The sequence below is a fragment of the Heterodontus francisci genome, chromosome 37 (genome assembly GCF_036365525.1).
Source record: "Heterodontus francisci isolate sHetFra1 chromosome 37, sHetFra1.hap1, whole genome shotgun sequence".
Classification (NCBI taxonomy): domain Eukaryota; kingdom Metazoa; phylum Chordata; class Chondrichthyes; order Heterodontiformes; family Heterodontidae; genus Heterodontus; species Heterodontus francisci.
Window position 1 is genome coordinate 30,401,333 of NC_090407.1, and position 72,089 is coordinate 30,473,421.

Below are 72,089 nucleotides of genomic sequence, written 5' to 3' on the forward strand. Positions count from 1 at the left end.
GAGCAAATAACTGTACTTTACAACAGAACGTTACTCATTCTGGGAGTTGGGCTCAGTATCTGAGACAGCAAAGGTCTTGCTAGTGGTGTTCTCGTTTGGGAATACAGACTGTGATGGAAATCATACCAGCCAAATACCTGAAACATATTAATTTTGTCATATGGCATACTGCTTGAAACCTTTTTTACTGGACATTACAAATAGCTTGTTTAAAAAAGCAGAACTGATCTGCTGAAAACATGGTTGCGCGTTTGCATTCTGAGATGACAAGGGCTGACTAAGAGACAGATGAATAGAGAGACAATGGGGGTGCTCCTTGATTCAATTAGCAAGATTGGTCTGGCCAATAGTGGTGATCAACACCCTTTGACATACCCGTGTATGTCTGGAAGGCTCTGAAATCCAACAACGCTCCAAGAGGTTGCTGTTTCAAACAAAGAGATCATCACATGACCTACCTGCAGGTAAGACTGGGCTTTTGACTTGTACCTCACAGAAAGGAAACAGCCTGCAATTCTGAACCTCAAGAAGAAGACATCTCTCTCTGTCTCTCTCTCTCCAGTAGAGTCCCAGGAAAACCATGGTGGCAGCTTAAACTTCAAGACTATAAAGCCTCTCTTCGGCCTTCTGGTACCAGAGAAGCAAGCCTGGAATTGTGCACGTGGCCCCAGCAAGAACTCCAAGACCTTAACTTTAATTGAGAACATTGTACCAAGGACATTAAGAACTGTATCTGTATTTCATTTATTAGAAACTCTACTTCAGCCCCCCCAGCTCTTTCTTCCCCTCAGTATCTATTTGTGTGTGTGTGCCTCTCATATGCCTGTGAGCATGGATGCGTTGCATATTTTAGTAATTTTAACTGGGTTAGAGTGATAAGACTAATAAACTTACATCTTTCTTGTTTCAACTCAAGAAAATGTGTTGATTGGTTCATTTGCAATTGTAATTAGAGTACAGTGAGCAAAGGCTCACTGAGGGGGCTAAGCTAAAATCACGGTGTTTAAGAAGATAAACCCAGTTACGGCCAAACCAGGAAAGGGGCAAGAGGGGAGCCTGAGACCCCTTGCTCACCCGGTCGTAACAGAAACTTGGGGGCTCAAGTCCGAGATTGGACTCAGAGACAAACGAGAAATTAGAAGTGGAAAATCAAATTGATCCCAATCAAAAAAAAAGACTTCAATACAGGTTTTCTTGAGGTTTGTGTTGCTAGAATACTAACATGTCTGTGATTGAAGACAGTACCTCCCCAAGCCAGGGTGAAGTAACTTAGGATAAGTTAAAGGCACTGTCTATGGAGGAGTTGCGGAATATGGCTGAGCACTGTAGGATAATTTTCCATGCCAAAGCCGGGAAATCTGAATTCATGAGACTAGTGGCCAACCAGTTTTCCCTCGAACCCGAAGAATCAGAGGCAGGGTTAGAATTAGAGTCAGACAAGGTAATATTAGCAAAGATACAATTGGAACAGAGGAAACAGGAATTAGAAGACAGGGAAAGAGAGAGAGAGGCAGGAGAGAGAGAGAAAGAACTTTCCAGAAGCAACAGGTAGAAAGGGAGCTGAGGCAGCTTGAATTAGCTAGGGGGCGACAGAGTAACCCCAGTGAAATCATGGCCAATATGGAAAATACAAGTAATTCAGGGCCGTGTGCTGAGTTTTTGAAACTTTCCAAGTTGATACCAAAGTTCAATGAGGGAGACGTGGAAGCATTTTTTGTAACTTTTGAGAAACTTGCAAGGCAATCAAAATGGCCGGCTGAGAGCTGGACCCTCCTGCTGTAAAGCCAGTTAACAGGAAAAGCCCATGAGGTTTATTCCCTGTTGCCAGACGAAAGTTCATCAAATTATGAAAAGACTAAATATTCTATCCTCGGGACATGTGAGCCAGTACCAGAAGCCTACTGCCAGAAGTTCCGAACCCTCTGGAAACAAGCTGATCAAACTTACTTGGAGTTTGAGAGGAGTAAGCAGCTGGCTTTTGACCAGTGGTTGAGGGCTCTTAAAGTACAGCCCACGAAAGAAAACATCAGAGAGATAATTTTGCTCGAGGAATTTAAAAATTCTCTTCCACTCTCTATAATAACGCATGTGGAGGAACAAAATGATCGTAGAGCGAGGCAAGCCGCAGTTCTGGCTGATGAGTTTGCTCTAATATACAAGTCGGTTCCCCAAGGGAAAACCTTTCCTGGTCACCTACACAAACCCGAAAAGGACAAAGGGTGGGAAGGTGATAGGAGCCCAAGCAGTTCTGGGAGAGAAAGAAAAACAGGTCACGCAGGGCGCCTTCCTCAAGCCAAAAGGGATAGTGTTAAAAGTAGGAGTGAGACCCAGAGACCTGTGTGATTCCATTGTAATAAGGCAGGTCACCTCAGAGCTGACTGCTGGAAATTATGGGGAAAGCCTGCAGGGTTAATCAAGGCACACCCGCTCAGTGCAGGAAAAGGGACCCTGAAGGAAAGTGCAGCAGAGCAGGCTGTGGCTTTAACTGCAGCAGCAGTAAGACCCAGAAAAAGTACTGCAGTGGGTGCAGAAAAATTAATAGGATCCCTGAAGGTTATCAGGATTTTGTATCTGAAGGGACAATAACCCAATACTCCTCGAGCGGGGCAAGCAAGCCCATAGTCATACTCAGGGATACAGTGGCCACCAGATCCCTTTTACTGAGAAAAGGCATGACCTTTCCCCCAGAGAATGCAGTAAATACCAGAATGATGGTGAATGGTATTGGAGGGCTGTGTACGCCCGTACCTCTACATCGGGTACACTTGAAGTGCGACCTAGTTTTGGGACCCGGGACTGTAGGGATTGTCCCTAGTCTGCCTCTGGACGGGTTGACCTGCTCCTAGATAATGATCTGACTGGGGTGAGGGTGGCAGCTTCCTAAGTAGTGAAAGAGAGACCGCAGAAGGTCAGAGAGACGGGATGGGCAATAAATGCTGGCCTGGCCTGCAACACCCAGATCCCCATGAATGAATTAAAAAAAAGACAGGACATTGGCAGGAGACTGTCCCCTGCAGTTCCCCTGAATGTGTAGTGAAACGGGCCATGGCCAAACCAGCTCCTCCAGAGGAGACTGAATTGGCACTGCAGACAGATGACCATGAGGTCTGTCAGTCTGAAACTTTCTTTGGAAAGTTAGAGGACCCAGGGAATAGATTAAATGGATCTTCCCTAGCTGAGGCGCAGTGAGCCGACCCAATATTGAGAAAGTTAGCATTGGCTGCCCAGACTGAAATTGAAGCAGAGGGAGTCCCTGATTGCTACTATTTAAAGAATGAGGTTCTGATGAGGAAGTGGAGCTCTCCTCCCAGACCTGAGGGCAAAGACTGGACAGTGGTTTACCAGTTAGTCGTGCTGCAGAGGCATGTGTGCTTTCCTGTATTTTCTCTTCCTTCTAACTTATGATGAAATGCTCTCCTAATATCACTTTTCATTCGGTGTGGTGTGGTAGTGTGACAGAAATAACACCTGCCAAATAGAAGCGTATTAATTTTATCATATGGGACTCTGCTTGAAACTTTTTTTCTGGACATTGCAAATAACTTGTTTAAAAAGCAGAACTGAACAGCTGAAAATATGGTTGTATATTTGCATTCTGAGAAGACAAGGGCTGGCTGAGAGACAGATGAATAGAGAGACAATGGGGTGCTCTTTGATTCAATTAGCAAGATTGGTCTTGCCAATAGTGGTGATCAACACCCTTTGAATTTGTCAGAGCCAAAACTCCACTCCCCACCGTGTATGTCTAGAAGGCTCCGAAATCCAACAATGCTCAAAGAAGTTGCTGTTTCAAACAAAGAGATTATCACATGTCCAGGGAAGCAAGCCTGGAATTGTGCAAGTGGCCCCAGCAAGGACTCCAAGACTTTAACTTCAATTGAGGACATTGTACCAGAGAAGCAAGCCTGGAATTGTGCAAGTGGCCCCAGCAAGGACTCCAAGACTTTAACTTCAATTGAGGACATTTTACCAAGGACATTAGGAACCGTATCTGTATTCCATTCATTACCAACTCTACTTCAACCCCCCCAACTCTTTCTTCCCCTCTGTATCTATTTGTGTGTGTGTACCTCTCTTATGCCTGTGAGTGTGGATCCATCGCGTATTTTAGTCATTTTAACTGGGTTAGAATGTTAAGGCTAATAAACTTACATCTTTCTTGTTTAAACTCAGGAAACTGATTGGTTCATTTGTAATTGTAATTAGAGTACAGTAAGCAAGGGCTCACTGGGGGAGGGGGGTGGGGGGGCAGGGCGGGAGGGATGGAGGGTGCCTAGCCACAAGTGCTGTGTTTAAAAAGATAAACCCTGTTAGGGCCAAACCAGGAAAGGGGAAAAAGGGGAGCCTGAGACCCTTTCCTCACCCAATCGTAACACAGGCTAATACTTCTCCTTGATGGAATAAAGAAATAGTGAGCTAATGCAGAGTTTGGGAATCTGCACAAAGTCAGATCAAAGAAAATGCAAAATTGCAAGTCATTGAGGCTTAGCTGAAGCAAATAAAAAAATCAAGTTATTTTGAAGTTTGGAAATTATATTTTCTGTTCCCCAAATATAACTAATTTCTTAATACTCAATAGTTCAGTACTTAGCGGTTTGTGATAAATGGAGTGAAAATGCCAAAAACCTGCAGCTATGGAGCAGGCATGATCAGCAGAACAGTTAGGAACCCATGCAAAGGACTTACTATTGGTCTAGAAACACAACAAGGAAAAACTCCAGTTATAGATGGAATTTGCAAAGATTGGCAGAGACGAAAATATACAATTTGAAATTTTCATAAAAATTTTATACCTCATAGGCACTCACTAGAGAGTTAGACAGTACAGCTAGAGTTGCATCAGAAGGCAGCCTCACAGAAGCAAAGTGAGCATTTGATGAGTGTTGTAGCTCTACAGAAAATGACCTAGTTGTGATAGAAATCCGACTCGCAACCAAAAAGGAGGGAGAGAAACTGGAGAACTATGTCACTAAGGTGAAAATGTTAGCAGCCACCTGCAATTTTAGGGAATTGCGCAAATCTTTGATCAACAGATAGGGTCATGCATGAAATTAGAGCTTCAGATCTGAGGAAAGGATGCCATGGCAAAACAGACATAGATTTAACAAAATGAGTACAGCACAAACAGAACTCTCTAAAGGATAATTTAAGAGCAATAGAAGATGTGGACACTAAAGCGGAAGGTGAGGGAACTGTATGACAGGATATGAGTATCGATGAAGTTAGTACAGAAGTTGCCAGTATCAGTACAACTGTGGGCAGAAGCAAGGGCAATGGAAAAGAAGAATATCTGCCTCCCAGTCAAGGTATCACAGAGAATATAACAATTTTTCCTTACAGTGTACATACTGCTACTTGATAATAACCTTGAGAGATTGACTCTGCATCCACCCCAGTAATCTATACAGAGGAATATGGGGAATTCACTATCCCAGGCCTACCAATAGGAATATGTTGAAATGAGGGAAGATTAAAGTTGTGCAAAAGGATTCGTGGCTTTGGATATGGATTTATAGATTCAAAATAGTCTATAATGAGACATCAGCTGTATTTGTTCAGCAGAGCATGTTTGTCTTATAGTTCCTACAACTATACAGGATGAATTGGACACAGTTTATATGATGGAAGACTTGCCTATTGCAGAAGTCACCACTGTGAGAAATTGTGTCACACACCGCCAGAGATGAAATCTTCAGGTACAGAAGAAAAACATATCTCGAAGATTGGCCACTGATCAGCTTCAGTCATTTCATTATAGAGGTGAACTCAACATCAAGACTAGTGTCTCATTCAGGGAAGAGTGAGCAACTGCCTCATCCTACAGTGAAGTAGAAGGTTGTTTGCGAAGAGTTTTCAAATCAATGCATTGGCTAAGGAAGACTGCAGAACTGAAAAATAATATTGAAAAATATGATGCTTTAGAATGGTATAATGGTTTGGCATCCTTGCATCTATGAAAAATGATGGACACACAGCAAACAACCTATTTAGGTGGGGTATCTTCTCTTGGTGCACCTTTGTTGATGGCTGTGAAGGCCAATCCTTGAGAGGCAGGTTCTGCCACAAGTGCAGCACGTGAAGCTGCCAAGTGACGTTGTGAGTTGTTGTTTTTGACATTAGTGCCTTTTGCCAAGCTGCTGAGGCAACATGGTAGTAGTGCACACCAGTCGACAGGATGTGTCACCATTTCCCTCTTTCGCCAGCTAGTGGCTCCCAAGTGCGTTAGAAGACATTTAGGGCCTTCGTGTCATGCTTGCAAGCATCCTTGAAGCAGAACTATAGGCATCCCACCGGTTGTCTGGCCCTGGCTACCTCACCATACAGAAGGTCCTTGGATATGCGAACGCCTTCCATCCTGCGAATGTGTCCGATCCACCAAAGCTGCCTCTGTGATTAGTGCCAACATACTTGGGAGCTCTTCCTTTGAGAGGACTGTTGCATTTGTGATTTTTGTCCTGCCAGGCTATACCTTAATGCACAGCAGACAGCAAAGATGGAATTATTGAGCTTCTTTTCCTGGTAGCTCCAAGTCACCCATGTTTCACAGCCATACAGCAAGGTGCTGAGAACACAAGCCTTATAAACCATCAAATTGGTCCTAAGGGCCAGCTTGGTGTTATCCCATGCGGGTTTTGTAAGTTGACCAAAGGTGGTAGCTGCTTTCCTTATGGGTTTATCGAGCTCTGCATCAAGGGACAGTTGTCTGTCACCATGGATCCAACGTTGTAGAATTTGCTAACCACTTCCAGTGGAGTATGACCAGGGGCAGAGATGCAACACCTTGTCGCATGACCACAGTTTTAGTCAAGGTGAACAATTTACAGGCATGGGAGAGACAGTCCATGAGTCTTTATAGCTGAGTTTCTGTGTGAGTGACTAGCATAGCATCTTCAGCGTAGAGGAGTTCTCTGATCAGGACGTGATGTGTTTTTGTCTTCACTTTCAGCTTTTATAGATTGTAGAGCTTGCTGTCTGACCTAGTGTGAAAGTAGACTCCTTCCATGTTTCCAGAGAAGGCGAAGGTCAGGAGCATGGAGAAGAAGATGCCTTCCAGAGTGGGGGCTAGGACATAACCCTGTTTCACTCCATTCTTCACTCCAAAACTGTCAGAAGTGGAGCCATTAAACTGTACAGCGCAGTGCATGTGGTCATAGAAGGGGCAGATGAGACTGAGGAGCTTTGATGGGCAGCCAATTTTTCCCAAAATCTTGTAGAGCCCTGCTCTGCTGACATTGTCAAATGCCTTAGTGAGATCTACAAAAGTAAGGTAAAGGGGTATACTCTGTTCCCTACACTTCTTCTGTAGCTGGCATATGGAGAAGATCATGTCCACAGTAGATCTGCTGGCATGGAAACAGTATAAACTAGACACCAAAATGAGATGCAGATGCTTCATTAACTATCTGTCCCCTCATGATCAAAAGTTAGAACTAATGTACTTACTTTAGATATGAGACTAACCCTTTACCTATTAATTACTATTGCTGGAAAATTCACTATTTTAATGACACTATAGCAAAGGCCATGATATGAAAACTCAAAGGTCAATTTGCAACACATGAAACACCAAATATTTGTTTTACAGAATCTACAGTTTATCTTTGAAGAATTTCAAGACATTAATCAGAGAGCAGAATCTCAAGAATGGCATTTGATGACCAGGATAATCATAGAGCAATGGAAAATCCGAACAGGTAATTCAAGCAACAAAATCTCTAATGAGAAAATAAAGATAGGTATGGCAGAGTGCCTGTCTCATATCAAATTACCGAGGTTGGGGCTACGATACATCACTGGGGCAGAATAAAGGGAGCTTTCCTCCGCATTTAGCCCTGCTATACTGATCCAGGAATTACTTGACGATAATGAAGGTGCCTCAAATAGGAAAGAGTGCATGAACCAGGACTGACAATCCTTGATTTCAAGCACAATATTTTATTAAAAAAACAAAGCATTGAGTACAAGCAGACCAGTGCAATGATTGGTGAAATAGTCCTCAATTCAAATTCTTCTATGATTTAAACCACATTTCAGACTCGGGGTGATATTTTTGCTTACTAGCAAAGGTTACTCCTTTCAATCAGTCATGAGCACAAATAGTGCTCAACTCCTGGCTAATTCAGTCTTCCGCTCCTTATGGCTACTTGTAGATGCAGACACAATCTGCAGTCCTGGAATTTTTTTATTCATTCATGGGATGTGGGCATCGCTGGCTAGGCCAGCATTTATTGCCCATCCCTAATTGCCCTTGAGAAGGTGGTGGTGAGCAGCCTTCTTGAACCGCTGCAGTCCATGTGGGGTAGGTACACCCACAGTGCTGTTAGGAAGGGAATTCTGGGATTTTGACCCAGCAACAGTGAAGGAACAGCGATATAGTTCCAAGTCAGGATGGTATGTGGCTTGGCGGGGATCTTGCAGGTGGTGGTGTTCCCATGCATTTCCTGCCCTTGTCCTTCTAGGTGGTAGAGGTCACGGGTTTGGAAGGTGATTAAGACTTACTGAGCAATTTGCTTACCCATTTTAACTTAGCTGCTAAGTGAGTGTTGCCCTAACCAGTCTACTCTTTAGATATGATACATGAAAAGAATTGCTGTCCAGTCTCATTCTTAGCTCACCTCCCATCTCTCTCCTGTCACTATTCTTGTCTTACTCTAGTTTATCTATACCATTATGGTGAGTGCTTGCCTGATTATTCCTCTTATTCTTCCCAACTTTAGATACCTCGAAATTACGCCGTTTGAACATTGCCATCTGAACACTTGATGAGCAAAAATGCTGTAAAATGTTAGCTTAGAAATGCATTCTTACCAACTGATCAGCAGACTGTGCATTTCCTGCTTTAATTTTAGTGACTGAGCTAAACCACTGGCTCAGTGATGTCCTCGACATCTTGGGTATATTCTTCTTTGTCGGCCATTTTAGTGAAATAGTGGTCAAATATAAAGTAGAGAACACTGTTTTACAGTCACTTTTTAGTTTACTAAAAATAATGAACATTTATTAACAGAATTAAAGAATAGGATATTGAAGTCTCAAACCTTCAAGTGATGGTGTACGATATTTAAGCCTGTGCACATAATTCCTTTGTCCACATTTTGATCCATTTTAATTATCAAGTAAAAGATTTGTGCACAACTGATGGTGGATGTTGATTGTAACAAGCCAAAAAACTGCAAAGAGATGGATTGTGAATAAATTCAAAAGGTAGGTAGAGACTGAGGGGGGAAAAGTGGTAAATTTATGACTTGATGCCTCTGATGCAGAATGGAATGTGGTGTCAATAGTGCTGCTTGGACAATTGGGATCAGTGTGCTGAACTTGCAGCAGGACAACAAATCAAATGAGCTGACCAATTGTTTGAATTGCCCTCCCATCAAGTGAGGCTCTTGTCTCTGTTGGCATTCGGCTTATAATGCCACAATATCACCCTGGTTGTGTGCTTGTAATTGGCTCTTGTAAAAGACCTTACAATATCAAGCTGATGTAAGATGGAGTAGTCAGGATGGTACATTCTGTTGGACACTCTTGTCTGAGTTTACCTCTTATCTTTGGGATCTCAATTTAAATGTGGCCCAGACTGATGGCTGAAAGTTTTCTTTTCCTATGTGAAATGAGTTGGGGTAGCCTTTATGCAGTTTGGACTTCCCATCAGGATACAAGTTCAAATTTCTTTGGAATGAAATCTGTCTTTCACCTCCAATCTGTCTCCTTGTATTGTAATCATCTTTGTCTTTTTCTGTTTTTTTTGATGCAATTATTATTAGTTCTGTGCACTTTTAAGTTCCAAATAAGCCAAACTATGTGGATTTTCTTCCTTTCTATCTCCTCACTGTTTTGAAATCATGACTCATTGCACCATCTCCTACTCTAACTCATTTATTTTCAAGACCTAAAACACATGGAATTCCTCTGCCCCACACTGCTCTGCTCCTCTTAAAACAGAGACATTTAAGCCACCATTCACATCTTACCTCATTTGTTAATGCCCATTTGCATCATGCTGGTGTCCTGTACTATGGGCCTTGACTTGCTTAGTTATTTCCTCATACAGACAATGACAACAAGATATGTATTTCTAGAATATAATTATGGGAAGAAATACAATATGGTAAAAATAACCACATCTGATCATATAAGAAGTCCTTTAATTTTCACAGGAAGGAGCATTGTGATCTTTGAGTCATGTTGGAATCTAAATTGGCTCAATCTGGGCCTATTCATATTTTTCCAAGTTCATCACTTTTGGTCACTGAGTAAATACACTGTGGGGTTTTTTGCTACTTGGCAAGGCTGTATTTATTGCCCATTCTTAGTTGCCCTGAGGGCACTAAAAGTCAAACAAGCAGTGTGTGACTATAGATCCAACTGGGCCAAATTGATAGGTTCCTTCATGTACAGGACATTAGTGAACCAGTTTGTTTTTTAACCATAATTGAGAAAGCTTTCACGGCTATTTTCTGGTGCTAGCCCACAATTTACCAGATTTATTGAGTTCCGTTTCACAAAATTGCTACAGTAGGATCTGAACTCACAACCTGTGGTGTGCTAGTCTGAGATCACTAGGCTACTTTACAATACTGACCCATCCAGCCCAAGATGGTCCCAAGTCCATTTCCTGCTTATCTCTATGACGGGATTACCATATGTCTCGGTATTGCTGGCAAAGGGAGAGGAACCATTGGCCAGAATTCCTGCTCCAAATCATTGACTAGTGACCCTTGCTCCTATGTGCACAAAATTGCCAAGTGAGAACAGGCTAAGGCTGACTTATGATAACTCTCTCTCCTTCCCATAGCCAAATAACCTTGCTGACCTTTACTCTTTAGGCTCACAAAGAAACTGGCCAACTTGAACAAGGTAACAAATGTCTGTTGGCATGAATGGAACTGAAGAAATTGTGTGGAAAAACATAATCCAACTATAACTTCTCTTAGCTCACTTAGCACAGGTGCAAATTCTGCCAGTAAGTCTAGTGTCGGAGATGACTGACACGGTGCTAAAGTTCCATGCCCTCCATTACCCACTAAAATGAATATTAATCATTAAAAGGGAAATTCCAGGGAAAACAGCTGAAAAAGCAGATTACTAAAGCTTACCTGCTACTCTGAATGCTCAATAAAAGCCCAGCAATGTTTTTAATTCCACCCTCGTAGCCAATCCCTTGATGCATGTTGGAGGTGGCCATTTTGTGTGTAATTAGCCTGGGGTTTCATTAGCAATGACATCACTGAACTGGATCAAACAGGACTCTCCCTCACCTCCCCCTTTTCACACACTAAAAGCAGCAGACTAGCTCAGTCAAGCCATCAGTATGCCAGGCATTCTGGGCAATCAAAACATGACAAAAATAGTCCACTCTGAATGTTTCTACATTTTTTTTCCTTTTATACTTTTTAACTTCACGATTGATATATTGGGAGTTGCACCAAGCTGCTCAGTCAGTGAATTTGAGTGACATTCAGCCAAGATGAAGTCGATTGCAGAGGGAACTTTCAGGTTGGGGAGGGGGAGAACATCCTGATCATTGTGCTCTTAGCACTTCAAAATAGCCAACTCCTTAGGGGTGGTTCAGTTTTCACACCCCTGCTCAGTAAAATACTATCCTGGAAAGCATAATGTCCCAGGAGAAAGACTACTTATGTTTCTAATCCTGCAAAGGATTCCTCTGCTGATCTTTTCTGTACTCTCTGTGTGTTAGTCTGTGTGTGGGAGAGTGTGTGACACATAGACTACAGAGAGAGAGACTATGGAGCCGAGGTGGACAGCACTCTGTAGTACACTTAGAGCTTGTGCATAAGCTGTATGCAACTATCATTAAGACCTCGAGTTTGATAATGGGTTTCCCTCTCCTTCACATAGGTCATTGTTCCTGGGAGACTCGTTCATCAAGACTTCCATCACCAAATGGTGAATCAGACTAGCTTCATAAATCAAATTTAAGAAAAATTAGCCACCTCTGTAAGGGCAGCCAGCAGCCCTTTAACAGCTGCTGGTATTCAACTCCCATGACCTTATTGCTCCCCCAGTATATCACACGCCTGGAACACCATCAACTTAGTTAAATTAGCTGGTGCTGTATAATGGAAGAAGGTCAGATAAATCAGGGTATCTAAACTACAGCCTATGAACAATCCAGCCCACAAAACCCAGGCAACCCAAGTCTATAGTTTAGTTTTTGTACTCCAGCACTAAAGGACATAATTGGAATTGTTACACAGAGGTCAGAACATTCAGATCACGGACCTGGAACATTAACTCTGTTTCTCTCTCCATAGTTGCTGCCAGACCTGCTGAGTATATCCAGCATTTTCTGATTTTATATCTATTATGGACTTCACCTTATGCAGTAGACTCCTGAATGGATATACTGTTATAAATACTCCCTCAGCCCCCAAAAGATACACAAGCAAAGCTTAATAATTTCCATATATCCTCACACTTCAACTATTTGATCCTAGCATGCTACTCTCTACAGGCAGCCATCCGCTTGCCAAACCAGCTCCAGCAGTACAGGAACCAGTGCAATCCCTGTGAAGTATTTGATCGTCTCCGGCTATGCTGTTTCCAAGAGCCTCGAGTCCCATTTCCAACCAGACACTTATCCAACTCCTTTTTTGAAAGAGTTAATCAATAAAGTATCAATTGCTTTTGCTGGGATTGTGTTCTATAATTCTGTGGGAAACTGAATTTTCCAACCTCTCGTCTCAGTCAAGGCTTAAATGTTAAACCCATGTCTTTATAGAAAAAAAGGAAACTCAATAACTGGTCAATTTAATCTACCAAGACCCTGTGGTAATGATGACAAACCGGTAGCAGACACTTAGATTTTACTCATGAACCAAACTGCAGTTCTGCTTTGTTGAGAACAAAGTGGGAAAGATAAAAGCAGAAGGTAAGAGAATTAAACCATTGCTATGAAGAAATGTGGCAACTGGGTGAAGCAGAATGATTGACTGACATGGACAGACTGGCGAATAAAATGTATTCTAAGGTCAGTGTTTGATCTTCCTTCAACCTCGGCCAATTTACAACAGTGAGGTTTAAAAGAGGAAGACTAGTCTGCACAGTGCGGAAAATTAGCCAACATGGAACATAGATTATCCATTTGTAACACAGTCATCAGCCAAGGATGCTATTGTTACATCGTGACGTGGGACTGAGTGAGCTTGTGGGAATATTGAATCAAAAGGAACAGGAAAACCATCAAAATCAATAGAACCAAATGTGTACGTAAACATTGTCATTGAGGGAGCTAAAACAAAGGCAAAGGTCACCAGTAACATAAGAAAGGTTTCAAATGAGAGCTACAGATGAGAAGATGATGGTAGATGTGACACTTTTGATTACATCAGCTACAAGTATATGAGTAGGCTTTTGACATTGGCTGGCAGCATTATGATGATGCTCCAGGGAGATTGGTGTATTCCTGATGAGTAGGATTGGGTTACTAGTAGAATCTAGCCAACTATAATTTCAAATCATGTGTTCAGTCCAGTGAGTTGAAGACAGATAGATTTGATCCTGAATGGGAATGCAATAGTCTGTCCCTTTCACATTTTCACATGGGGACATTATTAATGATGCATATGAAAAGCAGCATAGGAATGGTAGTAACTTAGTAACTGCTGGCTACTAAGCTGTTCTTCACAGCTGCTATCATAGAAGTCATGTGAGAACAAAGGTGAAACTATAATTATAAAATAATTAATGGACTTAGGACTGTAATGAGATTAATAATCATCTTACATATGAACATATGTGAAAGGATAGGAAAAGACCAGCTGATCTATCAAGATTGTCCCCTTCTGCCATAATGTAATTTCTGCAGATTATCACACATACCCCTACTACCACCACACTGCCATGTGATCTCTTGTGAGAGACAAAAATATAGGAAGAAACCTTGTGCCAATTAGGAAAATGTTCTGGGAAATTCCTCTCCAATACCCGAAGGTGACTCGGAGCCACAACACCCAGAGACCCTACTACCATCTATAGTCCATATTTGCCACTCTCAGGATCTTATGTGGCTGAGTTGTGGTAAACAGATATTTATCCCAGAGCACAATAGTACAGTATAAACTGTTGGTGTTGTTTAGGCCCAATAATGTAGCACCTATAATGTGCTTGGAACCCAAGCTTGAATCTCAGCATTATTGACATTCAGACTTCAATGTGCCAATCAGTTTTACTGGTTCTTGACCAAACCACTAGATGGAAGCCTTGAGGTGGCACAGTGCTGCCTCTTGAGGGGAGGACAACTGAAGGAAATTCTATCTCACTTCTCCAGCACTTTTTCCCTCTATCATTCTACCTCTTTGTCACTCTCTCTATTACTTCTCACACTTTCTCATTCACACTCTTACTCTTCTCTCTATTACTCCTCTCTCAATCACTCCTTTCCATTGCACACTCTATAGCCCTCCATCTCTGTCTTTCTTTACCCTTCTCTCTGTCTCTTAATTGTACTCTAACTCTTTGTTGCCATATCCCTTCCCCCTCTGTCTGTCCATCCCTGTCCACCACTTGGTCTCTCAGGAATTAAAAAAGGAATTGTTAGGCATCAGAACTAAATATAACTGGAATGTGGAAAGAGCAGTTTGTTGCAATCTTTTTTGATTAGCCATTGATTTGTGTGTAGTACCAGGAGAAGGAAGGCTCAAACGGTGTTATTATGACATGAATTGAAAATAGATTGTTCTTCATGAGTTGCAGTTAAGATGACTTATCAATTCAGCCCCATCCCATTTTATATCATTCTTTGCATTATCAAAGTTTGGGTGCTGTTCAAGATGACTGATATTCCTGTTGAGCAACAAGGCGGTTTTGTATTTTTGACACTCATTATTAGCAACAAGCTGTCCCAGGTCTAGAAAATAATTAACATGTAGATTAATGATCTCTATACACTGACTAACCTTTGACACAGGAGAGCATCCTTTACTGCATTATTATAAATTTCTCATTTCATAAACCAGGAAGATTCCCCATGTCTGATGAACAAATCCCAAAGATCCTTTACAGACGATTGATAGCTGGGAAGTGATTTTGTGGTGGATAGCAAAAGAGATTTTAAAAAACTGCTCTAAAGTTACTCTGAAACAGTACAAAATAGATGACCATAAATAGAAACAACTTGCCCAGGATGAGAAAGCGAGAAACCATTCATGCAGGCACCTCCTACTATGAGGCCCATTGCATTGCTGACTCTGAATGTAAACGAATGCTGAAAAATCAAGATGCCCAAACTGGTGTATCGGGGTTCCACTGTTCAGTCTGCAGATGCTCTTTATCATTAGTCACCTGAGAAAAAATGAGATGATATTCTGGATGCCTTCTTTGATGGCGAAGAATGGAACAACTGTACTCCCAGTTTGCTGCTGGTTCGTCATGAATAATGTGCAGGTTTGTGCCAATGATCTTGTATCCACTAAAGTTGAGACAGAATAACTTCATTGCAATCATCTGAGTTTAAACCCTGATGAAATTGAAAGGATGGTGTTTTAATTGACTCTATCCCAATCCTCTGTGACTTCAATTCTAAAGAATCAGCTGGGGATTTTTGAGTCCACTGTAGCTAACTATGAGGGGCAATACATCAATTATTGTAATTACTGCCATCTTACGGTCCTAAGGTAAAAAGGCATAGTTATGGTTTGATATTCAAAAAGATATTATGAATCTACAGATGTTTGTTATATGCTTCAGCAATGGCTTGAGCACATAGTCCAGGCTGACACTTCATTGTAGTACTGAGGGGATGCTGCACTGTTGGTGGTGCCGTCTTTCAGACAAGAAGTTAAACCAAGGCCCTGACTGCCCTTTCAGGTGAACATAAAAGAACTCAAGGTGTTATTTTGAAGAAGACCAGGGGAATTCTCCTTGGTGACCTGGCTCATATTTATCCCTCAACCAACATATTTTAAAATATATTATCTGGCCATTATCACGTTGCTGTTTGTGGAACCTTGCTATGCACAATTTGTTTGCCGCATTTCCAACATAACAACAAGGACTACACTTCAAAAGTACTTAATTGGCTGTAAAACGCTTTGGGATGTTCTGTAATTATGAAAGGTGCTATATAAATATAAGTCTCCCTTTTTTAAAAATTTAATGTGGGAAGTGGTATAAGTGCCCGTAACAATAAACCCAATCCTAAGGTTGTAGGTTCAATTACAGGAATATGTGACACACAAATCTATGAATTTCTATCTAAGAACTATTATATTATTCTCAGCCAAAGATAATGATCATATTATAGAAAATGGAAGTAAAAGTCTTAATGTTGTTGTGTCTCCATCCATGTTAGCAGGAAAGGAAATTGAGTTGAAGTGTTCTCTTTTTTTAAGTTTTGTAAAGCCTTACTTTTTCCTTTTTAATTAATTTCAATTCCTATGGTCAGATCTTTACATTGCTCATAATTAAAAAGGAGGAAAGATGAGTAATGCAATGAAAGTAATGCCTTCACCATTGAATTGTATTCTTCCTTAAAGAGGTATTTGAAATTGCTCAGTAATATCAGTTATTGTCGTCAATCTTACTGTCGAGGGCTGATGTGTAGAAATCTATTAGAATATTGTCCTTTTGATTTGGGGTAAGAGCATAGTGATTAAGAGTGGGGATATGTTCTAAATCCTTCCCCCACACCGCCACTCCCCTCCCTCAACTTGAATGCTGAAGCTGATTCTGCCACCCTGACCGAGAACAACAAGCTCAGTACAAATTTAAATCCAAATCTGGAACCTTTTGGCCTATTTGGCTCGGTACCGCATCTGGCAATGCATTTACCCATTGAAGTCATCAGGGCAGCCTGGCATTCCTGACTAGGTTTGTAATTGTTCACTAATCTTGCACTCAGAATGAGATGGCAGTGCCCCCTTTAAATGGCTGGCTGCCAGGGAAGAGAGCCATAAGCCAGTAGTCGGAGAGAGCCAACACTGACAGCTTAGCAGTTCTGCATCCAGGCTAGGGCCCAGGTTTTATGTACCAGGCCCACAGATAGACGTCTGCATGGATCTTTTGTTCTGTGGGAATTTGGTCCATATGCCACAAAGCTTCTGTCAACAGGATTTGTTGAGGAAAGATTTCCAGCTATGCGCAGAATGTGCTCGCTAGTGATGATGGGATTATTCAGGAAGGGTGACTTCAGCATTTGAATCTGATGCATGGATAGTGTCAATCAAAGCGACTGTGCAGCCTGACAATTCCTGTTGTGAAATGGTCACTCGTATGCGCATTGACAATAAAACCAGATCATGATAATTATAAATAATAATAAACACAGTATTCCTATTCATAATCATAAGCAAAGCACAGAGAGACCAGGCCCATCTGCTCAGAATTCAGTAATATGTCTGCTATCTGCACCGGCACCTGGGGTTTATTTTTGCTGATTCAGTTAGTCATAAGAGATTTATTTTGTTTTATTTACTTCATGAAGACCCGCAATCAACTTTATTTCTGCTTGTCATGTCACTACTTTTAGTTATCTTCCTATACTTGCACTTATGGATATATGCATTTTTTAAATTCCTCCAAATTTTCCTCTCCCTCATCCAAAGATGCTGACATCTGGTGGGTTATGGTTCCAAAGTTGAGAGCAGCCCATCACCTCACACACGTGGTTCTTCCTGATGTGTGATGCTTGGTGGGCTATTCAACATTTGGGGAGGCAGCATAATCAAAACGATTCTTTTTCTTCTCTGTTGACAACTACACGAATGCGGTGTCAGTAAATCATGATCAGGAGTAGGAACTGCAGTTGATTCTTTCCACTCAAGCTTGCGGGCACTGGGGTCAACTGCAGGATCCCAAATTGTGTTCTGGTGAGCGATGAACTAACACAGAAACTGGGACCTCTGGTCTGTATGGCTGAGGTTTATATTATTTGTATCCAATATTACACCGGTGGGGAGGAGGGTGTGAGGTGGTGTGCGGGAAGTGGGGCGGATATAAAACAACAGTGAGGGATGATAAATCTATTCGCAAGGCTAATTGCACATTCTTCTTATGTTCAATGTCTGAGAGTTATCTTGTCAGTCGACAAAGGCACTTGCATTTCATTGCAATCCATGAGAAGACGTACAACAAACACAGAGGTACAAAAAGATTATATCCAATTTGCACATTTAACTTATTCATCAGCTCTGTATAACTGGATTGGGGGTGGGTGGTGGGGGAGGTGGGGTCTTTCCTATCTACAGATATCAGGATCACTTCCACCCACTCTGGACAGGAGACCAGGATGCCACAAAGACCTTGTGGTTCTCTCAGAACCAACTCTTGCCTTTGGCATTCGTCCATCCAAAGAGTAGACACCCACTGTATAGCATAGGTTAGCACAACTTGTGCTTCCAAGGATCAGAAGAAGTATCCTCTTGTTGGAGGTGAATGCTGTGCCCTTATAAGTGATAGTCAAAATCCACCCATGTGTGGAGAAATATTGAGGAGTCTTGGACTTTGTAGAAAGATCCCATGGCACTATTGAAAAGAAGAACAGAGGAGTTCTCCTCGCGGTCCTGACCAATTTATTCCTCAACCAACATCACCAAAACAGATTATCTTGTCATTCTAACATTGCTATTTGTGAGAGCTTGCTATGTGCTGGTTGGTGGCCTAATTTTCTGAGTTACAACAGCAAAGTGATGAAAGGTGTTGCTGACAGTGCTATCAAACGCCACTTAAACAGCAACAACCTGCTCATTGATGATCAGTTTAGATTCCACCATGACCACCCGGCTCTTGACTTAATTACAGCCTTGGTTCAAACATGGACAAAAGAACTGAACTCCAGAGGTGACGTGAGAGTGATTGCCCTTGATATCAAGGCAGCATTTGACTGAATGTGGCATCAAGGAACCCTAGTCAAATTGAAGTAAATGGGAACGAGGAGAAAGCTCTGTACTGGTTGGAGTTATACCTGGCACAAAGGAAAATCGTTGCGGTTGTTGGAGGCCAATCATCTCAACTCCACGTTATAGCTGCAGGAGTTCCTCAGGGTACTGTTCATGGCCCAAACATCTTCAGCTGCTTCAACAATGCCCCTCCCTCCATCATAAGGTCAGAAGTGGGGATGTTTACTGATGATTGTGCAATGTTCAATACCATTTGCAACTCCTCAGATACTGAAGCAGCCCGTGTCGATACACAGCAAGACCTGGACCTCATTCAGGCTTTTGGGCTGCTAAGTGGCAAGTAACATTTGTGCCACACAAGTGCCAAGCAATGACCATCTCCAACAACAGAGAATCTAACCATCTACCCTTGACATTCAATGGCATTACCATCGCTGAATCCCCCACTATCAACATCCTGTGGGGGGGTGGGGGGGATGGTTACCATTGACCAGAAACTGAACTGAAACAGCATATAAATACTGTGGCTTACAAGAGCAGGTCAGAGATTAGGAATTCTGTGACGAGTAACCCACCTCCTGACTCCCCAAAGCCTGTCCACCATCTATAAGGCACAAGTCAGGAGTGTGATGGAATACTCTCCGCTTGCCTGGATGACTGTGGCTCCAACAACAATCAAGAAGGTTGACACAATGCAGGACAAAGCAGCCTGCTTGATAGGCACACCATTCACCACCTTAGAGATCTCCTCCACCGGTGCACTGTGGCTGCAGTGTGTACCTTATACAAGATGCACTACAGCAACGCACCATACCTCCTTTGACAGCACCATCCAAACCATGACATCTTCCACCTAGAAGGACAAGAACAACAGATGAGTCGGAACACTAGCACCTGCAAGTTCCCCTCCAAGTCACACACCATCCTGACTTGGAAATATATCACCGTTCCTTCACTGTTACTGGATTAAAATCCTGGAACTCCCGTCCTAACAGCACTGTGGGTGTACCCACACCAGATGGACTGAAATGGTTCAAGAAGGCACCACCACCTTCTCCAGGGCATTTAAGGATGGGCAACAAAAGCCAGTCTAGCCAGCGATATCTACATCCCGTGAATAATAAAAAAAAACACACATTAACATGGAAACATCGAAAATAGGAGCAGGAGTAGGCCATTCGGCCCTTCGAGCCTGCTCCACCATTCATTATGATCATGGCTGATCATCCAACTCAGTAGCCTGTTCCGGCTTTCGCCCCATACCCTTTGATCCCTTTGGACCCAAGAGCTATATCTAACTCCTTTTTGAAAACATACAATGTTTTGGCCTCAACTGCTCTCTGTGGTAGCGGATTCCACAGGCTCAACGCTCTCTGGGTGAAGAAATTTCTCCTCATCTCAGTACTGAAAGGTTTACCCCGTATCCTTAGACTATGACCCCTGGTTCTGGACTCCCCCAGCATCGGGAACATCCTTCCTGTATCTACCCTGTCAAGTCCTCTAAGAATTTTATAGGTTTCTATGAGATCCCCCCTCACTCTTCTGAACTCCAGCAAATATAATCCTAACCGACTCAATCTCTCCTCATACGTCAGTCCCGTCATCCCAGGAATCAGTCTGGTAAACCTTCGCTGCACTCCCTCTATAGTAAGAACATCCTTCCTCAGATAAGGAGACCAAAACTGCACACAATATTCCAGGTTTGGCCTCACCAAGGCCCTGTATAATTGCAGCAAGACATCCTGTTTCTGTACTCGAATCCTCTCGCTATGAAGGCCAACATACCATTTGCCTTTTTTACCGCCTGTTGCACCTGCATGCTTACCTTCAGCGAATGGTGTACGAGAACATCCAGGTCTCGCTGCATATTCCCCTCTCTCAGTTTATAGCCGTTCCGATAATAATCTGCCTTCCTGTTTTTGCTACCAAAGTGGATAACCTCACATTTATCCACATTATACTGCATCTGCCATGCATTAGCCCACTCACTCAACTTGTCCAAATCACCCTGATGCCTCTCTGCATCCTCCTCACAACTTACCCTCTCACCCAGTTTTGTGTCATCTGCAAATTTGGAGATATTACAATTAGTTCCCTCATCTAAATCATTAATGTATATTGTGAATAGCTGGGGTCCTAGCACCAATCCCTGTGGTACCCCACTAGTCACTGCCTGCCATTCAGAAAAAGACCCATTTATCCATACTCTTTGTTTCCTGTCCACCAACCAATTTTCTATCCATCGCAATACACTACCCCCAATCCCATGCGCTTTAATTTTACATGCTAATCTCTTATGTGGGACTTTGTCGAAAGCCTTCTGGAAGTCCAAATAAACCACATCCACTGGCTCCCCATCATCAACTCTACTAGTTACATCCTCGAAGAATTCTAGTAGATTTGTCAAGCAGATTTCGTAAATCCATGCTGACTCTGCCCGATTCTACCACTGTTCTCTCAGTGCTCTGCTATAAAATCTTTGATAATGGACTCTAGAATTTTCCTTGCTTTCTCTCTACCTCCCTTTTTAAATAGTGGGGTTACATTAGCTATCCTCCAATCTGTAGGAACTGTTCCAGAGTCTATAGAATCTTGGAATGACCACCAATGCATCCACTATTTCTAGGGCCACTTCCTTAAGTACTCTGGGATGCATACCATCAAGCCCTGGGGATTTATTGGCCTTCAATCCCATCAATTTCCCCAACACCATTTCTCTACTAATACTGATTTCTTCAGTTCCTCTCTCTCACTAAGCCCTGGGTTCCCCAACATTTCTGCTATGATAATTGTCTCCTCCTTTGTGAAGACAGAACCAAAGTATGCATTTCTTTGGTCAGCCATTTCTTTACTGCCCATAATAAATTCCCCTGTTTTTGACTGTAAGGGACCTACATTTGTCTTCACCAATCTTTTTCTCTTCACATACCTATAGAAACTTTTACTGTCAGTTTTTATGTTCCCCGCAAGCTTGCTCTTGTACTCTATTTTCCCCTTCTTGGTCCTCCTTTGCTGAATTCTAAACTGCTCCCAATCCTCAGGTCTGTTGTTTATCCTGGCAAGTGTATATGCCTCTTCCTTGGATCTAATGCTATCTCTAATATCCCTTGTAAGCCATGGTTTGGCTACCTTTCCCGTTTTACTTTTGCGCCAGACAGGAATAAACAAATGTTGCAGTTCATCCATGCGCTCTTTAAATGTTTGCCATTGTCTATCCACCATCATCCCTTTAAGTAACGTTTCCCAATCTGTCATGGCCAACTCGCGGCTTATACTTTCGTAGTTTCCTTTACTAAGATTCAGGACCCTTGTTTCAGAATCAACTACGTCACTCTCCATCTTGATGAAGAATTCTGTCATATTATGGTCACTCATCCCCAAGGGGTCTCGCACCACTAGATTGTCAATTATTCTTCTCTCATTACACAATACCCAGTCTAGGATGGCCTGTTCTCTAGTTGGTTCCTCAATGTATTGGTCCAGAAAATCATCCCGTATACACTCCAAGAATTCCTCCTCTGGGGTATTGTGACTAATTTGATTTGCCCAATCTATATGCAGATTAAAATCACCCATAATTACAGATGTTCCTTTATCGCATGCATCTCTAATTTCCTGTTTAATGCCATTCCCAACATCACCACTACAGTTTGGGGGTCTATATACAACCCCAACTAATGTTTTTTGCCCCTTAGTGTTTCTCAGCTCTACCCATTCAGATTCCACATCGTCAGAGATAATATCTTTCCTCACTATTGCGTTAATTTCCTCTTTAACCAGCAATGCAACTCCACTGCCTTTTGCTTTTTGTCTGTCCTTCCTAAATACTGAATATCCCTGGATGTTCATTTCCCATCCCTGGTCACCTTGCAGCCATGTCTCTGTAATCCCGACTATATCATACCCGTTGACATCTATTTGCGCGATTAATTCATCCACTTTATTGCGAATGCTCCGCGCGTTAAGGCGCAAAGCCTTTTAACATTACTTGTCCTCTTCCCACTATTTTTCACTGTGGCCCTGTTTGATTCTGGCCCTTGATTTCTCTGCCTATCACTTTTCTTATTCCCCTGTCTTTTGTTCTTGTCTCTGATCTCCCCTCCTCTGACTCCTTGCAAAGGTTCCCATCCCCCTGCCATTTTAGTTTAAACCCTCCCCAACCACTCTAGCCAATACTCCCCCTAGGACATCAGTCCCAGTCCTGCCGAGGTCTAACCCGTCCAGTTTCTATTGGTTCCACCGCCCCCAGAACTGGTCCCAATGCCTCAGGAATCTAAAACCCTCCCCCTCACACCATCTCTTCAGCCACGCATTCATCCGATATATCCTGCTATTTCTACTCTGACTAGCACGTGGCACTGGTAGTAATCCTGAGATCACTACCTTTGAGGTCCTACTTTTCAACTTACTTCCTCGCTCCCCATATTCTGCTTTTAGGACCTCATCCTTTTTTTTTAACCTGTGTCGTTTGTACCAATGTGTACCACAACCACTGGCTGTTCACCCTCCCCCTTCCGAATGTCCTGTAACCGCTTTGAGACATCCTTGACCCTAGCACCAGGGAGGCAACATACCATCCTGGAGTCTCTTTTGCGGCCACAGAAATGCCTATCTATTCCCCTTACAATTGAATCCCCTGTAACTACTGCATTCCCACACTTTTTACTCCTCCCCTGTACAGCAGAGCCAACTGTGGTGCAACGAATTGGGTTGTTGCTGCTTTCCCCTGAGAGGCCATTCCTCCCAACAGTATCCAAAGCAGTATATCTGTTTTGCAGGGGAATAGCCACAGGAGATTCCTGAACTGCCTGCCTAGTCCTCTTGCACTGCCTAGTGGTCACCCATTCCCCTCCTGCCTATGGGGTCTGAGCCTGCAGTGTGACCACCTTGCTATACGTGCTATCCACGATACTCTCCGCCTCGTGGATGCTCCACAGTGTCCCCAGCTGCTGCTCCAGCTCCAAAACCCGAACTTCCAGGAGCTGCAGCTGGACATACTTCCTGCACACATGCTGGTCCCGGGCACTAGAATTGTTCCCAGCTTCCGACATGGAGCACGAGGAGCACACCACGGTTCTGAGCTCTCCTGCCATGATGTAACCCATCAAATTAAATTAAATCTTCTGGGAGATCTTAATGTCCAAAAATATCAGTTACTCTAGGGCCCTTCTTCCCTTGTCCTCGTTACTACAGAACTCCCTAAAAAAAAACTACTTACTATATTTGAAATAAACTTTAAACTTTTAAACTTTTCTTACCTGAGATACTTACCCAGCTATTTAGAGCTATTCCCTAACAGCAGTGACTCACCAACCAATCACCTTGCAGCTCTCCTGTGACATCACTGTTAGCTTTTTTTTTCTCATAACTCCGATGCGCTGGAAGAGCTCCTCTCCGCCCCAGTCCTTAAAGGTACTTCGTTGGCTTTAAAGTACTTTGGGACATCCTGAGGTTGTGGAAGGTGCTATATAAATGCAGGCTCTTTCTTTTCTTTATTGGTGGACTTCAGGACAACAACCCTTCTTAAATGCAATATCCTGGAAGGAATTGACTGAGCATCAAGACAAGATGAGAATATCACCTTCCCTCCTCCTCCCATTCTGAGTAGTTAAAGGGGAGTGACCCATCCCAATGTCACTTGAGGAAAAGATGGGGCCAGCCACTGCTGTATAAACACTGATTGTCAAGTATAGAACACTACTATCTTACACAACAAGACTCATTACATAAAATAATACAAATATTGTGCAAGCTAAATATACCATCGCAGTAATTTATAAGCCAGTGAAATACGATGAATTTTTAATAAACATCCTTCTGTTGGATGAAGCGGTTAGAAATGAATGTAAGATATTGGGTCAAATCTTGCTGGAACCTGTGCCCTTAGACTTTATCCAGCATCATTCAGCTCAAATTTAATTTGTGTTGTAACTTGCAGAAAGTGCAAGCTGTGGTGAGGGTAATAGGGCATCTGAGATTTAAGGACTGAGAAAGAATTGGAGTCAAATCAGGCACAGAAAGAGAAATAAAAAGCAGGGAAGAAAGATTGGACGGAGAGGAAGAAAAAAGAAACAGAAATCATAGAATCATAGGATGGTTACAGAACAGAAGGAGGCCATTCTGTCTGTGCTGGTTCTCTGTAAGAGCAACTCAGCTAGTCCCAATTCCCTGTAGCCTGGCAAATGTTTTCTCTTGAGATAATTATCCAATTCCTTTTTGAAAGCCTCGATTGAATCTGCCTACCCCCCACGCTCAGTCAGTGCATTCCAGATCCCAACCACTCACTGTGTAAAACTGTTTTCCCACTTGTCGCCATTGCATCTTTTGCCAATCACTTCTCCGAGCACTTGCAACCTGGCAATCCCTGGTGATCCTGCTGGCTTTCTACTTCTCTGCAAACTTCAACTTTCAAATCAGGTTCAAGTCTTTGCAACCTTTTGCTGTATCAGTCTTGCAAGAGGAGCTTTTCCCTCTCACTCTCCCTCTCTTTCTCGAGGCCACTCCCGCTGGTTGTCTTTCTTACACCTTCTTTGAGGCTGCAACTGCTGGGTTCCCTTCTTACAGCCTGTCTGCCTTCAGAAAATCTATTAAATTTCTGTACTCAAAAGTCAATAGATCATTGTCCTCCTTTTCCAATATGCAAAGTCTAGAAGTCTGGTTTTCAGCAGCGTCACCTGGGCCTTTCATTGTTCCCAGGTGTTAACAGCTGCCTGATACATTTTGCATCTTCAGAATCACTGACTCCTTGTTTATGACCTGAATGTCTAGGAGGGTGAAACCCATTGTTCTTCAGCTATTACCCCTGCAGTCTCTTTTTCCAAAAAAAAGTCTTTGATCTGTGTTCTCTGTTGTCCTGGTAACCAAGATCTCTGACTTGTTCTTTAGCAGACTGGATGTGAGGTCACCTGACTTTCCAGACTCCATCTTAAACTTTTAGAAATCAATGTTTTTAAAACACAATCATATTACAGAGTCAAGCGTTCATAACACCGCCCCACTAAAAATAGATAGTTCATTACTGTGGTAATGATTTTCCTTACAACATAAACATTTTCATTATTAACATTTTACACTTTACGCAGGTAACAACAATATTTTATAGTTCTGAGTCATTTGCCTCCTTTATACCCTTTCTTTAAATTCTGAATAGAGCATCGGCAATTACATTGCTCTGCAACATGTAGAATCTTTAGAGTAAATGGTTGTAACATTAAACTCCACCGAAATAATCTGGCATTCTTGGTTTTGAACTTTTCTAGAAACCTTAATAGATTATGTTTGGTGTAAGCTATTATCTCCCTTTGGCCATTATTGACATATATGTCAAAATGTTGAAGGGCCAATATGAAACCTAAAGCCTCCTTTTCAATCGTGGAATACTTCTTCTGGTACTTATTGAGTTTTCTGGAAAAATAACTGTTCGTTCAACTCCAGTATCATCATCCTGGAGTAATACTACTCCTACTCCTACATCTAAAGGGCTTGCCAACATTTGGTGCTGCTAAAATGGGTTCATTGATTAAAATGGCCCTTAACAAAATTATGAAGTGCATAGATAGGGTAGATAGGAAGAAACTTTTTCCATTAGTGGAGATGTCAATAACCAGGGGGCATACATTTAAGGTAAGGGGCAGGAGGTTTAGAGAGGATTTAAGGAAAAGTTTTTTCACCCAGAGGGTGGTTGGAATCTGGAACACACTGCCTGAAGGAGTGGTAGAGGCAGAAACCCTCACAACATTTAAGAAGTATTTAGATGAGCACTTGAAACGCCATAGCATACAAGGCTACGGGCCAAGTGCTGGAAAATGGGATTAGTATAGGTGCTTGATGGCCGGCACAGACATGATGGGCCGTAGGGCCTGTTTTTGTGCTGTATAACTCTATGACTCTAACTTTTCAAACGCCTTGTGACAGGATTCTGTCCACTGGAGCTTCATGCCCTTTTTAAAATAAATTTGTCAGTAGAGGTACTACTGTACTGAAGTTAGGAATAAACTTCCAGGAATCATAGTATCTGTCTTTTTGTCTTGGAGACTGGAAAGTCTATTATCATCTGAACTTTAGCTTCCCTAGATAACAGTTGACCTTGACTCGCTACATGCCCTAAATAGATGACCTTAGCCTTAGCAAGCTCGCTCTTCGTTAAGTTTGCTACCAAATAGACTCTCTCTAACCTGTTGAACAGAGCCTTTAAGTGTTTAACATGATCTTCCCAGGTGTCACTGTATACCAACAGATCATCAAGGTCCACATGCAATTGCTTAGTCCATCAGTCACCTAGTTAATCAACCTTTGAAATGTGGCTGGTGTATTTTTCATACCAAACGGCATGACCTTACACTGTAATAGGCCATCTGGAGTCACAAAGGTGGACATTTCTTTAGCTTGATTGGTCAAGGGGACTTGCCAATAACCTTTCAGCAAATCAATTTTGTTAATTAAAACTGAATTTCTCACTGTGTCAATACAATCTCAAGTTGTGGGATTGGTTACGAGTCTGTTTTAGTTACTGCATTGATTTTTCGATAATCAATACAAAATCTTTTGGAACCATCCAGTTTTGGTGCTATCACCACTGGTGAACTCCAGCTACTTTGACTAGGTTAAAATATATTGTTCTTTATCATATACTGAACCTCCTCTCTGACCTGAGCCAATTTATCAGGATTGACTCGATAAAGGTTCTATTTAATGGCTACAGCTGTCCATACGTCAACCCCATTAATAGCCAGAGGAGTTCAACCTGGCTTATCTGCAAATATGGCTTTCAACTCTTTTAACAGCTCAACTATGTCCCTTTTATGCAGTTCTAAAAGATAGTGTAGAACTGTGTCTAAATTTTCTAACACTACTGTGTTTGCCAGTTACACTGCAGGGGGTTCAATATGAAAGTTCTCAGTCTCTGCCCCTTCCTCCAGATCCTCAAAAGTAATATTATCCTTAAGTTCCTCTTCTGTCATTTGACATACATTTATTGGCTGACAAGATCCACAGTCATAGTATCTTTTCAACATATTCACATGACACACCCTTTGACTTTTCTGTCTGTCTGGGATGCTAACCAAATAATTCACCTTACTAAGTTTCCTCTTAATGAAGGTCCACTGAACCTAGCTTTCAATGGTTCCCCAGGCAAAGGCAACAAAACTAACACCTTGTCTCCAGGCTGCAAACTGCGTTCCTCAACTGTTCTATCCGCTTGGGTTTTCATCACTTGCTGAGCAATCTTGAGATCTTTTCTGGCCATCTCACACACTTTTGTGAGTCCGTCTCAAAATTCTTACACATTATCTAAGAGGGTAGTTTCTTCTTCCTGTGCTAAAAATCTCTCCTTAATGAGTTTAACCTCATGCCCACAGACCAATTTAAATGGACTGAAACCAGTGGACTCATTTGGTGTGTCCCTGGTGGAAAATAATAAAAATGATATCCCCTTATCCCAATCATAAGGATACTCAAAACAATAAGCCTTTATCATACTTTTTAGGGTTTGGTGATACCTTTCCAAAGCACCTTCTGACTGCAGGTGATAAGTGGACAATTTGAGCTGTCTCACTCCCAAAATACTCTTGAAATACCTCTTGAAATACCCCTGACATAAAATTTGACCCCTGGTCTGACTGAATTTCTTTGGCAGTCCATATCTAGTGAAAAACGGAATTAAACCCTCAATCACTACTTTTGCTGTGATCTTTTTCAAAGATATTGAAAACCTAGTGGACAAATCCATGATGGTTAGGAGAAACTTGTGACCTGACTTAGTTGCAGCTAAGGGACTGACACAATCCACAAGAACCCCACTGAGTGGTTTGTCAAAAGTAGGAATCGGTATCAATGCGGCTGGCTTAATCGAAGGCTGTGATTTTCCAACTACCTGACACGTATGGCAGGTTCTTTAGGCAAGCTCGGCCAATAAAAGTGCTGTCTTATCCTAGCCTGAGTCTTTTGAATACCCACATGACCCGCCACTGGGATCTCATGGGCAGTTCTCAAAATTTCACGACAGTACTTCAGGGGAACAATAACCTGATGAACTATAACCCAATCCTCATCAGCAGGCCTCTGGGGAGGTCTCCACTCTCTCATTAGAATGTCATTCTTAATATATTTGCACTCAGGGATCTTTTCAGCTTCTGGCTTAGAATACAGCATTTGAAACAAACTTCTTAAATTAGGATCAATTCACCATTGCTAGCTTTGGAGCCTTTTTCACCAACATCTCCATCCAAATTCTAGAAAAAAGTTTCAGGCAACCAAATACCCAAATTGTGCAGTGGTTAGCACCACAGCCTCACAGCTCCAGCGACCCGGGTTCAATTCTGGGTACTGCCTGTGTGGAGTTTGCAAGTTCTCCCTGTGTCTGCGTGGGTTTTCTCCGGGTGCTCCGGTTTCCTCCCACAGCCAAAAGACTTGCAGGTTGGTAGGTAAATTGGCCATTATAAATTGTCCCTAGTATAGGTAGGTGGTAGGGAAATATAGGGACAGGTGGGGATGTGGTAGGAATATGGAATTAGTGTAGGATTAGTATAAATGGGTGGTTGATGGTCGGCACAGACTCGGTAGGCCGAAGGGCCTGTTTCAGTGCTGTATCTTTTAAAAAAAAAACCTTCTCCTCTTGTGTGCCTGGGATCTTATTACTACACAATCTGGGAATATTCCAGGAAATTCCTACTGTAAAACTTCTGTTTCAGCAACCTCAACTGGCTTTTCTGAAACTACTAGAGATGCCAATATCTTATCCCCAGCTAAGTCATTCCCTTGCAACAAATCCACCCCTTCAATGTGTAAATCTGGGACGATTCCACCTGTTACCGGACTGCTGACTAAATCAAGTTGCAAATTAACGTTATGCAATGGAAAAGATAAATAACCCTCCTCAATGTCCCATATCATGACTTTTGCATTCATAGCACTATTTGGGGGAAGATCTACATCCTTTGCTCCTATTAATGACTGAGCTGCCCCTGTATCTCGAAGCAGCACAGTCAGCTTGTCTGCCTCATCTGACAAATATGGGAACATACGAACATCTTCTTGGCATTTCTACATTGATGAAGATTTTGGGAAGGTTGTAGTCATTGGTTGCAGGCCAACTGGTGGCTAGTCAGACCTATCCGTGACCAGCAGATTCTCCCACAGTAAGTGAAGGTGTAGTCACTGCTGGAGGGAATTGGATCTATCCTTCTCCTCCTTTTCTCTTTCATGCTGGTTCTTCACTCGATCTCAAAGGTGTCTGTAGCCCTTCTGATGTGGCATCTTCGGGCATCACAATCTATGGCCTCTGCTTCCCACTGGCGATGATCGATGTGGCACACGGAGAGGGACTTCTTCAGGGAGTCCTTGAAACGTTTACATAGGGCCCCTTTGTCCCTTTTACCTGTGGTCAGCTCTCCATACAACGCAATCTTGGGCAGGCGACTGTTGTCCATCTGGGCAACATGACCCGCTCAACGCAGTTGGCCTTGCAGGAGGATGGCTTCAGTGCTGGTGATGTTGGCTGTCTCCAGGACTTCAATGTTTGAGATGCAGTCCTGCCAGCAGATCTTGAGGATGCTGCGGAGGCAGCGCTGATGGAAGCACTCTAGAAGGCATACATGATGGCGGTATAGGACCCATGACTCGTTGCCATACAGAAGGGTGGTGATGACTATGGCTTTGTACACTTTGAGTTTGGTCTGTGCTCTGAGGCTGTGGTTGCTCCACACACGTTTGTACAGTCTGCCGAATATACTGTTTGCTTTTGAGAGCCTATTTTCCACTTCCTTGTCTATGGTGGCATCAAATGAGATGTCGCTCCCCAAATAAGTAAACTGCTTGACGACATTCAGCTTGGTTCCCTCATGATAATGCTTGGTGGTCTATATTCTTCTTGGGGTGCAGGCTGATGCAGGACTTCAGTTTTCTTTAAACTGATTTTTAGTCTGAAGAGTTGTACCACCTCGGAAAAATGTGTTGTTATACGTTTCAGTTCTGATTGACTGTGGGCCAGGAGAGCACAGTCATCGGTGATAAGAGGTTCACGGATGAGTTTTTCTTGTGTTTTTGTGTGTGTCTGAAGACGTCTGAGGTTGAAAAGGCCTCCATCAGTCCGGAAGCTTACATAAACTCCCTCCTTAAGGTCTTCCATTGCCTGCTGCAGCATCATGCTGAAAAAGACGATGAATAGGGTCGGGGCCAGCACACATCCCTGCTTCACACCATTGGAGATACGGAAGGGACTTGAGAGGTCGCTGTTTTGCTTGACTTGTCCGTTCTGATTTTCATCAAACTGCTTCACCATGGCCAGGAGCCTGGGTGGGCATCCAAGTTTTTCAAGGATTTTCCAAAGTCCATCTCTGCTCACAGTGTCGAATGCCTTGGTGAGGTCTACGAAACTGATGTACAGGCCTTTGTTTTGCTCACGACACTTTTCTTGTAATTGTCTGAGTGCAAATATCATGTCTGTGGTGCCTCTGTTTGCTCTGAAATCACACTGGCTCTCTGGGAGGTTTTCTTCTGCAATGGTAGGCACAAGCCTGTTCAGAAGTATTCCAGCCAGGATCTTCCCAGCAATAGAAAGGAGGATGATCCCATGGTAGTTGGAGCAGTCTGACTTTTCTCCTTTGCTTTTGTACAAGGTGATGATAATGGCATCACAAAGATCCCGTGGAATCCTGCCCTGTTCCCAGCAGGCCGTGAAAAACTCATGGAGCTTGGTGTATAGGGAAGGGCCACCATGCTTCAAGGCTTCGGGTGGAATTCCATTGGCTCCGGGGGCTTTCTTGTTCTTTATCAGGTTGATGGTGATCACAGTTTCCTCCAGAGTTGGGCTCTCATGCAGTTCTTCTTTGACAGGTTGTCGTTGGATGTGATTGATGGCAGTGTCATGCACTGTGCATTTAGCGCTGATGAGAGTTTCAAAGTGCTCTGACCAGCGATCCAGGACTGACTCCTTGTTGGCGCTCCTCAGGGAGTTTTGGGTTTGATATGCTGGTCCATAGACAGATTTTAGTGCTTCATAGAAACTCCTTATGTCGCCAGTATCAGGGTACAGTTGAGTTTTTTCCACCAGTCATTTTAGATGTTCCTCAGTTTACACTGAAGGGTGCTGCATGCTTGACAATAGGCTGTCTTTTTCTCTTGGCTGGCCGGCTGAGCCAGGTGAGCCTGATGAGCTGACCTTTTTATTTTTATTTTTTAACCCTCCTCAATGCACCATATCATGATTTTCATATTCACAGCACTATTTGGGAGAATATATACATCCTTTGCTACCATGAATGACTGAACTGCCCCTGTATCTCGAAACAGCACAGTCTGCTTGTCTGCCTCATCTGACAAATATCTGACATACGAACATACGAGCATGCGAATTAGGAGCAGGAGTAGGCCACTCGGCCCTTCAAGCCTGCTCCGCCATTCAATATGTTCATGGCAGAACGGTTTACTCCACATTTCCACCTACCCCCGATAACCTTCCACCCCCTTGTTTATCAAGAATCTATCTACCTCTGCATTAAAAATATTCAAAGACTCTGCTTCCACAGCCTTTTGCGGAAGTGAATTCCAAAGACTCACGACCCTCTGCGAGGAAACATTTCTCCTCATCTCTGTCTTAAATGGGCAACCCCTTATTTTTAAACAGTGACCCCTAGTTCTAGATTCTTCCACAAGAGGAAACATCCTTCCCACATCCACTCTGTCAAGACCCCTCAGGATTTTATATGTTTCAATCAAGTCGCCTCTTACTCTTCTAAAATTCCAGAGGATACAAGCCTAGCCTGTCCAATCTTTCCTTATAATAGAGCCTGCCCAATCTAGGTATTAGTCTAGTAAACCTTCTCTGTACTGCTTCCAATGTATTTATATCCTTCCTTAAATAAGGAGACCAGTACTGTACACAGTACTCCAGATGTGGTCTCACCAATGCCCCATATAACTGAAGCATAGCCTCCCTACTTTTATATTCAATTCCCCTCGTGATAAACGATAACATTCTATTAGCTTTCCTAATTACATGCTGCACCTGCATACTAACCTTTTGCGATTTATGCACTAGGACACCCAGATCCCTCTGCATCTCAGAGCTCTGCAATCTCTCACCATTCAGATAATATGCTTCTTTTTTATTTTTCCTGCCAAAGTGGACAATTTCAAATTTTCCCACATTATACTCCATCTGCCAGGTCTTTGCCCACTCACTTTTTTTTATTCATTCATGGGATGTGGGCATTGCTGGCCAGGCCAGCATTCATTGCCCATCCCTAATTGCCCCTGAGAAGGTGGTAGTGAGTTCCCTTCTTGAACTGCTGCAGTCCATTTTGGGCAAGTATACCCACAGTGCTGTTAGGAAGGGAGTTCCAGGATTTTGACCCAGCGACAGTGAAGGAACGGCGATATAGTTCCAAGTCAGGATGGTTTGTGACTTGGAGGGGAACTAGCAGGTGGTGGGGTTCCCATGTATTTGCTGCCCTTGTCCTTCTAGTTGGTAGAGGTCGCAGGTTTGGAAGGTGCTGTCTAAGGAGCCTTGGTGCGTTGCTGCAGTGCATCTTGTAGATGGTACACACTGCTGCCACAGTGCGTCGGTGGTGGAGGGAGTGAATGTTTGTAGAAGGGGTGCCAATCAAGCGGGCTGCTTTGTCCTGGATGGTGTCAAGCTTCTTGAGTGTCATTGGAGCTACACCCATCTAGGAAAGTGGAGAATATTCCATCACACTCCTGACTTGTGCCTTGTAGATGGTGGACAGGCTTTGGGAAGTCAGGAGGTGAGTTCTTCACTTCAGGATTCCATGCCTCTGACCTGCTCTTGTAGCCATGGTATTTATATGGCTACTCCAGTTCAGTTTCTGGTCAATGGTTACCCCTAGGATGTTGATAGTGGGGGATTCAGCGACAGTAATGCCGTTGAATGTCAAGGGGAGATGGTTAGATTCTCTCTTGTTGGAGATGGTCATTGCCTGGCACTTGTGTGGTGCGAATGTTACTTGCCACTTATCAGCCCAAGCCTGGATATTGTCCAGGTCTTGCTGCATTTCTACATGGACTGCTTCAGTATCTGAGGAGTCGCGAATGGTGCGGAACATTGTGCAATAATCAGAGAACATTCCCACTTCTGACCTTATGATTGGAGGAAGGTCATTGATGAAGCAGCTGAAGATGGTTGGGCCTAGGACACTACCCTGAGGAACTCCTGCAGTGATGTCCTGGAGCTCAGATGATTGACCTCCAACAACCACAACCATCTTTCTTTGCGCTAGGTATGACTCCAGCCAGTGGAGGGTTTCCCCCCTGATTCCCATTGACCTCAGTTTTGCTAGGGCTCCTTGATGCCACACTCGGTCAAATGCTGCCTTGATGTCAAGGGCAGTCACTCTCACCTCACCTCGTGTTCAGCTCTTTTGTCTATGTTTGAACCAAGGCTGTAATGAGGTCAGGAGCTGAGTGGCCCTGGCAGAACCCAAACTGAGCGTCACTGAACAGGTATTGCTAAGCAAGTGCCGCTTGATGGCACTGTTGATGACACCTTCCATCACTTTACTGATGATTGAGAATAGGCTGATGGGGCGGTAATTGGCCGGGTTGGACTTGTCCTGCTTTTTGTATACAGGACATACCTGGGCAATTTTCCACATTGTTGGGTAGATGCCAATGTTGTAGCTGTATTGGAACAACTTGGCTAGGGGCGCGGCTAGTTCTGGAGCACAGGTCTTCAGTACTATTGCCGTATTATTGTCAGGGCCCATAGCCTTTGCAGTATTCAGTGCCTTCAGTCGTTTCTTGATATCACGCGGAGTGAATCGAATTGCCTGAAGTCTGGCATCTGTGATGCTGGGGACTTCAGGAGGAGGCTGAGGTGGATCATCAACTCAGCACTTCTGGCTGAAGATTGTTGCAAATGCTTCAGCCTTATATTTTGCACTGACGTGCTGGGCTCCCCCATCATTGAGGATGGGGATATTTGTGGAGCCACCTCCTCTAGTTAGTTGTTTAATTGTCCACCACCATTCATGACTGGATGTGGCAGGACTGCAGAGCTTTGATCTGACCATTTGGTTATCGGATCGCTTAGCTCTGTCTATCGCATGCTGCTTATGCAGTTTGGCACGCAGATAGTCCTGTGTTGTAGCTTCACCAGGTTGACACCTCATTTTGAGGTATGCCTGGTGCTGCTCCTGGCATGCCCTCCTGTACTCTTCATTGAACCAGGGTTGGTCTCCTGGCTTGATGGTAATGGTAGATTGGGGGATATGCCAGGCCATGAGGTTACAGATTATGGTTGAGTACAATTCTGCTGCTGCTGATGGCCCACAGCGCCTCATGGATGCCCAGTTTTGCATTACTAGATCTGTTCGAAATCTATCCCATTTAGCACAGTGGTAGTGCCACACAACACGATGGAGGATATCCTCAATGTGAAGGCGGGACTTCATCTCCACAAGGACTGTGCGATGGTCACTCCTACCGATACTATCATGGACAGATGCATCTGCGGCAGGCAGATTGGTGAGGATGAGCTCAACTATGTTTTCCCCTCTTGTTGGTTCCCTCACCACCTGCCGCAGACCCAGTCTAGCAGATATGTCCTTTAGGACTCGGCCAGCTCAGTCAGTAGTGGTGCTACCGAGCCACTCGGTGATGGACATTGAAGTCCCCCACCCAGAGTACATTTTGTGCCCTCACCACAGTCAGTGTTTCCTCCAAGCGCTGTTCAACATGGAGGAGTACTGACTCATCAGTTGAGGGAGGGCGGTAGGTGGTAATCAGCAGGAGGTTTCCTTGTCCATGTTTGATCTGATGCCATGAGACTTCATGGGGTCCAGAGTCAATATTGAGGACTCCCAGGGCAACTCCCTCCCTACTGTATACCACTGTGCCACCACCTCTGGTGGGTCTGTTCTTCCGGTGGGACAGGATATACCCGGGGATGGTGATGGCAGTGTCTGGGACATTGTCTGTAAGGTATGATTCCGTGAGTATGACTATGTCAGGCTGTTGCTTGACTAGTCTGTGGGACAGCTCTCCCAACTTTGGCACAAGCCCCCAGATGTTAGTAAGGAGGACTTTGCAGGGTTGACAGGACTTAACCTATCTATAATCCCTTTGTAGCCCCCTTATGTCCTCGTCACAAGTTACTTTCCTACCTATCTTAGTGTCATCTGCAAATTTAGCAACCATACCTTTGGTCCCTTCATCTAAGTCATTTATATAAATTGCAAAAAGTTGAGCCCTAGCATAGATCCCTGTGGCACACCAGTCATTACATATTACCAACCAGAAAGTGACCCATTTATGCCTATTCTCTGTTTCCTGTTAGCTCGCCAATTTTCCATCCATGCCAATATGTTACCCCCTATACCATGAGCTTGTATTTTCTGCAATCACCTTTGATGTGACACCTTATCAAATGCCTTCTGTAAATATAAGTACAATGCATCCACCGGTTTGCCTTTATCCACAGCACATGTAACTCCCTCAAAGAACTCCAATAAATTGGTTAAACGTGATTTCCCTTTCACAAAACCATGTTGACTCTGCCTGATTACCTTGAATTTTTCTAAATGTCCTGCTATAATGTCTTTAATAATAGCTTCTAACATCCTGCTTTCTGTCTCCCTCCCTTTTTGAATAATGGAGTTACATTCAGTATTTTCCAATCTAACGGAACCTTTCCCGAATCTAGGGAATTTTGGAAAATTAAAACTAACACAGCAATTATCTCCCTAGCCACTTCTTTTAACATCCGAGGATGAAGTCCATCAGGACCCGGGGACTTGTCAGCTGCAGCTCCAACATTTTGTTCAGTACCACTTCCCTAGTGATTGTAATTTTCTTGAGTTCCTCCCTCCCTTCCATTTCCTGACTTACAGCTAATACTGGGATGTTACTTGATATCCTCAATAGTGAAGATTGATGCAATATATCTGTTCAATTTATTTGCTATCTCCTTATTATCTATTATTAATTCCCCAGAATCACTTTCTATAGGACCAATGCTCACTTTGTTAACTCTTTTCTTTTAAAATATCTATAGAAACACTTATTATCTGTCTTTATATTTCTCGCGCACTTTCTCTTGTACTCTAATTTTACCTTCCTTATCAATCTTTTAGTCATTCTTTGCTGTTTTTTATATTTTGTCCAATCTTCTGACCCGCCTTCCATCTTTGCACAATTATGGCTTTTTCTTTAGGTTTGATACTATCATTAACTGTTTTAGTTAACCACGGATGACAGGTCCCACCCTTGGAATTTTTCTTTCTCATTGAAATGTACCTATTCTGTTTATTCTGAAATATCCACTTAAATGTCTGCTACTGCATCTCTATTGACCTATTCCTTAACCTGATTTGCCAGTTCACTTTAGCTAGCTCTGCTTTCATTCCCTCATAATTGCCCTTATTTAATTTTAAAATACTCGTCTTGGACCCACTCTTCTCTCCCTCAGACTGAATGTAAAATTCAATCATATTATGATCGCTGCTACCAAAGGGCGCCTTAACTATGAGGTTATTAATTAATCCTATCTCGTTGTACAATACCAGGTCTAGTATAGCCTGCTGTCTGGTTAGCTCCAAGAAATTGTTCCAAGAAATTATCCTGAAAACATTCTATGTACTCCTCATCCAGGCTACCTCTGCCCATCTGATTTTTCCAATCTATATGTAGGTTAAAATCCCCCATAATTATCACTGTACCTTTCTGACAAGTTGCCATTATTTCTTCCTTTATACCCCGTCCTACAGTGTGGTTAATTTTAGGTGGCCTGTACACCACTCCCACAAGTGACTTCTTGCCTTTATGATTTCTCATCTCTACCCTAACTGCTTCTACATCCTGGTCGCCTGAACTTAGGTCATCCCTCTCTATTGCGCTAATACCATCATTAATTAACAGAGCTACCCCTCCACCTTTTCCTAGCTTCCTGTCCTTCCTAAATGCCAATTACCCATCAATATTCAGGTCCCAATCTATGTTGTCCTGCAGCCATGGCTCTGTAATTGCTATCAGATCGTACTTACTTATTTCTTTTTGTGCTCTCAGTTCATCTGTTTTGTTTCGAATGCTATGTGCATTCAGATACAGAGCCTTTAGTTTTGTCCTTTTATTATTTTTGTAACCTCTAGCCTTATTTGTTGATTTACTCTTAGATTTTATGCTCTGTCCCTTCCTGTCACAGTCTGTTTATCATTTCCTATATTAATACCTTTCTCTCTTGCCTTGTCGCTACTCCTTGATTTACCATATCTTCCCAAATTTAATCCCTTGCCTCCACTATTTAGTTTAAAATCTTCTCTACTTCCCTCGTTATGCAGCTCGCTAGAACACTGGCCCCAGCACGGTTCAGGTATAGATCGTCCCAACGGTACAGCCACCACTTTCCCCAGTATTGGTGCCAAGAGCCCCATGAACCGAAACCGGACTCCAGTTCAATAACTCTGAGCCGAAGCTCTTCGAGCCACCAACACTTACTGCAGACGTGTTTGCCCTGGATCACACTGGCGTCCAGGAGCTCCCACATGCTGCAACTGTGACACATCACATATTCTGCCATCCTTAATGTGTTTCAATTAACTACTTAATTATTTTATTCAATTATTTATTTTATTTTCCATTTTTTATATATTTTATTAAGAGTACCACTAGTTCCAATACTATTTTAAACGTTAGGATTAGAATGGACCTTAATCACTCACCAGATACTCACCAAACAGATAGCTTCTTTCCAAACCAATCACCTACCTGCTTGCCTGTGATGTTTGATGCAATGTTTGATTTAAATTAAATTAAATTAAAAGCTTACCTGTATACTCACCCCAGCGACTCTCTATTTCCCTGCTCTCACTGTTGATTGTGATGTCACTCTGATGTCGCTTTTCAATTTCTTCCTGCTCTTCTCCAGCTGTGCTCCTCTCTCTCTCTCTGCTCCCGCTGTGCTCCTCTCTCCCTCTCTCTGCTCCCGCTGTGCTCCTCTCTCTCTCTGCTCCCGCTGTGCTCCTCTCTCTCTCCCTGCTCCCACCGTGCTCCTCTCTCTCCCTCTCCACTCCCACTGTGCTCCTTTCTCTCTCTCCGCTCCCTCCGTGCTCCTTTCTTTCTCTCCTCTCACGCCGTGCTCCTCTCTCTCGCTCTGTCTCTGGTCTCTGACTCTGGGCTTTTGGTGCATTTTTTAAACCTCTGCTCCCGCTGTGCTTCTCTCTCTCGTTCTGTCTCCGGTCTCCGACTCTGGGCTTTTGGCGCGCTTTTTAAACCACCGCTCCTGCCATGCTCCTCTCTCTCGCTCTATCTCCGGTCTCCGACTCTGGGTTTTTCCCGTGCTTTTTAAACCTCCGCTCCCACCGTGCTCTTCTCTCTCTCGCTGTGTCTCCAGTGTCCGACTCTGGGCTTTTGGCATGCTTTTTAAACTTCCACTCCCGCCGTACTCCTGTCTCGCTCTGTCTCCGGTACCGTACCCCTGAACGCAACACTTGTATACTCTTCAGGGACATGATTTAATTCGTTGGCAAACAAGGAAGAACACTTCCACTCACTGTCCAACATCGCCAAAGCCACTGGCTTGTCAACAGTGCCACCTATTGGGGCATCCTTTTCAGGACAGGCTTTTGGTAAACCTACTAGATCTTTGGGCTTGCCCTTTAACTTACAGCACTCTGATTTTACCTGCCCTCTTTTATTACAAAAATAACATGTTGGTTTTTTTGACTCAACTCTAGTCTTCTGACTATCCTTTTTACCACTCTGAGGCTTGCCTGTATCCTTTCACTCACGAAAACCGATTCTCTTCTAATTACCCACCCTCCTATCTTTCCAGCATTCCTTATTTTTCCAACTGCATTTTCTTCCAAGCGGGACCTTATTCCTGAAGGGATACTAGTTTAAATTCTTCCATTAGGATTACTTCCCTAAAGCTTTCAAAGTCTTATTCAACCTTCATGGACCGATAACAATGATCAAATGTAATTTCCTTCTCTCCAGCAAATTCCATAAATGTTTCTTGTTAAATTCCTGAATTTTTTTGCCTGTATGCTTCTGGTACCAACTCAGTGGCGCAGTGGTTAGCATCGCAGCCTCACAGCTTCAGCAACCTGGGTTCAATTCTGGGTACTGCCTGTGCGGAGTTTGCAAGTTCTCCCTGTGTCTGTGTGGGTTTTCGCTGGGTGCTCCGGTTTCCTCCCACAGCCAAAGACTTACAGGTGATAGGTAAAATTGGCCATTGTAAATTGCCCCTAGTGTAGGTAGGTGGTAGGAAATATGGGATTACTGTAAGGTTAGTATTAATGGGTGGTTGTTGGTCGGCACAGACCCGGTGGGCCGAAGGGCCTGTTTCAGTGCTAAGAAACAATAAACAAAAAGACTGTGTAGATGTGAGGTTTTCAAGTATTTAAAGAAAGAAAATACCTTTCTTTGTAATTTGGGGGTATCAGCTACTTACAAAGTACTATTTAGTTAATGGGGATTTCTTTTAGTTCATTTGTTGTCGTGAAGACCCTCACCTGCCAAGAATGAGGCATATTAATTTTGTCACATGAACATTAATTTTAAACTGTTGCTGGAGTGGAGATGACTTGTTTAAAGTACTGCCTGTGTGGAGTTTGCAAGTTCTCCCTGTGTCTGCGTGGGTTTTCTCCGGGTGCTCCGGTTTCCTCCCACAAGCCAAAAGACTTGGGTCAAATCCAGGACGCTACCCCCCAAATTTCTGTTATGAACAGGTGAGAAAGGGGTCTAGGGGTTCCCTCTCAGCCTTTGCCTTGTTTGACCGTAACAGGGTTTAATTTTAAAAACATGGTGTTTTAGCTCCCCCTCAATGAATCCTTGTTCACTGCTTTCCAATTGCAATGGCAAAGAAATCAATTAGACAGGTTTTCTTAGATTTAAGCAAGAAGGGTGGAAGTTTATTAACCTTAAACTCTAGTCCGGTTAACGATGACGAATACGCGACACGACCTCGCTGGCGTGCATACGCGATAAACACACACGCAGATAGAAACAGAAAAAGTAGGAAGAATAAAGGGGAAAAGTTTGAGGCAATAACTGGGTGTATTTGCAGTTCTTTGAGTTCAATGTGGAGTCTTTTGCTGCCGGTAAGTCTTGCTGTTCGTTGGGGCCCAGTGCACGCTTTAACTTGTTTCGATGTTAGGAGACTCTCCTCTCGAGGTTTAAGCGACTTCATTGGGTCCAAAGATATGTGAGAAAGCGAGAGAGAGCCAGCCAGGAGAGAGTTTCTCTTGTTCCATGTTCAGTTGCAATCTGCAGTCTGTGTTCAAACTGTCCTGTGAGCACAATTCAAAACTTCAAGTTGTCCAGCAGGTTAGTCATCTGACTAACCCCTTATTTGGGAACAACTGCTCCTGCGGTTTGTGTATTTCAAAGTTGTTGGTGGGGGTGTGTGGTGCTGTCTCTTATACCGACAAGATGTGAATCACCATTGCCCAGACCAATCTCTGTTAATTGAATCAGTGAGCATTCCCATTGTCTTTTCCCAGGCGACTGTCTTTTAGTATGCAAATACTTTCCAGCTACTGCTGATCTCTTTAAACAAGTCATCTCCACTCCAGCAACAGTTTAAAATTAATGTTCATGTGACAAAATTAATATGCCTCATTCTTGGCAGGTGAGGGTCTTCACGACAACAAATGAACTAAAAGAAATCCCCATTAACTAAATAGTACTTTGTAAGTAGCTGATACCCCCAAATTACAAAGAAAGGTATTTTCTTTCTTTAAATACTTGAAAACCTCACATCTACACAGTCTTTTTGTTTATTGTTTCTTAGCACTGAAACAGGCCCTTCGGCCCACCGGGTCTGTGCCGACCAACAACCACCCATTAATACTAACCTTACAGTAATCCCATATTTCCTACCACCTACCTACACTAGGGGCAATTTACAATGGCCAATTTTACCTATCACCTGTAAGTCTTTGGCTGTGGGAGGAAACCGGAGCACCCGGTGAAAACCCACACAGTCATAGGGAGAACTTGCAAACTCCGCACAGGCGGTACCCAGAATTGAACCCAGGTCCCTGGAGCTGTGAGGCTGTAGTGCTAACCACTGCACCACAGTGCTGCCCTCTTGATGGTGAAATCTTTGTAGTTAAAAGACCCAAATTCCTCCCAGTCGCAATGGGTTGATCTCCAAGATCTTTTCAAAAATTAATGCCTTCTTTTCTCACTTTTCCGAGAACTTTTGACCTGGATAAGTGGTCAGTGAATGAGGCGATTCCTGATGATCCTGCTGGTCTTCTACTTCTCCACAAACTTCAACTTTCAAACCAGGTTCGAGTCCTCATAGCCTTTTGCTGTATCAGTCTTCCAAGAGCAAGTGTGTCCCTTTCTCTCTCAAGGCTTTCATAGAACATAGAACAGTACAGCACAGTACAGGCCCTTCAGCCCACGATGTTGTGCCGAACCTTTAACCTACTCTAAGATCAAACTACCTACATACCCTTCATTCTACTATCATCCATGTACCTATCCAAGAGTCGCTTAAATGTCCCTAATGTATCTGCTTCTACTACCACCGCTGGCAGTGCATTCCACGTACCCACCACTCTCTGTGTAAAGAACCTACCTCTGACATCTCCCCGAAACCTTCCTCCAATCACCTTAAAATTATGCCCCCTGGTGATAGCCCTTTCCACCCTGGGAAAAAGTCTCTGACTATCCACTCTATCTATGCCTCTCATCATCTTGTACCCCTCTATCAAGTCACCTCTCATCCTTCTTCGCTCCAATGAGAAAAGCCCTAGCTCCCTCAACCTTTCTTCGTAAGACATGCCCTCCAGTCCAGGCAGCATCCTGGTAAATCTCCTCTGCACCCTCTCTAAAGCTTCCACATCCTTCCTATAATGAGGCGACCAGAACTGAACACAATATTCCAAGTGTGGTCTAACCAGGGCTTTATAGAGCTGCAGCATAACCTCGCGGCTCTTAAACTCAATCCGCCTGTTAATGAAAGCCAACACACCTTCTTAACAACCCTATCAACTTGGGTGGCAACTTTGAGCGATCTATGGACATGGACCCCAAGATCCCTCTGTTCCTCCACACTACCAAGAATCCTGTCTTTAAGCCTGTATTCTGCATTCAAATTCGACCTTCCAAAATGAATCACTTCACACTTTTCACTGCTGGTTGCCTTCCTTACAGCCTTTTCTGCGGCTGTAACCGTTGGGTTTCCTTCTTACAGCGTGTCTGCCTTCAGAAAATCTGTTAAATCTATCTGGACTCAAAATTCAACAGATCATTGTCCTTTTGTAAAGTCCAGAAGTCTGGTTTTCAGCAGCGTCACCTGGGCCTTCCATTGTTCCCAGGAGTTAACAGCTGCCTGATACATTTGCATCTTCAGAATCACTGACTCCTTGGCCGGGATTTTACCCTTGGCGGACGGGAGCATGCCAGCGTCTGAAAGGTCGGTGGCAAACCCACCTCCACCTCGCCTGGGAATCCGACCCGTATTTTGCGGGTCGCTGGGCTTCAATTGGTGTGAGGCGGGACTTCCACCCACTTGAGGTAGGAAGCCCTAATAGAGCTGCCGACCAATCAGGGGACCGAGAGCTTTTAGTCCCAGCAGCACCACCGGGAGTGACTACAGCCCAGCGTGAAGAGAAGATATCAGGAAGCCTGGAGCAAAGGTAATTTTTATTTGTCTCGCCAGGGGTAATCGGTCAGGCCCTGGCAAGGCAAAGGTGGTCAGTTGGGAGGAAGGAGGGTGTGTTGGGTGATTGGGGGCGGCCCTTCATCGGGTACAGGGTGCCCACTTAAGTGGCCACTTAAGGGCCTTGATTGGCCTGGGGCAGGCGGACCATTTTTCACTGTCGCCGCCCTGCATAAACTGACGGTGGAGGTGGGTGTTGGTTGGAAAGGGCTCCTGGAGCCTCCTGCTCCATTTTACGCCACCACCCCCCCACCCCCCTCCACCACCATTCCGCTCTTTGGGGTGGCATAAAATTCAGCGCCTTGTTTACGACCTGTAAGTCTAGGAGGGTGAAATCCATTGTTCTTCAGGTGTTAGCCCTGCAGTCTCTTTTTTCAAAAAACGTCTTTGATTTGTGTTCTCTGTTGTCCTGGTAACCAAGATTTCTGTTTTGTCCTTTAGCAGAATGGATGTGAAGTCACCTGACTTTCTGGACTCCATCTTAAACTTTTAAAAATCACAGTTTTTAAAATAATATCATGTTTCCAGCATTCATAACACATCACATCCTTCCTAAAGTATGGAACTCAGAAAGGAGAAGAAAGAAAAATCTTGAAATTTTTAGTATCTCTAAGAAGAATTTACTACCAGTGGGAATGAGACTCAACAGTTAAATTGTTCCCTTTCTGGGCTGCAGAGGTTGATTGACATTGCCTTTACAATGATCACATCATTAAGAGGGTAATGACTGTTAATCATGAGCTCCAACTTTCTGAGTTTAATGGGAAAGTAATGTGCAAATCCGGCAAGTTCTTAAACGTAATGAAGAGGCAAAGGCCCAGATGTCATTTATGCAATGAAAACGATGGAGTAGCGTAAATCAACCAGTGAGTTCTGGAGGTTCGCAGCTCATGACGTATCTCTTCTTCTTCTGAACTTGCTGGCTGATTTGCACATTAATAATGGGGTGCTTTGTTTACACACCATTATTTTTCTGGTAGGATTTGGTCCATGGTAACAGTCATGGCTTATTTGGCAATAATTCACAAGCTCTGCAGATCTGGGTAAAGTGTACAGCATGTCCCATTAATGATATACTGCTGTCAATATAATGCTTCATCAGATACACATCGGTGGCGTCATGTCATAAAAGAGAAAAAGCAAAACTGTTTTTTTTAAAGTTTCAATTCTAATATTTTTATTGAACTTTTAAATTTGGGATGTATGTGTGCTCATCGAGGCAGGGGATGTTAATCCTGGCGAATTTGGCACTTCCTTTCTGGCATTCAGATTCAGCACCAACTACTTTCAAATCAGCTTTGGCAGAATTTGATGCCGAGTAAAGGTCCCTCTACTCTGTCTGATCAATGCTCTCAGAAGAGATCACCCGGTTGCACCAATGTGATAGTATACCTTCACCATACCAGCCATCCTCTGACCTCCCCAAGTGAGACTGTCAATTAGTACTGAATTTGGGTTTGAGTTTCTTAATAAGTAAAGTCTTAACATTCAAATGACAGAATAACATGGAATGCCACAGTGACACATGATCAGGACTTTAAACCATTACAGATAGGTCTCGATCAGTTTCATATGGGACCAAGTCAGACAATGTTTCAGATGAACAATTTACAGCCTATAAGCCATATCAAGTCCCTTATTTTAAGAGAAAGCAGTTAAAAAATTCAGGTGAATTTTAGGACTCGAGGTCATATTGCACATTAGATGTAGCATTGAGTAAAGCTGCATCCACTCTACCCTAACAGTACACTTCAGCTTGAACCAGATAAGCTCAACCCTTGCAGTACCAGTCTGACAATCTTCCAATTTCCCACATCAGCCAAAGCTTTAGCCTCTGGGTGAGATCCAAAATTGCTGCACATCCATTCAATTACCTATGAAGTACAGTCACGGTTATGCAGACAAGTGCAACAGCCTAATTTTTCACATTGCTGGATCCCACAAATGGTAAAATACCAACTCATTTGTTTTTGGTGATGGTGGTTAAGGGGGGACCGTTAGCCAGGTTACCTGAAGAACTTCAATAGTGCCATGAAGTCTCTAAGTCCCATAAACATGCAGCTGGAGCCTTGGTTTAACATCGCATCCAAAAGCCAGCACCTCTGACAGTACGGCACTCCCTTAGTACTCCACTGAGTGGCAGCCTGGATTATGTGGTCAGGTCCTGGGAGTGCCAATTAGACTTTGCAATCTTGTTGAGTTCTGATGGCAACTGTAAACTGCTTAAGGTTTATTTTTGTGGATCAGGGTGTTAACCATACCCCTTTCTCCTGGGTGTCTGTGTTGGCTGTGTATCTGGGTCACTTGCTACAAGTTGCTACACAACCCAAACTGTGATATTTTACTCTGATTTATTAATAATTTGTAAAAACTAAAAGTCATTGGGAAGGTTTGGAAATGTAAACACTGTTCAGTGAAAGGATGACGCACTTTACCACATAGTCAATTGAAGCAAATTCGAAGCAAATAAACATTTCCATATTTTGAATCTGCTGTGGGTGTAACATGGACATCACAACTGGGGACTCATTAGGAATGAATGACTCATGTACAAACTCTGCTGGGCCATTTCTTTTTTGCAATTGAAAATTATACAAATTATTGAATTTACTAATATTTGGAGCCAAACCTTGACAGTGCAATGTGGTTATGACAGTAAATATGCAGTCAGGAATTGCATTTGCAGTGCAGCTCCAATCCTGATCATTCCTTAATGAATGTAGTATAATGTAATATCGGTTGTTGCTGGGCAGAATATGTAAATAAACTGTGGGCATTATTGCAGGAAGTGATCTAATTGAATCTGTACAAAACCTCGTGTAGATTGTAAGTGGATGCCATAGATACAAGACATGTGTAAATTAATTCCTGTTAGTCTAACCATCAGACTTTTAGATATTCTGTACTAAGCCTTAGTAATTACCAGAATATTTCAATTAGTAATTAACATACTGGCACTGTTACTGAGCAAGGCAGTGTCTGCTGTCTGCACCTGCAAGAAATAGAGGGGTCACAGACACAATCCAGGAGCCCCAACCCAGAGAATCCAGCTCTGAGTGCTGTGATACGATCATAAACCGGGCTTAGTGCTTTCTTAGAGTGTGATCTGCAAAATGATTAAAGGGGCCTCTGAAGCAGGATCCTGTTTAAATGGGCGGTGAATGACTTTGGTCCCTTAAAATTTATCATTTGCATAGTTTTTAAAGGCTTATTGAGGGGATCACAAATTGAAATCGTGGTCTGGTCATCGAATAATGCTTTCCCTGAGAGATAGTTCTGTCAGCCACGTCAACTCCTACCACTCTCTTGCTGCTGAGTTGCACTTCAGGGAGTGTGTGGGAATGATTTTTTAAAAAGGCATGATGTTAACTTGACATCCGTTTCATGCCACGTGTGCAATGCTTAGCGATCCTGATATTATGATGCGACTGTGTATTTGCCTGTGTGTGCGTATTTTCAAACAGCAGCTCTACTGACAGTCGAGGGATGATTTTCCAAATGCTCACTAGTGACGTTGGGCCTTAGCTCACTAGATAAACAATTTGGGAAACTCCAGGTGCACTGCCGCAAATACTGCACCTATTACTAATGGATAACTGTAGGCAATGCACATGTAATTTCCTGATATACATAGCCAGCAGCTGTAGCTCCATGATGGCACCATGAATTTGGAAAGGCACTGTCTCACCTTTCAGACTCACGTACGAAGAGACTTTGAAGAGTAAAGGAAGAAGAGAGAAAAATGTTCATTTGAAATTATTAATTGCTTCAGCCACAGGTAATCAAATGGGCTGCTGGTGTCCTTGGAATATATCATGTATTCAAATGTGACAGACTGCCTCAGTGAGGCATCATCATGAATTTAAATGAATCCAGATGGGTCTTGGCTAATTGAACATGGGACCAGGTCAGATGGTGTTTCACATTTGTTTATCAATTAGACACTCCAAGGAAAGGCACAGCACAATTACAGTGCAAATCTTCTTGTAGCTATCCAAAGATTCTCCACATTTTCAGAAGGCATTTGACAAGATCCTCATGTAAGGCTGCTAAAGGTGGAAGATCATGGAATAGATTGCAAATTGTTTGAGCCTCAACCTTAGAACTCTTCTCTAATGCTTCACAGTGGCATTTTAGCATCTGCACTGTATGATCTCATAAGAACAGGGGTATGCCCATTCAGCCCCTCGAGCCTGTTAGATCCTGGCTAATACGTATCTCAACTCTATTTACCTGGATTTGTTCTATATCCCTTGACGCTCTTACCTAACGAAAATCTTTCGAACTCAATCTGGAAAATTTCAATTATCCCAGCATCCACAGCTTTTAGGGGGAGAAAATTTCCAATTTTCACCACCCTTTGTGTGAAAAATCACTTCTTGATTTCACTTCTGAAGGGCCAAGCTCCAATTTTAAGATTACGCTTCCTAGTTCTGGATTTCCTCATCAAAGGGAATAGTTTCTCTGTATCTACTCTATCAAATCCCTTGATTTTAAAGACTGCAATCAGATTACCCCTCAGCCTTCTAAACTCAAGGGAATACAAGTCATGTTTATGCAAACTATCCTCATAATTTAACCCTTTAAGACCTGGTTTGGTCTGCTGAATCTCTCTGAGGTTGTCAATTGAATGCAAAATGTGTGCTGTGAGTTCACACCCACTCCTCAAACTCTTTTCACATAGCCTCTTTACAATCAGAAGAAATAAGCCTTCAGCATGCCTGTTCTGCTTGGATTTGAACCCAGGACCCAGGAATGACATTACAGTAAACTAAGCAGGGAACGGCCAAGCTTTTTTCCCTTTGTGTACTGCATAGGTGCATACCATAGAGTGGCCTTCATATCAAGTTTAAATCCATGTGCCATTAACTTGCATATATCTGATACAAACAGATCTTGTCTTCTAATTTCCAAACTTCTCAGGCAATGACATTTCATGCAGAACAGATCAGAAAAATGCAACTACAAATATAACCGAGTTGCCCGGGCTCCATGGATCAGGATTCCATGATTTGCCAACTTTGTAGTTTGAACACATGTCTGCCAACCCACTGCATCATCCGGTTGAGAATGTATTGTATGTAAAAATAAGTCTTGCAGTATTCATGTATCATAGGGATTTTGCTGGAAGACCATAAAAAATGAACATTATACCTATTCAAAAACATTGCAAGGTGTAAGTAAGTTCATGGATATGCATGTGTGTGTGTGTGTGTATATTGGGGGTTGTGGGGGGTGGGGGGGGGGGAGAGAGGCAGAACGAAAGTGGTGAACTTTACAGGTAGAAATTTAGGTGATACTGAAGGTTGCAGGATTTATGTGTCCTATTGGACAGAGCTGTGGGCAATACTTAACACCATTTAATCATAAAATGGTTGCATTGTTTACAGTTTGCCTATTAGCAGTTACATTAAATCTACCATGTGCGGTATAAGTTAATGAAGTCCTACAGGATAGAAGGCTGTGTGAGGTAATAGAAAGTAATCTCAAAATGGGGTGAGTACGTCTGAGTACCATTACACAGTTGTCAGGAGTCCTTCCTCATGCCCATCTCCCCAAAGGCAAATTGAAATTAGGTGCTTGATAATAATTTGAAAAATTTCGCTAAACACTGGAATGTGGTGCTGAACAATCCGGTATGAGAGTTACCGTGGAAACCAGACACTATCTGCTTACAAGTGCATATTCCATACATCTTTTGAACATATTGGTAAGGATCATTTATAACAGTGAGCAGGTACATTTTCTAGATCATCATAGGGTAATGCAGATTTATATTAACTTCATCCTTCTCACCGATGACCTTGTTTTCCACAAGTGCTACTCATCACATGCATAGATTGAGGACCACTTGTGACCTACTTCCCCTTTCATCTGTGTGTCTCAGCAGAGTTGCATCTCCATGTGCCTTTGAGTCTTCTTTCATGGCTTGGTTGTGAGATGTCACAAGGCATTCAGCACTCTCCTCTCTGTTAACATCAATGTTAGGGTAATTTATTTACTCAAAGATGGATCAATACTAGAAATATGTTGTCAGACTGTGTGGTAGATATTAAAACAGTAGAGACATTCAAACTGCAGTTTGGGTTCTTTGGTGAGAGAGCTGGGTACAAGAGGGATGAGCTTCAATGGGCTGAATGGCCGATTCTCAGCTTCAACATTCATGTTTAGTGATAGATAGCAAAGAGATGCTGTTTAGAAATAGAGCAGATGAAATGCCTCTATTAAAACGACAGGGTCTTCAATAAAATCTGTGTTTCTGTATTTGTGTTTTATTTCTTCCCCAATTTTCTGTGAGGAAGTGACTGGCCTGCAATAAGTGACTGCCCAGACTAGTGCAGTTCGAATAATAGGATCACCGTGTTGAGGATTGTCAGTGCAAACCTATGTTCCAGTACAATATGGAGCAGGGTGTTGGGACATCCTGAGAGAATCCTATAGCATGACACTGTTTGGGCTTACACCCATTAACAAAAGGTTATCAAATAAATCTTTAACAGGATATGAAGGCTTAACCCTTGTTGTTGAAGTGTGCAATTGGCTGTAATGAGTTGTCACTTTAAACTGCTAATAGCTACATTGTAAGCTGATGTATTCCATGTTAGAATAGATGACAGAATAGATCAAAACACAATGCAATAGGCAGTACTTCAATTTACTTGAGATTATTTGTTCTAAAATGGAATCTGTGAATCCCTAAAGTGTAACAGCAGGATTAGATTGTTTCTACTTTTCAAAATGAAATTAAGCTGTTAACTTTCTAGGAATTATTGACTTTTGATCAGACATGCATTTTGCCCCCTCCTCTCTTGAAAAGACAAACTCTTGCTGGAGTGCCGTTCCATGGGCACTGACATCCACCAGGCATTCTGCCATCTGTGAGGCTTGACAGCAAATATCAGGAAGACCTTTGATCATGGAGGCCAAACCCATCTTCACTTGATATCTGCACCTTCCAACAAGACAATGATCAATGAAAACCCTAGCAGATTTTTCCCTTCAGTAGCCCAGGTATTTTGTGGTCCATTGGGGATTAAATCAGGGTCCTTCATGGCCTGTGTGACTCATTTCCACTTCTTAAATGAACCATCAGGGGAGCTTAGCTAAGTGCATGATGCATGGAATTTGTTGGTACCGAGGTCGTGGAGGGTATACATTAAAATTTGGGAAAACTAACTGTGGCTCCAGATAGTTAAAAGAGAATGTTGAAGACAGGCAGGCCTTTGAGCAAATACTGAGCGGTGTATATGCTAATGTAAAAAGGAAAAGAAAGGCTTGCATTTATGTAGCACCTATCACAACATCAGGATGTCCCACAGTGCTTCACAGCTGATGAAGTACTTTTGAAGTGTAGTCACTATTGTAATGTAGGAAACATAGCAGTCAATTTGCACACAACAAACTCCCACAAACAGCAATGAGAAAATGACCAGATAATCTTGTTTATTTTAGAGGTGTTGGTTGAGGGAAAAATATTGGCCAGGAATTTGGGGAGAATGCCTCTGTTCTTCGAAATTGTGACATAGGATCTTTTATGTACACATCAATGGGCACAGGAAGACTTGGTTTAACGTCCCATCTGAAAGATGATACCTGAGGCAGGGCAGCATTTTCTCAGTACTGCATTGCAAGTATAGCAGGAATGGAGGATAAAGTCAATGAGCATGGTCATTTCTTCGAAAAACACTGTTCCTCCTTTACTAGAGACTTCATGCAGTCATAATGCAGCTACAGGTTAATTTAGTGAGTGGTTGGTCAGATATATATATTACACCATCTGATGAGAATTCAGAAACAGATGTCACTGTAGGTTCAATGCCAATATATAATCAAATTATGCGTATCTTTTAAAGCATAAACCAGGTCTTTACTGCTCTCTTGTTTGAAAAGCTGCCTCGCTTGTGGCATTACACCAAAGAAAGCACACTGCCACGTCCAGCAGGCATTCCCACTGCCAAATCGGAGAAGTGGGGCTTTGATTGTAAATGGTTCACAAACTAATCCGTGTAGGCACCAAAAGTACGTTTTGTCACACACCTGTGCATAGGATCTCCTGAGAAATGCTGCCAGTTAACAGATGATGCCTTTGTTATGGGTGCTGTCCCATTTCTTTAGAGATCCTGTGATTTTCATATTTGGTTGATAGGTCTCATACTGGCCTTTCACGTCAGGGACCTGAGTTTAAATCTTCCTCGGACTGATAAGATAAAAGTCTCCCCTATCTGTTAGCTGTTAGGGTCCTCTGTGAGGGGTTTGGCAGTCTCAACCCAATTCCTAGGCTCACAATCTATAAACCACTCACTGGCTGACACTATATTGGCAATTTCAGTCAAAGGTACTGGTGTTGGAAAGGTAAACATATCACACAGGTGCAGTAGGATTCCTCTCAGATTAAGGTGAGGCAAATTGTTGAGAGAGAGTAGAGCGAGCTTTATTCTGCATTAAGCATGCTTTAACTTACTTGGACTATTTAATGCTGACAACAATTGCCCAAAATAGAAGTTATTAACTTGCTAACACCAGAATTCCTCACCCCGTGAGCACAAATTGCACACACATAGACGTACATACATACACACATATATGTATACGTGGAAAAGATTGCTTCAGGTTACCCTTGAGATCCTTATTGTACTATTCAACTTCTGTTACTGGTGCTGCAACTTGACAATGACTTCAAAATGGCAGCTGAACTACACTAAGGGTCAAGACTGACACTAACTGTGCAGAATAACATTACCTGCTCCAGATCGTCATTTGTAATAAAATCAGGCAGAAAATTCACACTAGGCTGCTATAAACACTGAATGAAAACCATCTGCTGTTTTCTACTGTTGTGTGGACAAGTCACTCAACCTCCTGGCATTGAAAGTGAAGCATTACGAACTGCGGAGAGACTCTCATTCAGTTTTAGCCATCTTGACAATCTCTATATGTGGGTTTGGTGCTGCATCCTGACTGGCCCTTTTCTGATTCTTCACAGACTCAGTGAGAAACTGAATTTCACAGCAGTTTAAGGGTTACGCTGTCTACATCTGGTCCAGTGTTTTCCATCTTCTCCATCAGCTTGACAACCTCTCTATCTTGGATCTAGTAGGCCCATTGGAAAACTGAATTCCTCACAGGGGCAATAGTGAGCTATTCATTAGAAATCCCCCAAACAGCTCCTATGTATGCCAACAGCTCCGTCCAGTGAATAAAGTTAGAGTGGTGTGTGACCACATGCTATCAAGGAGGTGTGTGGGGGGATGGTGTGGGGGGAGGTTGTGGGAGGTGTGTCTAAATGTCAGCAAGATTTGCATAGATCATAGGTTTGACATATCTTCTTTCCAAATATTTTGGATGAATGCCATTGGGTATGTATATATATGCTATGCCTAAAAATTTGCATAAGACATTTTCTTCAGACATTGGCCCCGGCTGTATTTCAGCTTTCTAAAGAATTATTGCAAAGTGCCTCCATTGGGTATGTTACTGACTAAAATGTGCTCCAGGGGCACTGCACCAATTAAGCTGTCAGGTGTAATTATGGTAAAAATCTCTATAAAAAAGGAAGCAATTAAAATGACTCTGGGGACCATGCTGTGGAAAGATTATTTAATGTACAATGTACCATATTAATTGGAATATAAATCATTTTAAGCTATTCCACCTCGGAGACAGGGTCCGTATGAATTTGTTTTCTTTTTATTTGCTAATAAAATATCATGAACTTACATGAGACACTGGAATGAAATTACATAGAAACCCACAGCACACATGGTTGGGTAGAAATGAATGAACTCATACCAGGTTTCCAATTACTCTATCGCTGAGAAGCCTTCATGCTGTATGACACCGATGGGAGTAATATTCTAGAGGTGGTGGTCATGACTTAACTAGGAGAAAGGGGATTGAAGACAAACAGTATTACCAGCCTAGTTTGGTTCTTGTAATAGAAACCAGCTCTTATTCCTCCCTAGTTGCAAATATACCATCCTGCACACTCTTCACCCTCTTCACCCTCCCTGCATCACTCTGTTGAAATAAAAATTCAGTGTGCAACCTCTTCCTCTAACCCATTCATTTCCAGAACTATGGAACTCCTCACGTCCTTCAATCTTTGTTCCTACCTAACATGTCAACCATTAAAAGGCCAAGCCTGCTGTCACCCAATGACTACTTCTCAATTTGTCTCTTCTTTTTATCCTGCACTATGACTCTTCACCTTGGTTTATCAAAGAAAAGGAGAGAGAGAACTTTTGATCCAATATCCAAGAGTCAGGATAGGGTAGAGGGGAAGCTAATGATTCCACAAGCATTATCTGAGGCAAACTTTCCATTGGTAATTTGGAGCTGACTTGTTTAAAGGGGCCTAACTGGGGTATGTGATGTGTCAAATATCAACATGTATGCCTTTACTTGACCTATGGCTTCCACCTAGAACACAGGAAACAGCAGAGTTTGGGCAGGGAGCAATCGGTTCTTTGTAAATGTGAAGAAAGGGAATAAGTGAAAATCTGCTTTAGCACAAAACATGAACCTTCTCCCACTGTAATCAGGGCTGCATTGTTTAGTCCGAAAGTTTGACTAGGAGTATCCCACAATGGAAATGGAAAATATTAATTACATGAGATATTCTATTTATTATCAACATCGGTCCAATTCTGACTCTTCTCATAGCCTATTCGCCCCTCCCCCACCCCGGCAATCCTCTCACTTTTTCTGGTTTCTTTCAACTACACAAGGGTGATCACTTCTTTGAACTTGAACAAAGCAGTTCATTTTGTTTCTATTCATTCACGGGATGCGGGCATCGCTGGCCAGGCCAGCATTTATTGCCCATCCTTGATTGCCCTTGAGAAGGTGGTGGTGAACCATCTTTTTGAACTGCTGTCGTTTGTATGGTGAAGGTACACCCATAGTGCTGTTGGGGAAGAAGTTCTAGGATCTTGACTCATTGATGATGAAGGAATGGTGATATAGTTCCAAGTCAAGATGGTGTGTGACTTGGAGGGGGAACTTGCAGGTGGTGGTGTTTCCATGTGTCTGCTGCCCTTGTCCTTCAAGGTGGTAGAGGTCACGGGTTTAGAAGGTGCTGTCAAAGGAGCCTTGGCGAGTTGTTGCAGTGCATCTTGTAGATGGTACACACGGCAGCCACAGTGCGCTGTGATGGAGGGAGTGAATGTTTAAGGTTGTGAATGGGGTGCCAATGAAGCAGGCTGCTTTGTTCTGGATGGTGTCGAGCTTCTTGAGTGTTGTTGGAGCTGCACTCATCCATGCAAGTGGAGAGTATTCTATCATACTCCTGACTTGCATCTTCTAGATGATGGAAGGGCTTTGGGGAGTAAGGAGGTGAGCCACCCACTGTAAAATACCCAGCTTCTGACCTGCTCTTGTAGCCATAGTATTTCGTTAGCTGGTCCAGTTGAGTTCCTGGACAATGGTAACTGACAGGATGTTCATGGTGGGGGATTCAGCAATGGTAATGCCGTTGACTGTCAAGAGGAGGTGTTTAGACTATCTCTTGTTGGAGATGGTCATTGCCTGTCACTTGTGTGGTGTGAATGTTATTTGCCACTTATCAGCTCAAGCCTGGATGTTGTTCAGGTCTTGCTGCATGTGAACATAGACTGCTTCATTATCTGAGGACTTGCGAATCGAACTGAGCACTGTGCAATGATCAGCGACCACCCCCACTTCTGACCTTATGATGGAGGGAAGGTAATTGATGAAGCAGCTGAAGATGGTTGGGTCTAGGACACTGCTCTGATGAACTCCTGCAGTGATGTCCTGGGGCTGAGATAATTGGCTCCAACAACCACAACCATCTTCCTTTGTGCTAAATATGACCCCAACCAGTGGAGAGTTTTCTCCGAATCAATTTTTCTAGGGCTCCTTGATGTCACATTTGATCAAATTCTGCCTTGATTCAACAGCAGTCACTCACCTCACTTAAAGCCGGAACTTTGTCTCCACAATGACTATGTGGTGATCACTCCTACCACTACTGTAGATTTCAGCTCTTTTGTCCATGTTTGGACCAAGGATGTAATGAGGTCTGGAGGTGAGGGGTCCTGACAGAACCCAAACTGAGCACCAGAGTGCAGGTTATTGGTGAGTAAGTGCTGCTTGATAGCATTGTCGACGATCCCTTCCATCACTTTGCTGATGAGTGAGAGTTGACTGATGGGGTGATAATTGGCCAGATCGGATTTCTCCTGCTTTTTGTGGTCAGGGCATACTTAGGCAATTTTCCACATTATCAGGTCGATGCCAGTATTGTAGCTGTAGTGGAACAGCTTGGCGAGAGGCACACTCGTTCTGGAGCACAAGTCTTCAGCATTAAAGCCGAGATGATCTTGGGGCCCATAGGCTTTTCTGTATCCAGTGCACTCAGCCATTTCCTGATATCAGGTGGAGTGAGTCAAAATGACTGAAGACTGTCTTCTGTGATGTTGGGGAACTCAGGCAGAGGCCGAGATGGATCATCCACTCAGCACTTCTGCCTGAAGATGGTTGCAAATGCTTCAGCTTTGTCTTTTGCACTGAAGTGCTGGTCTCTGCCATCATTGAGGATGGGGGTGATCATGAAGCCTCCTCCTCCTTCTGTTAGATGTTTAATTGTCCACCACCATTCACGACTGGATGTGGCAGGACTGCAGGGCTATGATCTGATCCATTGGTTGTAGGATCACTTATCTCTGTCTATAGCATGCTGCTTCTGTTGTTTAGCATGCATGTAGTCCTCATTGAACAAGGGTTTGTCCCCTGGCTTAATGATAATGGTAGTGTGAGGGATATGAGATTATAGGCTGTGGTGGAATACAAATTCTGTTACTGCTGATGGCCTACAACATCTCATGGATGCCCAGTTTTGAACTGTTAGATCTGTTCTAAATTTATCGCATTTAGCACGGTGGTAGTGCCACACAACACAATGGAGGGTGTCCTCGGTGTGAAGCCGGAACTTTGTCTCCACAATGACTATGTGGTGATCACTCCTACCAATACTGTCATGGACAGATGCATCTGCAACAGATAGATTGGTCTGAATGAGGTCATGTAGGTATTTTCCCTCGTGATGGTTCTGCCACCACCTGCTGCAAGCTCAGTGTGCTGGTTATGTCCCTTAGGACTCAGCCAGTAGTGGTGTTATCGAGCCACTCTTGGTTATGGACATTGAAATCCCCCACCCAGAGTACATTCTGTGCCCTTGTTACCCTCAGTGCTTTTTCCAACTGGTGTTCAACATGGAGGAGTACTGATTCATCAGCCGAGGGGGTGGGGGGGGGAGGCGGTAGGTGGTAGTCAGCAGGTTTCTTTTCCTACGTTTGACTTGATGTCATGAGACTTCATGGGGTCTGGAGTCAAAGTTGAGGACGGCTACTCTGGGCCGACTATAGACCACTGTGCCGTCAGCTCTTGGTGGGTGAGGGGCGGAGGGGGTGGGGGGGGCGGTGAAATTCTGTCCTGCTGGCGGGGTGGGACATATCCAAGTGTGTGTTGCTGGGGCAGGCATTCCTCTTCCAAAAAAAACTTAGGAAATCTTCCCTCATGTCCCAACCTGTGACACAATATCGATCTTTATTTCCAACTTTCTCTTTTTATTCCCATCTCCTCTCAAGATGCTCACTCATGCTGGTATATGAATCCATGGGCAGTAACTGACCTCCAGCATCTCATCCAAATGGCCACATTTCACCTGCAGACCATGGTCAATGTGAGTGTCAAGGGCATTGCTGTTGAGTCCAAACGTTCCCTCACCCAATTTCTACATAGATGCTCTTGTCAGCATAAGTCACTGGGTAGCTAGCAGGAGTAGGAACCCTGCACATTCTTACCCTTCTCGAACCTGTATGCCTAATTGCAACACCTTGACCATCATCTGACTTGAAATCAACTAGCTCAACAAAAGTTAGGGATTCATCTGGGACCTTCCTGATCTTTGTGGCTCAGTATTACAGCCTGCAAATATCACTCAAGTCAACAGGGAGATGACCACAATATCAAATGGAATAATCAGTGATAGTTAAATATTCAACATTATGAATGGGATTGAAAAATTTATTCAGCTTTGGAGAAGGTTCAAATACCAGGAGTGGCATGTTAACAATGAAAAAGTTAGAGGAGTAGGAAGGTAAGGCAGGTGGATCTTTCTTTACAAAGATAGTACTAGACATGAAATAAATTACCAAGGAAGGCCACAGAAGTGGACAATCACCATCTCCAACAAGAGAGTCTAACCACCTCCTCTAGACATTCAACGGTATTACCATCGCCGACTGCCACACCATCAACATCCAGGGGGTCACCATTGACCAGAAACCTAAGTGCACCAGTCACATAAATACTGTGACTACAAGAGCAGGTCAAAAGCTGGGAATTCTGTGGCGGGTGTCTCACATCCTGACTCCACAAGGCCTGTTCACCATCTACAAGGCACAAGTCGGTGTGATGGAATACTCCCCACTTCCCTGGATGAATGCAGCTCCGACAACATTCAGGAAGCTTTAGACCATCTAAGACAAAGCAGCCTGCTTGATAGGCACACCATTCACAACCTTAGAGATTCACTCCCTCCACCGGTGCACTGTGGCTGCAGTGTGTACCTTATACAAGATGCACTGCAGCAATTCATGAAGGCTCCTTCGACAGTACCCTTCCAAATTGCCTAGAAGAACAAGGGCAGCAGACGCATCGGAACACTGCCACCTCCAGGTTCCTCTCTAGTTCACACAGCATCATGACTTGGAACTATATCACCGTTCCTTCATTATCATTGGGTCAAAATCCTGGAACTCCCTGCCTAACAGCACTGTGGGGGTACCTATACCACAAGGACTGCTGAGGTTCAAAGCAGGTCACCACCATTTTCTCAAGGGCAATTATGAATGGGCAATAAATGCTGGCTTTGCCAGTGATGCTCACATCACATGAAAGAATGAAAAAAAAGAGGTATAAGAGCCAATTTTGATGCATTACTGGAAAGAAAATTGATTGATGCATATAGTGAGAAAGCATTTAGGTTGAGATGAGATCTTTCAAAGAGGGGAGAGTTTTTAGGCCATTTCTTAATTCTAAAGATTTGCAATGTTGAGTGTTCCCTTACCAATATATATTCCAATGTGTGTGCAAATTTATATTTTGGAACTGTTTCCAGTCCTGATTCAGTTCCCCGGTGTCTAAATTTGCCCCATTTATTTTGAGAAACTGACGACTGACAGTAACATTGGAGCAAGTGCATGTGCAAACCTAATTCTAACTGTAGCTGGTGTTGGGCAAAGGTTCACAAAGGCAAGTGATTGGCAAATCACATTAGCATGGCCAATATATAAATGGCAGTCATGACAGCTCTAGCATTTGCCTCAGTGGATGGCAGTGCTGTGCCTCTGGAGGTAAGGGACAAAGCTAACCGTCGAGGTGAGGTGGGTGTCACTGCCTCAAGGATTAAGTACAACATCTAACTTATCTGTCAGCCCTGCCCTTGAAAGCAGCAAGCCGATATAAGTACAACATCTAACTTATATTGGCTTGCTGCTTTCAAGGGCAGGGCTGACACTGGAGGTGAAGTTGTAATATTATTAGATATTGAGCTCACTAGTACATAGTAAATAAAATAGCTTCTTTTCGTCCGCCTTTTAATATTCAGACTGAAATCAGGCTGTCGATGTTAATAATAAATCTGCCTTTGCATCAGTTTCCTTTTCTGCTAATTTAACAAAGGGCGTTAACAACTAAAGCAACAACTTGCATTTAGATCATATATTAAACATAAAGCAATGTCCCAAGGTCCTTCATAAATAAACATTTGGAAAACAGACACCCAGATAGGAAGGGAGAGATTAGGAGGTGGGGGGGGGAGGTGCGGGGGCTGGTGGGGGGAGCTGAAACTTAGTCAAAGTGATGGGCTTTGTAAAGGTTTTAAAAAGGTGAAGAGACAGAGCGATTTATGGAGAGAGTTGCAATTTGTAGGACCAAGATGGCTGAAGTCTTTACAACCAACGGTGGAGTGAAGGGGAGGGGCTGAGATGCACAAGAGGCTAGATTCAGAGTCAATTACTTAAACAAATGGGTTAAAATCTTTGTTAAGGTGGCACTCAGAGGAATTCCATACAATCGCATGAAGGGGCTCATTATTAATATCACATGATATGGTTTCAGTGCCAGGAAACACTCCTGCATTAGTTCCATGAATTCACCTCCCTTTCAGGCAATTGCCCACCCTCACTTCTCTTTAATTCATAATAATAAAAATCACCTATAATTAGAACCTTCCCTTTCCCCAATGTACTCCCCATTTACTGAAGTAATTCCTCACCAATTTCCTCCTCTTATCCTAGTGTTCTGTAGCAATTCCTGCTTATTAATTTCCTTCCCTTTTGTATCACAGTCTTCCACCCAAGTTGATTCGGAGCTCCATTCATCTGACGTTTAATTAATTCTTTCAATAACTGTCAGGTCTGTCGCTCAGTCGTAACACTACCCCTTCTTTTGCTGTGCCAGTGCTGTGTTCCTTCTGATCATTTTAAATCCTGCTGTCTGAAATCCGAACCCAGCATCCTACTTTCTGGTTTCCCGTAGACCCTTGACACTCTAAAAGCCAGTTACACCTAAGTTAAAAGTATTAAAGGTACATTCAATCTCAAAAAGTGTTTGGCAAACATATTTCTTGTTTCTTTCTTATATTCTTGATATGACTTGAATTTCAACTGGACAGTTTGGTTTCAGGGATGATTAGTTGGAAATTTTGATAAACAAAAATTAGAAGTCCGATATTTCAATTGCAACATTTTTTTTTAAAACAAAGCTGTGATGTGTACGCCTGCTTTGTGCTCACGTGCACAAACAGGATCAATATCCTGATCACTTCTTCAGATCCATTCAGTCATGAATAATTGGAACTTCCTTCTTTTCCACATATTCCATCAAACAACATGCTTCTGGCTAGGATGGAGATCACCTTGTCCAAAACGTAGGAACTGTATAATATTAATCAGGTCCAGAGCAGTCTCCTGGACTAGTTACAATCATCCAAGGGAGTCAGAGAGGAACTTTCAAGATTTATTTTTCCTAATTAGCTTGGGTTTCATCTGGTTTGTCTCCTCTCCCATATGATCACTTGGCTTTTGGGTGGGGTGTGTAGATATATTGTGATACACAAGGCATCACAGTTGTGTGGGACAGGCTGTCTGGATCAGAAGGTCTTTTCCTGTCTGTTATTGTTTGTATATGTTCCTATCTGTGCACTGGCCTGTTCTGCACAATTCACTGAACGTGCACTTCCAATGGTGAGCCAAACTCAGAATGGGGTCTGAAAATCAACCAGAGATATCCCAAGTTCAACCCTCGATTTGTTCTAAGTTGACTGTTCTGAGTCAGGATTCCGATAGAGCATCTATGAGTAGGCTAATGTTTTTCCTGGGCTAAGCAGAGGGGAAAAAAATCAGTCAGAATTACTGCTTCTGATCACTATCCAGTAGCTCCTATTGGAGAGTGTGGTTATTTGATGAAGATAGGGTTGGACGTAGCTGTGATAACCCTCCACGATTCAGTAGGCTGCTGATACTCACAGTCGGGACTCCAACATAAAAAATAATAAGGTAAGGGAGGGTATTTAATGCACATAGAACAGTACTCCAGCATGAGTAGTCCAGCATTAGCACCTTCAGAAGAGACAGGAGGGAAATTGGAAAAGGGGCAACAGAGTTTTTTCTTCAAGAGAACTGCAGAGTAACAGACTTACTATGCTCACTTGAGAAATATGTGACTGTATTAATCTTCTGTTGCTATGTCATGATGTAATGAGTCCAAATATTTAAAAAAGTGCAATGCCTGCACTATTATAAAGGCTAATTTTATTAATTGCCCAATGGACCTAGTGTAGCTGTTACTGAACTTATCCACAGTAGCAGGAATTACTGGTGAATTGTAGCTGGAGAATATATTGTGGAGAATAAGAGGGAGTATAAGATTGTGATTTATGATGGACTGATATTGCATCTACAGTTTCATCAATACAGTGCACCTGCATGGGTGGCTCAGACGTCTACCTGTTTCAGGTGGGAGTTTAATCAGTGTTTTATGATGTACATTGGACCCCCAAGGAAATTTTGAGGTACCGATGTGTGTAGCAGTGCGATGAATACACCGCCCATTGGTACCAGGTGTTAAACAGGCAAACCAATGGTCCTTAAAGGGACCACTGCAGGCCGGTCCAAAGACAGGTAACTTTCCATTCTTTTAAAAGATCTGTGTGGGGCAGGTAGCAGCAGGACTTCCACAATCCCCAAGATCGCCTCCATCCCCACAGATAAAATATCTGGCTCGGCTCCGCAGTCTGGTTGCTGGATTTCCCACTAACTCTGATGGGCGAGATGCCTGTCACTACTGGCTCAGCACTCACAGCTTGCCAATCAAAGTTAACAGAGGCCCAGCCCTCAAAATGGCTCCGCCTTTGTGCTTCGAGGATATTTGACGAGCGTTAAGATCATACCTGAGCCACTCAACAGATGGGCAGCTGGGGTAAAATCTATCCCTTTACTTAAGCATAGCAAGGATGCAGGAAAGAGGAACAGGATATATTTGGGATGCCATTGGTCCTTTGTCCTCCTTTACTGCATTCTCTGGCGTGATCCATCTCAGAACTCAACTTAAGTTCAAACTCAAACTACACATCTGACCTATCACCATGAGAACTTACTGCCCCCTCTGCAAAATCATTTGTCTACTCTCATATCTCAACCCCCAACCCCAGTCATTGAAACCCTCACCCACATCTTCAACACAGTCTTCAAAACATTCCTCCAATAAACTTCAACATGTTCAAAACGCAGCAGCTCAAATCCTATGCTGCACAAAGTCTCGCACTGTCCTATCACCCACATCCCCAGTGCCCTCCAATGGCTTTTTATAGCCTAGAACAATTAATCTATTGATTGTATTTAGTTTCCATTCTGATACTAAAAAAAGAACTCTTTAACAGTGTAGTAATATTTTATAATTCAATATGGCAGCCAGGTTTTATGGGAAATGGTGAATATGTTCTATAGCTGGCCAATATCAATATACACTATCAATATTGAATTGTCCACCACACTCAGTATGACTTAAGACTTTCTTACATTTGGAAGTACTCAGTGGTTCTAATCAGGAAGGAAAGCTATGTGCTATACACGAGCAATATATACTTCTCTCTTTAGTGTGAATGAGCATGCTTTGAGCCCAGAGGCAAATATCACTTGATGGTGCCAACCATTCTGTCTGTGACTTGGCAAATGCAATTCCATCAGATGTTTCTATTGGCATGAAAGGAGCGTCAGTATTCAACCCATAGCTGTGAGGAGATGAATCTGCCAAGGGGCTTTGCATAAGTTATGTTTGCTGAAGGCTAGTAGAGAAATGTTTCAAGCTGAACACTGCACTTGTTGTGTTTCTAAAGAGGAAGCTGGGTGCTTGAAGGTAGGAAGCTGGGTCCTTGAATATGAAAAAGAGGAAATGTGCCTCAGTAGTACTCATTGACAACGAGATGTTTTTGAAGTGAAATCAATGGCCGGCTTATTAGGAAATGGTTGACCCATTCAATTTGCCGGTTTTGTTCAAAAACGTAACTGCAGCTTTATTTTTGGAATTCCTGCATAGATATTTATTCGACAATTGAAACAGAAAATTCCAACAATTTAAAGAGAACTTTCATGGTGCTTACTTGTCCCAATTATAGTACTTTTATTATATGTTGAATATGTGTTAGGTCGCACTGAACATGACATTGGTTTCTTGAGCAGGCAAACTCATAATGTCACTATTTCTAAATTATTCTGTCAATTCAGTTTAGCTGATAGGTGGAGGGTATAGTGTAATAAAGGCCCTTGTTCAATTCCCAGGCTGTGCTGAGTTATCTGATCAGGGTCTAGGCTTTTATTGGGGATTTACAACTGGACTTAGCAGAAATTAGAAGGGGGATGTATCTGAAAGAAAAAGACAGGTTAATGTTTCAGGTCCACTTCAATTTTAAAATTCTTATCCTTGTTTACATCCCACAACCCTTCGAGATATCTGTGCTCCTCCAATTTTGGCCTTTTGCACATCCCCGATTTTTGTTGCTCCATCATTGGTGGCCGTGCCTTCAGCTACCTGGGCTCCAAAGCTCTGGAATTCCATCCCTAAATCTCTCCACCTCTCTAACTTGATCTCCTATTTAACATATTCCTTAAAACCTACCTCTTTAGCTAAGATATTGATCACCTATCCTAATATCTCATGCGGCTTGGTGCCAAATTTTGTCTGATAACACTCCTATGAAGCACCTTGGGATGTTTTACTATGTTAAAAGTGCAATGTAAATTAAAGTTGTTGTATGAGAATCAAAGTTGTTTTACGTAAAGAGAGAAAAGCTGCAAATGCTGGTCAGGACAGTCAGCATCTGAAAAAGGAAAAATGTAAATGCCCCTTCATAAGTCCTTTAAATGGTGTTAAGGTCTTCCCATCCTCAGAGATAAACCGCACCGTCCAGTTCTGAATGAAACTTCAAGTGATTAACAGCTTGTAAAGTCCCGGGGAAAGCTTGAAGTCAAATATGTCAGTATTAAACACAGAATTAGTCATACCTCACTCACATAGTATACAATTTCATCAAACAGTTTAGAAAAGAATAGCAAGTGATATAACAAATGGCAAGCTGGTGTGTCAGTTTCCTAAGATATAACTGACTCGATGGTGAAACTATGATTAACTACTCGAGGCTCAATTAATCAAAGCTTACCAAGCTCATTATGAGCAGCCTGCAACCCTTGGGGCACGATTCTCTTGTACTAATGGAAAAAAAAACCCTGCTTGCCAGTTTAGTACAGCTGGTTTTAACTTTGCTAATGCCTATTACAGTAGAGTGGGAGAAATTATGCACATATTTGACTAAAGATGAGCAATTTTTAGCAATTATTTCACATAGTTTACCTATAATTACTGGCAATATTAACATATCTGACAATGTAAGGTTGGCTAACAGCATCCAGAATGAATTAAAAATTCAGGAAAGCAATAAACAAAGGCTTGAATTTACTTATATAGTGCTTTCACAACCTCAGGACGTCCCAAAGCACTTTACAACCAATGAAATACTTTTGAAGTGTAGTCAGTGTTGTAATGTAGAAACAATGGCAGCCAATTTGCGCGCAGTGCCATTGGCATCCTTCAATTGAGATGATGAACATGCAACAAATCCGTTGACGAGAGTGCACTTTTGCTGATTGAAGAAGAGACCAATCCATGAGAGGCATGTTCTATCACAAGTGCAGCCTATGAGGTGGTTTCACGTGTCATTGTGGGTGCTGTTTTCAATGTTGGCGCCTGCTGTCAAGCTGCTGTAGCCACTGATCATGATGGTGGTACACACCAGCCCACAGTTAATGTTGCCATTTCCCTCTGTTGTTGACTAGTATCTCCCACGTGTGAAAATCAATGTTTAGAGCTTTCATGTCACGTTTGCAAGCATCCTTTAGACGGTGCTTTGGGTGTCCTACTGGTCTTCTGCCTCCAGCTACCTTCCCATACAGAATATCTTTGGGAATGCGTCCATCTTCCATCCTGCGACGTGTCCGAGCCAGCCCCAGTGCTAGCATACTTGGGAGATTTGCCTTTGAGAGGACTGTCACATTCATGATTTTGTCCTTCTATGAGATGCTGACAATGTGCCGCAGACAACGAAGATGAAAATTGTTGAGCTTCCTTTCTTGATAGCTGTACGTTGTCCACGCTTCACAGTCGTACAAGAAGTTGCTGAGAACACAGGCTTCATAAACCAACATCTTGGTCCTAAGCGTCAGCTTGTTGTTTTGCCATGCACGTTTCATTAGTTGGCCAAAGGTGGTAGCTGCTTTCCCTAAAAGTGTGTTGATTTCTGCATCAAAAGTCAGATTGTCTGTCACTATGGCCCCAAAGTAGCAGAATTTACTAACCACTTCCAGTGGAGTGTTATTTAGTGTGATTGAGGCCAGAAATGTGATACTCTGTTCAATAACCAGTTTTTTTTTCTTGCTTATAGTAAGGGAGAATATGTGAGATGTATGGGACAGATAATCCATGAGTCTTTGTAGCTGAGTTTCTGTGTGGGCGACTAGCGTGGCATCATCAGGGTCAAGGAGTTCTCTAATGATGTGTTGTATTTTTGTCTTTGCTTTCAATCTGGATAGACAGTAGAGCTTGCTGTTTGACCTAGTATGCAGGTAAACTCCTTCCATATCTGCGGGGAAGGTAAAGGTCAGGAGCATGGAGAAGAAAATACCAAACAATGTGGGGACTAGGACACAGCCCAGTTTCACTCCATTCTTTACCCTGAAACTGTCGGAAGTGGAGCCGTCAAACCGTACACTATTGTGCATGTTGTCATAAAAGGAATTGACGAAACTAAGGAGCTTTGGTGGACAGCCAATTTTCTCCAAAGGTAATTCTCCCAAGTATGCTAGCGCTCATCTGCTGATGGTGTCGAATGCTTTTGTGTGATCTATGAAAGTAGAGAGGTATGTCCTGTTCCCTACACCTCTCTTTTAGCTGGTGTATGGAGATGACCATGTCCACTGTAGATCAGCCAGTACGGAAACTGCACTGTGTTTCTGGATACATTCGATCTGCAAGTTGATGGAGTCTTTTCAGCATGTCCCTAGCAAAGGCCTTCCCAGTGACGCTGAGGAGTGAGATCCCCTGCAGTTGTTGTAGACTAGGGAAGGGTTTCCGTTGGGGCAAGAGCTTGTGGGCAAGCGCATAATGATCAGCCAAGGTTGCGGCCTGCCTGGCTCTTGGAACCTTTTGTTCCTCCACATGGGTTTTTATGGAAAGGGGAAGCGAGTTTTGAACTCCTTGAGAAGGATCACCTCTCTGAGGTGGGCTCTATCTTAAGCACCCGTATCTATCGGTCGAAAGCAAGTTGCTTAACCCTTTTGAACTCGAGGCAAGTTTGTTCAGGCTGCTTTTGGAGAGTTTGGAATTTTGGCGGTACACCTCTGGTACCAGCTGAGATGTGCTCAGGATAGCATTTTTGGTCATCTCATAGTTTGATGAACTCTCATGGGCTTTTCCTGTTAATTTGCTTTGCAGTAGCAGGGTCCAGCCCTCTGCTGGCCACTTTAGCTGTTTTGCAAGCTTTTCAAATGAGATGAAAAATACTTCCACATCCCTCTCATCGAAATTTGGTATCAATTGGGAGAGCTTTAAGAGTTCAGCACTTGGTCCTGAACTGGATGTAGTTTCCTCACTCGTGGTGCCTTCACTGGGTACATTGGGTCTTCCCCTATTCAGTTCGAGTTGCCTTAACTCTCTTTCCTCCTCCTCCTTCTGGAAAGCTCCTTCTTTCTCCCTTTCCTGAAATTCTCTCTCCTCTTTCCATTCCTCTCTCTCCCTTTTTTTTCTTGGAATTCTAAATCTGGTCTCTGCTGTCCCAGTTATATCTAGCTAATGATACCCTGTCTATTTCAGATTCTAAGCCTGTCTCCAGTTCTTCAGTTTCAATTTCAAAATGGTTGGCCACAAGTTTTAGGATTTCGGGTTTCCTAGATTTTGGACAGATACTTATCTCTAAATACCTAGTTACACCTCTTACCTCTTCAATGGACAGGGCTTTTAAACTGTCCCAAGTTACTTCCCTCTGTTCTAGGAAGGTACTAAACATTTTAGTACTCTAGTGATGAAAACCACAAGACCTGTATCGAAGTTTTAAAATTATTACTATGGATGAATTTGGTTTCCTGCTTCCAATTTCTCATTTTTCTTTGAGCTTGATCCCAGACATAGAGCCTCCAAATTTCTGTTGCGATCAGGTGAGGAGGGGTCAAAGGGCTCCCGTCTTTTCCCTCTCCTTATTTGACCACAACAGCTTTATTTCTTTTTTAAAATGGATATATTTGCCAATTCAGTGAGTGTTTAACTATTTACATGTTATGATCATAAAAAGAACCAATCGGACAGGTTTTCTTCAATTTAACAAAGAAAGAGGTTAGCTTTATAGTACTTAAACTTATCTAGGTAAAATAATAAACTACACTCCAACTTTCACTCTCTCACACACACACACAAACAAATATGTTACAGAGTGGGGAAGGATAGATTGGTTGAATTAAAGTTCAGATAAATAAAAAGGGGTATACAGTCTGTGGAGGTTGGTGACTTGGCTGGCTTCAGGCTGAATTCTGTGGTCCTGAGTCTTCCGTGTTGAAGATGTAGATGGCTGATTTGGTGGTTCTCCTGGAGACAGTGATGTTGATGATTTCCTTCCTGGGGTCTCTGTCTGCTGCAGTTATGCCTAGGTGGTTACGGCCAGCTGGCAAGGTTCTAAGCTTGCAGGGTCTTCTCTTGTCAGTCTCTAGCTGCCTGTCTGGTTGCTGCAGTGAAAATATCAGCTTAAGCAAGCTTAACCACACAGATGGTGGTCCTGTCACATGACTGTCACGCAGTGATTCAACATGATGGTAGCCAGTGTGTATTCCCTGTTGCAACTTAATCAGTCCCTGTCTGGGAATTCCCTTCTCACAACCAGGGTCCCATTGTTCATGCGATTAGGTTGGAGTAGTTCATCTCCACCAGTTTAATGTCCCAAGCAATAGCCTTAATGTCTTGCTAATGGGAACAGGATAGATAGTTCACACAGATTCCCCAGGTCATTGTTCTTGCTGGAACTGGGCAGACAATTCATCTCCTCTTCAATGCATCGGAATGTCGAGTGTAGTGATGCAAATTGGGGTGGCCATCTTAGCTGCTAGTAGAGTTGCCTTTTATGTGTTTCTTTTTCTTTTAAATTTAATTTAGGTTTCCTGAATTATTTGACTTAGCACGTTTTTGTCACAGTAGTGCTCAACCCAGAGGGACATCGGTTTGCTGTTTGCTTCTATCAGTGAGTACTTTACCATCTGCTGATTTCAGAAGGGCAACTTTGGTAACGATAGGACCTCTTGATCTCATCATACATAGCACGTAGATTACCATTGTTCCAGGTAGTTGGATTTCTTGACATAGTTGATCCAGTGTTTATTTGCACAGTTTCTCCCTGCCTTTTGCACAACTGACTTTGCTACTTCCAAGTCATGTAGTGTTCTGACTCTTGGGTTTATGTTGTGCATCAGGTAGGCTTTGTTTTGGCTTCAATGACAGATGCCATCTCTGCTGAGTAAGTCTCAAGCCAGTCTTTATTGCGGGTTCCGCCTTTACCAAATTCTGTTACTGTGTCATAGATGATTGAACTCAGCGACTTCCAAGCTTCATCAGCATGTCTTGGTAAGCCTTTAGCAGGTAGCAATTTCTCGAGCGCCAATGCGAACTGCTGGTATTTGGCATTGTTTCTTTTACCAGGGATGTTTATGCGTGGTCGGCTGTCATGTTTGGAGCTGTGAAACTTTCGGGGTTGCTCCTTCACTCTGCTGCTGACAGTCTGGGCTGTGGAGAACACTGGGCAGATCGCGTCTTCTGGTAATGATCATAGGAATCATAGGAAATAGGAGCAGAAGTAGGCCATTCAGCCCGTCGAGCCTGCTCTGCCATTTAAACAGATCATGGCTGATCATCTACCTCTACGCCATTTTTCCCCACTATCCCCATATCCCTTGATATCGTAAGTATTCAGAAATCTGTCTTGAACATGCTCAATGATTGAGCTTCCACATCCCTCTGAGGTAGACAATTCCACAAATTCCTCCTTATCTCAGTCTTAAATGGACTGCCCCTTATTCTGAGACTGTGTCCCTTGTTCTAGCTTCACCAGCCAGAGGAAACATCCTATCCACATATACCCTGTCTCACCCTGTAAGACTTTTGTAAGTTTCAATGAGATTACCTCTCATTCTTGGAAACTCTAGAGAATACAGGCCCAGTTTCTGCAATCTCTCCTCATAAGACAATTCCACCATCCAGGGATTAGTCTGGTGAACCTCTGTTGCACTCCCTCTGTTAGCGGGAATGAATCTAGAAGACTCACTCGACACTCAGATCTGCTCCAATGTCAAACAGTTTATTGAGTTACGCCAGCGGGGAGCAGGTCACTGGGCTGTCCAGATGCCTCTCCACCGAACAAAGGAAAATCATCAATACTTATACATTTTCAAACAGTTACTCAGCCCATCCTGGCTGGACATGGTCCAATCACAACGATTATAGATCATATACATTGATTATTAGAGCCAATAGAAGTGGTTACTAAGCATGGAGGGACTGCACAACCGGCCCATAGACAGATAGGGGATTACTCATGATGTTTTCCATTCCCTCTTATCCATTATCCTTGGTTCTCATGTACGCATACCATCTTATCTTGACCTCGTTACAGGCTGGTACCTTTGTCAGCATTCCACAAGGACATCTGCTTTCCATTTAATGAGTCTTTGTTTGAATTAATGTTACTCAGCTCCTGTGTGGAATGTGGTCAAGTTGGCTAAACCCCATGATGCCTTGCAACCTCTTCATTGTTCACTAAGATTATACGTTACTGGTTACTCAAATAACATTTAAACAGTATGATATTTACTGCAGGTGCCTCTGCGCTTGGGAATACCCTACAACACCTCTATGGCAAGTATATCCTTTCTTAGATAAGGAGACCAAAACTGTACACAACACTCCAGGGTGCAGTCTCGTCAAGACTTTATATAATTGCAGCAATACATCTTTACTCCTGTACTCAAATTCCCTTGCAATGAAGACCAACATACCATTTGCCTTCTTAATTGCTTGCTGCAACTGCATATTAGCTTTTAGTGACTCATGAACAAGTACACCCAGGTCTCTTTGGACATCAACACTTCCCAACCTCTCACCAGTTAAGAAATACTTTGCCTTTCTGCTTTTTCTGTCAAAGTGGATCACTTCACATTTATTCACATTATATTCCATCTGCCATGTTCTTGCCCATTCACTTAGCCTGTCCAAATCCCCTTGAAGCCTCCTTGCATCCTCCTCACAACTTACATTCCCTCCTAGTTTTGTGTCATCTGCAAATTTTGAAATATTATATTTGTTCCCCACATCCAAATCATTTATATAAGATTGTAAACAGCTGATCCTTGCAGTACCCTACTAATAACAGTCTGCCATCCTGAGAATGACCCATTTATTCCTACTCTCTGCTTTCTGTCTGTTAACCAATTCTTAATCCACAGCAGTATATTACCCCCATGTGCTGTAATTTTGTTTACTAACCTCCTGTGTGGAGCCTTATCAAAAGACTTCTGAAAATCCAAATACACCACATCCACTGGTTCTCCTTTATCTATGCTACAAGTAACATCCTCAAAAAACTCCAACAGGTTTGTCAAACATGATTTCTCTTTCATAAATCCATGTTGACTCTGTCCAATCATATCATTATTTGCCAAGTGTCCAGTTATCTCATTCTTAATAATAGATTCTAACATTTTCCCTACTACTGACGTCAAACTAACAGGTTTATAGTTCTCCGTTTTCTCTCTCCCTCCCTTCTTAAATACTGGGGTTACATTTGCTACTTTCCAGTCAGCAGGAACCCTTCCAGAATCTATAGAATGTTGAAAAATAACCACCAATGCATCCACTATCTCTATAGCCACCTCCTTCAATCCTCTGGGATGTAGCTCATCTGGTACAGGGGATTTATCAACTTTCAATCCAATTAATTTTTTGAGTACTACCTCTTTATTGATACTAATTACTTTCAGTTCCTCATTTTTGCAAGTCCCTTGGTTCCCTAGTATTTCTGGGAGATTTTCTGTGTCTTCCTCCATGAAGACAGACACAAAGTAATTGTTTAGTCTCTCCGCCATTTCCTCATTCCCCATCACAAACCTTGCTGTCTCCACCTGCAATGGACCCACATTTGGCCATGCTAATCATTACCTTTTCACATACCTAAAGAAGCTTTTACAGTCCACCTTTATGTTTCTAGCTAGCTTAGATTCTGAATTTCTTTCCCCTTTCTTTATCAGTTTCTTGGTCCTCCTTTGTTGGACTCTAAATTGCTCCCAATCCTTGGGCTTACCAACTTTTTCTGGCGACCTCATAAGCCACTACCTTTGACCAAATGCAATTCTTAACTTCTTTTGTTAGCCACGGTTGATTCACCTTTCCTGTTGGGTTTGTGTGTCTTAGAGGAATGTATAGTTGTTGTAAACTGTGTCATATTTCTTTAAATACTAGCCATTGCCTGTCTACCGTCAAATCTTTTAATGCATTTTCCCAATCCACCATAGCCAACTTGCCCCTCATACCTTCATAGTTTTCTTTGTTCAGATTTAAGACCCTAGTTTCAGAATGAACTCTATCTCTTTCAAACTTAATGTAGAATTCTATCATATTGTAGTCACTATTTCCTAATGGCTCCTTTACAGCAAGGTTATTAATTAGCTCTTTCTCATTGCATAATAAATCGAAAATACCCCAATCCCTATTTGGTTCTTCAACATACTGTTCCAGAAACCCATCTCGTACACACTTCAGGAATTCATTTTCCACAGCATTAGTGCTAATTAGGTTTATCCAATCTATATGCAAATTGAAGTTACCCATTATTATTGTATTGCCCATGCTACATGCAGCTCTAATTTCCTGATTTAGACTTTGCCCAACATTACCACTACAGTTTGCTGTTTCTTAGTTCCACCCAAACTGATTCTACA